The sequence below is a fragment of the Budorcas taxicolor genome, chromosome 6 (genome assembly GCF_023091745.1).
Source record: "Budorcas taxicolor isolate Tak-1 chromosome 6, Takin1.1, whole genome shotgun sequence".
NCBI classification, from domain to species: Eukaryota; Metazoa; Chordata; class Mammalia; order Artiodactyla; family Bovidae; genus Budorcas; species Budorcas taxicolor.
Window position 1 is genome coordinate 105,173,563 of NC_068915.1, and position 71,114 is coordinate 105,244,676.

The 71,114-nt window shown below is 53.1% G+C and overlaps 1 protein-coding gene across 2 annotated transcripts; it reads right to left on the reverse strand.

The window, feature by feature from the left end:
* Positions 1 to 9,719: 9,719 nt before the first annotated feature.
* Positions 9,720 to 50,926, reverse strand: WDR1 (WD repeat domain 1). Of its 2 annotated transcripts, none has more exons than XM_052641865.1 (15): positions 50,739 to 50,926; positions 50,124 to 50,245; positions 38,689 to 38,779; positions 32,828 to 32,975; positions 31,443 to 31,623; positions 24,296 to 24,373; positions 23,832 to 23,912; positions 23,262 to 23,495; positions 20,044 to 20,131; positions 18,395 to 18,551; positions 16,914 to 17,001; positions 14,971 to 15,081; positions 13,778 to 13,951; positions 11,937 to 12,081; positions 9,720 to 10,831 (listed from the first exon to the last, which is right to left on the reverse strand). In XM_052641865.1, the coding sequence occupies exons 1-15, from the start codon at positions 50,752 to 50,754 to the stop codon at positions 10,725 to 10,727; spliced, it is 1,821 nt and encodes a 606-aa protein (XP_052497825.1). In that variant the 5' UTR covers positions 50,755 to 50,926; the 3' UTR covers positions 9,720 to 10,724. The 2 variants fall into 2 exon arrangements, with proteins under 2 accessions (XP_052497825.1, XP_052497824.1); XM_052641864.1 differs by having other exon boundaries at positions 18,395 to 18,546; positions 20,039 to 20,131.
* Positions 50,927 to 71,114: the final 20,188 nt, after the last annotated feature.

Sequence of the window (71,114 nt, forward strand, 5' to 3'; positions counted from 1 at the left end):
GTGAAAAGAAATAGAGACAGCCTAAAGAGACCTCTGGGACAACATTACATGCACCAGCATTCATATTAAAGGGGTTCCAGAAGGAGAAGAGAGAGAGGAAGGATCAGAGAAAATATTTGAAGAGATGATAGCTGAAAAATTCCCTAATATGGGAAAGGAAATAGTCAACCAAGTTTAGGAAGTACAGAGAGTCCCAGAAGGATGAATTCAAGGAGGAACACATCGAGACACATAGTAATCAAATTGACAAAAATTAAAGACAATGATAAAAGATTAAAAGCAACAAGGGCAAAAGGACAAATAATACAAAGGAACTCACAAAAGGCTATCAGCTGATTTCCCAACAGAAACTTTGCAAGCCAGGAGGGAGTGGCATGATGTATTTAAAGTAATGTAGAGCTATAACCAAGAATACTTTTCCTAGCAAGGCTCTCACTCAGATTTGACAGAAAAATCAAAAGCTTTACAGACAAGCAAATGTTAAGAGAATTCAGCACCACCAAACCAGCTTTACAACAAAAGCTTAAGGAGCTTCTCTAGGCAGGAAACACAGGAAAAGGAAAAGAACTACAACAACAAATACAAAACAATTAAGAAAATGGTAACAGAATCATATATATTGAAAATTAACTTAAATGTAAATGGATTCAGTGCACCAGCCAAAAGACATAGATTGGCTTGTGGTTGTTGTTTAGCTGTTAAGTAGACTGTGTCCAACTCTTTTGCAACCCCATGGACCATAGCCTGTCAGCTTTCTTGGTCCATGGGATTTCCCAGGCAAGAATACTGGAGCGGGTTGCCACTTCCTTCTCCAGAGGATCTTCCCTGTCTCCTGCATTGGCAGGGGGATTCTTTACCACTGAGATACCAGGGAAACACAGACTGGCTGGGTGAATACAAAAACAACACCCCTATATATACGGTCTAAAAAAGATACCTCAGACCTACGGACACATATAGACTGAAAGTTAGGGGATGGGAGAATGTATTCCATGCAAATGAAAATTAAAAGAAAAATGGAGTAGCAATACTCATATCAGACAAAATAGACTTTAAAACAAAGACTGTTATAAGAGGCAAAGATGGACACTACATAATGATCAAGAGATCAATCCAAGAAGAAGATATAACAATTGGAAATCTATATACACCCAACATAGGAAGGAGTACCTCAACATGTAAGTCAAATACTAACAACCATAAAGGGAAAAATTAACTATAACAGAAATATAGTGGGGGACTTTGACATTTTCATCAATGGATAGATCATCCAGACAGAAAATAAGAAAGGACAGGCCTTAACTGACACAACAAACCATATGGACTTAATTATTATGTATAGAGCATTCCACCCAAAAGCAACACATTACACATTCTTCTCAAGTGCACATGGAACATTCTCTAGGACTGACCACATCCTGGGCCACAAGGTGAGCCTTGGTAAATTTAAGAAAATTTAAATCATATCAAGCATCTTTTCTGATCACAATGCTAAGAGATTAGAACTGCACTACAAGAAAAAAAAAAAAACAATAAAAATCACAACACGTAGTACCTAAACAATATGCTACTAAACAACCAGTGGACCACTGAAGAAACTGAAGAGGAGATTTAAAAAAAATACCTAGAGATAAGTGAAAATGAAAGCACAATGGTCCAAAACCCATGGGATGCAGTTGTATATTTTATTTATTTGGCGGGGCTGAGTCTTAGCTGTGGCACCTGGGATCTTCAATCTTCTTTGTGGCATGTTAGATTTTTATTTATTTTTTTAGTTGTGGCCTGTGGGATTTAGTTCTTTGACCAGGGATTGAACTTGGGCTCCCTGCACTGGGAGTTTGGAGTCTTAGGCACTGAATCACCAGGGAAGTCCCTCGGTCTGCTTTTAACTGGAACAAGTTAACTTTTTCAACTTTTTTAACTTCTCTGAATTGGCCATGTATGGAGATATTTTCAGTTGTCACAACTGGGGCAGGGGTGCTCCTGGTGGTACTACACACTACTGTGGGGTGTAGAGGCCAGAGACACTTCTAGGCCAACTGTGATGCCCAGAAGAGTTCATGGCAATACAGACTTTGCCTGTCCCCTGAGGGCTGGTGATGACATTGCTTGCTACAAATTTGTTTCAGTTAAAAGCAGACTGAGGGGCTTGCCTGGTGATCCAGGGTGCCACGACTAAGATATGGTGCAGCCAAATAAAGAAATATATGATTTTTAAAAGGGAGATTGAAAAGCTGAAATGGACAGGGACCACTTAGAGAAGATTTTACAAGTTATGTCCAAGAAGCCAAAGAATTGATAAAGCTGTTCATCAGAAAGTGAAGAAATGGGTGGTACTTTTCTATGCTGTGTCCACCAAAGTCAGAAATGTGTTTGTGGCTGAGATGGGGATAAAGGTAGCTTTCTACCAGGCCAGACAGTGGTTGTGGCCATTTAATTTGACCAAGCCTGAGAACTGGAATCATTTTGATGAAGTACTTTGCATCTTTCTAACATTATCGATATTGTTTCCATACCCAATGAACTAGATGCTATAACAGAAAGGACAAAAGGGAGCGGGGGAAGGAGGAATTAAAGAAGGCATAATTGTCAAAAAGCTGAGTTATCTGGGAGCACGTTTCTTGACCTGACTTCATGAACCACAAATCACATTGGGCCAAGCATCTCAGCTCATATCCACTTGCTTCAAGCTTAATTTGTCCAACTGTGGTCTCCACTGCTCCCCCAAGTTCCATATGAACTGCAAGGAGGCTGGAAACATAGGGCCCAACCCGTATTTGGTGATGCACAAACTGGCTCTGCCAATTTTGTTCAGGGTGGCCAAGGGTCCCACTAAGATACAGGTTTCCCAGTGCTTCTTACATGAGCAGTGGCCCAATTCCGGATAATGAAATCCAATTGGAAGCCAGTAGTAATTCCAGGAAGAAGTCTTCATATAAGCATCACTTCTTCCTCCTTCATCTTCCTTCTTTGGTCTTTTCTGGAATGCAGATATGACTTTGGAGGGAGAGTCACCAAAAAGAAGATGAGGCAACAACCTAAGAATGAAAGATACCATTTAAAGATGGTGGAGCCAATGGGCAGGAGCCGGGACAGTGACGATTTCATGGAGGCGTACACAGGACTGGCTCCCAGTTAGCCCCCGGTTGCTCTGACCTGTCTGAAAGCAATTGCCAAGGGGGACAGTCAGAGATCTGGGAAGGGGAGCAACCAGGCTCTCTGGCTCCTGTTGAGGTTGGCCTGTGAGAGGAACCAAGTCCTATTCTTGACCACCACTCTCCTTGGGTGGTGAAGGCAGGAGAAGGGGACGATGGGGGATGAGATGGTAGGATGGCATCACTGACTTGATGGACATGAGTTTGAGCAAGCCCTGGGAGTAGGTGATGGACAGGGAAGCCTGGCATGCTGTGGTCCACGGGGTTGCAGAGTCAGACATGACTGAGCAACTGAACTGAACTATACTCCTTGGGTACTGGCACTAGTGCCTCCTTGCATGCCCTCAGGCCCAGAGTCCTGCTGAGTGAATTCCCGGGTGCTTCCCCATCACTGTCTCCTTAACCTCACTCACATCTCTCCAAGTAGCCCTTCATTCAAGCATCTTCAATTAACTCTTCAAGCTGCCATCAATCTCAGGCATACAAACATGGACGGGCAGCTCACTGCTTCGAAGGTGGCGCAACCCACTCTAGAACCACAAATTTGTCTCTCTGTGTCTTCTACTCTGGTCTTTTGTTTTTGGCTGTATTGAGTCTTTGCTGCAGCTCAAGGGCTTCTCATTGTGGAGTATGAGGCTCAGAAGTTGCTACTTGTGAGCTTGGTAGTCCCTCAGCATGTGGGATCTTAGTTTCTCAACCAGGGATTGAACCTCCATCCCCTACATTGGAAGGCAGATTCTTAATCACTAGACCACCAGGGAAGTCCCTACTGTTTGGTCTCAGTTCTGCACTCTGACATAATGAACTTCCAGTATAATCTGATTTCAAGTCTATATTCTCCTCTCTGAAGGAGTTCAAACATTGGCCCCAAATTACCCAGCTGATAATTCTCAGTTGCAACATCTATTATGTGGGGATAACACCCATACCCATGTAGGACTATTGTGAGAATTATGCAAACAATATATGTAGGATTGTCAGGTTTAGCAAAAAAAAAAAAAAAAAGAAAAATAATACAGGATGTCCAGGTACATTTAAATTTCAGATTGACAATGAATACTATTTTGTGTATGTCTGCACAATATTTGGGATATTTGTTGCTCAGTTGCTGTCCTATATGAAAGCCCATGGATTGCAGCATGCCAGGCTTCCCTATCCTTTACTCTCTCCCAGAGTTTGCTCAAATTTATGTTCAGGTGGCACTAGTGGTAAAGAACCTGTCTGCCACTTGGGTTCAATACCTGGGTCAGGAAGATCCCTTGGAGAAGGGAATGGCAACCCACTCTAGTATTTCTGCCTGGAGAATCCCATGGACAGAGGAGCCTGGTGGGCTACAGTCTATAGAGTCACGAACAGTTGGACACAACTGAAATGACTTAGCACACAGGTCCATTGAGTCAATGATGTCATCCAACTGTCCCATCCTATGTCGACCCCTTCTCCTCCTGCCCTCAGTCTTTCCCAGCATCCGGGTCTGTTCCAATGAGTCAGCTCTTCTCATCAGGTGGACAAAGTATTGGAGTTTCTGGTTTTGGATATACTTGTATTAAAAAATGATGTGTTTGATCTGAGGTTCAAATGTAACTGGGGCTTCTGTTTTATCTGGTGAAGAGCACATTGCCTGGCCTTTATGTGGTCCCCAGTGAATAGTAGTAGCTGATATTCTTCTTTTTCTTAATCTTTTTTTCTCCCAGCACCTAACGCAGTACTAGACACAAAGCTCAGGAAAACAACTGTCTTTGAATAAAGAAATGAACGAACACATGGAGAAACTGAGAATCAGGGAGGCAATCTGACTGAAGTGAAAGTTACCCAGCTGCTAAGTGACAGAAAAGAGCCTGGAACTTGGGCATCCTTACTTCTGGCCCAGCTTTCCTCTCTTCACATCAGATAGTGAGACAAAGTGGAGGAAGCTGCCCAACAGGACGTGATCCAGGGATGGCATTGAGTGGATCTCCAGTTTCCTGGAGACAGTCTTTATTTTTCACCTCACACAGGAATTATATTCTCACTTTAAAATGAAGGAATAATTAATATTAACTCTACTAAACTGCTTCTTCAGTGCTGTGGATTACAGTAAAAAAAAAATTCCTTTTCTTCCTGGCAATTTTTTTCTCCTTTGAAAAAAGAAATCATTAGAAATTAAAAATTAGAAGCATTTTTTTGTGTACCTAAATAATCAGGGGGAAATTTGAAGCTTGTTTTTATTCTATAATAAAATGTGAAATTATTGCTTTTAAAGATTATCTGATTCAGTGGTTGTCAAACTGTTTTCAGTAAAATTACTTCTATAAATAAAATCTTATATAGAATCTCAACATATGTGTTAAGTGAGGTATTTAGAAGTTAAAAATAGTATGCTCTAAGCTCATGTATATAATCAGTGTGACTTCAGAATACAATTTAGAAATGACAGCTAAACTTCAGATGGGTACTGAAGCTTTATATCATATCTTTATCACATGTGGTTGGAACTTCATATCATCTTTATATCATGTGTGGTTGGAGTTTTATATCAGTTTCAATAATTTCAGTAATCAAATATTACTTCATTTTGTTTTAGTCATAGAGCTTGAGGAAAACTTTGGCTCATGCAGAATAGGGGCAACTAAAGACAGATTTTTAAAATTCACCTTGCAATCCAAGGACACTGTTAACAGAGATGTTAGGAAACACTGCAGTCCCAGGTCTGCCTGAAAGCAAACCAGAGTCAGCAAGGCAAGCAAATGCCTGACATTAGAATTTGGCTGGGCGTGGGGTGCCTAGCCTGGACTACGTTCTCCACCTACTACTCCAGCCACCCAGGTCTCTGCAGGTAGGTATGGTCAGAGGACTAATGTTTCCCCAAAGTGGGAGTAGAAATGATGGGTGTTTGGGCCCTAAAGACCACTTGTGCGCCTCCTTCCTCTGAAGGTGAGTCCACAATACAGAAGCAACTCTACCTTAACCAGGACAACAAGACAGGTTATGGAAGGGCCCCAAGGACACCCAAGGACCTAGAATAATCATCTGGAGTTCTTAAGTTCCATAAGCCCAAGAGCCTCCTTCTCAATAGTTAATGATGTTTCTGATGAGGCTGGGGAGGTGAGGAGTGGAACAAATGTGATTTTTTTTGGTATTGTATAAAATGTTAACACTGGAAAGATCTGCATAAATTAATGAACCAGTATTTTTCAAATAGTCAAAGAATGATATAAAACTATGCATAGATCAAAGAAGCATTGAGTGAATTTTAATATAGCAGAGTACATAAAGTTTACAATGGTTTTGATTCCACCTTTCAGTTAACCTTGAAGAAATTTCTACTTCTTGAGTTTTGGTATAGTGTCGAAGATGAATATCTGCAATTCTCTAAAAACAAGTAATTGTCCCTTTTCCAAGTGTGTATCAGTGCATGGCCACATTTTCTTTATAAATTTCAACTAAAAGATGTATTTTGTAGATTGGAGAACCCAGACATTAAAGAAATTTTCCAAAGTACTGATACAAAGCAATGTCATTCTTCTACTATTTTTATTTGTAGGTTTTGGAAAATATAATTATTTTTCTTAAAGATGTATTAACATGGAATGGGTTTAAAATTGTTAATACTAGATTCATACATCAATAACCATTTTCCCCTTGGTTTTCCATTTCTAATCCAGTGTCGATAGATAAAATTTGATAGATAGTTTTGTTGATAGATAAAGCTCATACAAGCAAAAGCTCTTTGGGGGTCTCTAGTAATTTTCAAGAGTGTCAAGAGACCACAAGTCACTGCTCTGGTTTATATTCCAAGGGGGCAGCTGGGGCTCAGAAGTCCAGGCAGGCGATGTGAAGCTTTAACAGGCTCAGGGTTGCACCCATACTGGGCACATTCATATAGGATGGGACCCAAGACCCAACACTTCTCCCAGTAATTCTTGATTCCAGTACAGGAACTACTGAGAGAAGTATGTTCATACCACTGTGGGCTGGTTTGGTGATCAATACAATGATGTAATTGCAGTGATCAGTGGTCAGCAGTAAACATGGAAAAACAATCTTTTGTAGCAAGGAACTCCATTCCAGCACATTCTCATATGTGCAGCACATTCTTATATGCACACAGATGCACTTTTCAATTATCTACATAGTCGTTTAAGAGGAGAAATGCTCCCAAAGAGCCTCATAGGAGCCAACATTCTTCTAATTGAACTTCATCCTACCAACTGAGAGGAAGGCTTGGAGAAGATGCTAACTTGCCCCAAGGTCATACTGTTAAGCCCCTCAGAACTGGGACAGAATCCCGTCGCTTGGTTCAGCTTTCTCCCCACGTCACCTCTCTAGGGCCAGTGCAAGTCTGTGCTCAGCCCTGAGATGGCAGCTGAGCAATCAGGTGCGTGCTGCTCCCTCCAGCTGTGGGTCCTTGCCAGCCATTGCTGATTGATTTTGGATCAAGTCAAAGTTCCAGATTTTATTCTCTTGGTCTCCAAATACACTGCAGATGGTGAGTGAAGCTGTGAAATAAAAAAGAAAAAAAAAACTTGCTCCTTGGAAGAAAAGCTGTGACAACCTAGACAGCGTATTAAAAAGCAGAGACATCACTATACCAACAAAGGTCCGTACAGTCAAAGTTACGGTTTTTCCAGTAGTCATGTACAGATGTGAGAGTTGGACCACAAAGGCTGAGCACTGAAGAATTGATGCTTTTGAATTGTGGTGCTGATGAAAACTCTTGAGGGTCCCTTGGAATACAAGATCAAACCAGTCAATCCTAAAGGAAAGCAACCCTGAATTGGAACCCTGAACTAGGATTGATGCTGAAGCTGAAACTCCAATACTTTGGCCACCTGATGTGAAGAGCTGACTAATTGGAAAAGACTTTGATGCTGGGAAAGATTGAGGGCAGAAGGGGCCAACAGAGAATGAGATGGTTGGATGGCATCACCAACGCAATGGACGTGAGTTTGAGCAAACTCCGGGAGACAATGAAGGGCAGAGGAGACTGGTGTGTTGCAGGGTCAGAGAGTTGGGCATGACTTAGTGACTGAACAACTACACAGTTCCAGGCAGCTCAGCACGGCCCTGGGATCCTTATAACCCTCCCAGATGACCAGAGCTGGTCTGCAAGGAGAAATGACACTGGTGCACAAAGTTATCACCCCTGCCCTGCGTGGAGCCCTGAGGGCAGACCCCACACAAGGAATGAGATCTGGAGCTGAGGCTGTGAGCACACATCCTATGCTAAGCTCACAAGGCGTAAGCTCACTGTAAGCTCACAAAGGCTACCTACACCCACCTTCTCTCTCCAAAGATTAACAGAAGTGGCTTCTTATTTCCACATTCAATTGCCTTGTGAAGGTCTCTGAATACAAACACCTCCTGCCTTGAAATGAGTTGGATATTGGGTGTACTCAAGCTCTGCTGTAAAATGTTCTAGTTCTGAGTGAAGGGACTGAGTGAGGGAGGTAGCCCCAAGGCTGGCTGGTAAGCACCCTCCTCACTCCCTCCCTCTTCTTGGCCCTCTACGCCTGAAAGCCTCGTTTTAAATTCTGAGCCTGGTGTCTTAATGTCTGCAGTCTATATGCATTATTCTGTTTTTGGTCAAGTTTGGAAAACCTTCCCACGTGTGGACATAAACATTTCCATTTATAAAATTACACCAAGTGTCAAACATACTTAGACATGCTTTTGCCTAGCATGTGCTGAAAATACGGATGCCATTCACCATAATTTAACATTTTACGGTGTGCCCCCCACCTTCAATGCAGTACCAGTCTTCTCTCCTTGACCATTATTTTTGTCACTCTAAGGAACACTCAGGCTTGTGTGTACTGTATGAGATTGCATGTTTTCTTCCAGCACTCTTAAAACTGCTGCTTAAAATCCAAAACTTGGATCTACTTTTAGACCCTGAGTCTGGATCTGATGACATGGCAAGAAATTCTTTTTTCAGACTGTTAGCCAGTTTTATCCAGCTTACTTAATAGTCACTTCCCCACTGATGAGGGTACCTGGCCTCAGTCCAAACTCATACCGGAACAAAGCAGTCCTGTACTTGTGTCCTCTGGTGACCCTCATTTCAGTTATTATAGACTAACATTTCTCTTCCACTTTTAGCTCCTTTTTATACATGAACTGTAGAAGCAGTAAGAACAGAAAGGGAAATTTTTTATTGGGTCTGCAAATTTATAAACATCTTTATGATGCTGTCTTTCTAGCCAAGAATAAGATAGTCTTTCCATTACTAATTTAAATGCTTGGGAATTTAGTTTTTTTCCACATCGGAATGCATACTATTTTTTACTTCTCAAGGCAGTACCAGAAACGTCACGAACTGCCACAGAACTTGAGCATCAGGCAGGACTGCACTCAACCTGTAGGATACTTTCAGTACACAGAGAAATTCAGGTACAGAGAAGTGAGGTGGTCCAGGACACACAGTATTGGGGAATTGGGGCAAGAGGGGATCCTGAGGTTCCATGCCTTCCCGAACTCCCCCGAGGCTGCATGCCACTGAAGACACCCAGGCCATGGGGTCCCATGTAGCTTTCCATTCCCCCCCTCCACGTGTCCCCATCACACAAAGTCAGCGATCCACAGTGAAGAGAAAAGATATTTAATAATTTCTGTCTAATCTCTTAAAGCGCTCCAAGTATTTTCACAAGTGCAAGGGGAAGGCCTGCTCTCAGCCAGCATTTTACCAGTGATTCCGACAAACGCAAAGAGACTCCAAATCACCGTGCTTTATATACTTATTTTAATATCCGCACTGGAAAAGAAAAGGAAGGTGTAGATGAGGACGAGTTAGTTTACAGTGACTCCATCTTTGCCTTTTAAATTAATCTGTTCTCTCGAGGGCAGGGAATAGAAAGACAAGAAAAAACATCAAAGCACAAGAGTGAACTGGTGAGCAGGATGCCTCCCATCCCGTTAACAAAGGATCCGAAGGCCTGGAGGCAGCGCAGTAAACACTGACAGGCATGGATTAAGATACACCGGGGGAAAAAAAAAAAAAAACCAACCCACGATTCCATTCTCAAAATCAAGCACAGAAACTGACAGTGAAACGCGGAGTTCCATGTGCGCCCGTCAGCCTGACACCTGCGCCACTTGCTCCACAGCATTGGCCCTGCTGGCCCCTCTTCTTGCAGGTACAGAAACCGGGAAGGACCCCGCAGGGGGGGTAGCACGAGGGGCTGCAAACACCCCGGGAGCCACGGGAGGGTCTGTGTGCTTTGGAGGCTCTGCCTCTGGAATGTTCTGCGCTGCAAGCGGTGGGTCTGAGTCAGGCGCCACACGTGGTTGAAGGTGCCCGCTTGATTTCCCATGTGCAAATGGTCAGGGTCTAAAGCTTTCAGAACTTGGGACAGACAGGATGGCCCAGCGAGCTGGCAGGTGGGCGGCGGGGCCCCCTCCCTCCAGGGGGCGGGGCCGAGGGTGGGCACGAGGTGAGGCCCCTCCCCCGGGGAGGCAGGATGGGGCGGGACCGAGGTGAGGCCCCTCCCCTGGGAGGCGGGGCCGGGGCGGGGCAGAGAGGAGTGACAGAGGCGGAGCTGCGTTCACCCCGCGTCCCTGATTCGGTCTCCGGTCGGTGAGGAGGGCTCCTCAGTAGGCGATTGTCCACTCTTTGACAGAGGCGTCGTGCGAGGTCGTGACCAGCGTGTGCTCGTCCAGCCAGGCCAGGCTGCTCACATGGTGGAGCCGGTGCGCATCTAGGGAGGAGGAGGAGGTGGCTTTTGAGCTCTGCGGCCACGGGGACACCCTGGGCCAAGATTACCTGCAAGGGTCACGGGAGAAACCCAACACGATCCTCCTGCTCAACCAGACCCCTTGCCCTCTTAGCGGGGGAGAGTCTAGGTGATGGGAGGGGCAGTGGCTGGGCTCCTCAGCACCTACACCCGTGCTGGGACCCCTGACACCTGGCGATTAGCAGCCAGCCACCCCTGGCTGCAGCTTCCTGGTACCAGCAGAGTCCTGACAACCACGAACCTCCCATCGGGGGGTGGAACTGCCCCTCCCCCCAGGGGTGCAAGTCTGTCTTTCTGTGCCTAAGGCAACAATATACAGACAACACACAGACAGTACACAGTGTTAATTCTGGTAGGACCAAGGCCACAATGAATAAAAAGGCTGAGAACACAGGCTAGGGAACCTTTGCACACAACAGCCTGACCTCAGGCCAGTGCACATTCAGTGACCTGTGACCCACCCCCTGCCACAGCCCAGACCCAAGGACTGGACTTCCCACCCTCTACTCTGAGAGCTCCTTGCTGCATCTTGAACTTGAGTCTTCCTATAAAACCAGCACTCCTTCCTGCAACCTGGTTTTGTTCTGCTAAGTCTGCTCTGCTCCCCACCCCCATCCTGAACCAAGGAGTACGCCTGCCCGCACACCTGAGGACAGCCCACTGGTGCCCCCCCCCCGCTCCCCGCCCCCGGAGAAAGAGCTCTTGATGGGGGGTGGGGATGGGGTCTGACACAGAACTTTTTTGAATAGTAGAAGATCCCATTTACATTCAACATAAAAGGCTCCCTGTTGGGTAGAGACTGAATGGAAAGGGACGAGGCCACATGAGGTGGTGGGAGGTGGGGACATGGGGATAGGAGAACTGAGATCCACCCTGGATGGACATGGTTGCTGGATGGATGCTGGGAACACAGGTGTCCTCTGCATGTCCACCTGGACCAGCAGAGATGTTTGCTGGACGGCCAGGCCTCCCGAGGGGGCCACCTCCCCAAAAGCACAGAAGGGACCCTTAGGCCCTGGGGATGCCTCTCTGGAGCTGCTCGGGGAGCCGAGGTGGGTGGGAGCATCACCTTGGATCTTGACCCTGGTCTCAGGGTCACTCAGGGTCCACACGTACACCATCATGTCCATGCCACCCGAGGCAAAGTGCTCGTTGTCTGGAGACCAGGCCAGGCAGACGATTTTCGCGTGGTGTCCATAGAAAACGTTGTTCTCCTGGATGTGGATTGAAAAGAGGTGGCAGGTCAGGGTCTGGGCCAGAGTGAGTGGGCTTCATCTCATCTAAGTTCAGGCTTCTCACCAACTCACCAACCCCTTGTAACACCCCCAGGCTGCCCACTGCTCAAAGGCACAGACAGGAGCAGTCCAAGATCAAGCAGCAGCCACCGCACCCCTCCCAGGATCCTGGGACCCTGGGGCTGTCCTCCTAACATGTATCCATGGGCCACACGTGCCCACTTGCCTGCAGAGCTCTCTGCCCTAGGGAGGGGACAGTCAGAAAAGAAGGAATAGAAAGCACGAGAAGGTCCTACTTGGCATGGACCGGGCCCTACATGTGTATGGACAGAGGAAGTGGCTGCCCCCCAGACACACACCACTGCCCTGGAGCCCGAGTCAGATAGTGTGGTCTGCAGGCAGACATCTGTCCAGAGGAGCACGTGTCTACAGTGTGTTCCAGCCTCAAGCCGCTATCTTAACAAACAGGTCAATGTGAACAGAAAGTTAATGCTCTCTAACTAAAGGAACGCTTTTACTTCGAGTATTCCACCTTGTTCTTAATTCCTAGATTGACCATGATTTTCAAGTTTGCCTCTTTCATTTTTTGTTGAGTCTACTCTGCAGATTACTCAGCATGCTTTAAACCTGTTATATGCAAATGAAACCACTTAAGATGTGATAAACGCAGGATTTGATAAATGTGCTACTCAGGTGGAAGGAACCTCCTAGGAGGTGGAATGTTCTTTATGTTGACGGAGGTGTGGGTCGCAGTCAGAAGCAAAGCACGAGTATATACTTATGATCTCATTCATTCTTCATTATATGTAAATCTTACAGCTAAAACTAAGAAACCACCAAACTCTAGTCAATATGTGGGCTGATATACTTAATGGCAAAATGTACACTAGCAAATTAGATTACTAGATGGGTAATGTGACACAGTAAAACGGTAACGGTAGAATCTAGGTGGCAAATTCTTTGGACTCTGCTCTAAGTTTCAAAGCTGTCCTAAGGGTTGGAAGTTGGGGGTGGGGGGAGGTTGGCTTGGTGGGGGGACTGGAGGGACCCCTCCCCCAATCTAGCCTGTGGTCCAATCACGCCAGCTCCCTCACACCCAGAGGGTGACCGGAGCCCTCTGGAGTGCAGTCTCTTGTGAAACGGGTCTAAGGCTTCCTCACGCCTCCCAGACCAGTGCCATCGGCTGTCTTACTCAGGGCCGGATGAGCTTCTGGGGTCCTGGCAATGGGGTCCTCTTTCACTCATCCACTACCCAGGGACCACCCCCTACCCCGAGTGCAAGGCCACGTCTGGACGACCAGCACTCACACTTGGCAGGACTTTAAGTGGCAATGATATCCAAGAAAAAAAAAAAACCACCTAGCCTAAGCCCTTTGACAGAGAAGTTCCCAGAAGTCACTGGGCAATACCGCCGAGGTGAACCTACCAGCCCAATTTCACAGCAGCCTCGCTCCCACTCGGGCCCCTAACTTTTTGGCAACTTTGCTAGGAGCCCACAAACTGCTGGACAGCAGAGGAAGTCTCCTTGGCCCACGTCATTCATGCTCCGGGAGCAACAAAACCGCATGTCCTGTGCACCTGCCCCATCAGTGATGACCAGGGAGAGAGGCTGTGGACCCCTCCTGCCATCTGTGCTGCCTGGTGTGGGGCTGGCGCAGGCGGCCCGCCCACTCACCGAGTAGCCGTCGGCAACGCTGAAGACCGTGACCACTTTGCTGGCGTCGCACACGGCGAGGAAGGCGCCGTCGTGAGAAAACGCCAGGTCGGTCACAGGGCCCTTGGCCTCCAGAAGCTTGCCCTCGTCCTTCAGTGTGGTGCCCAGGATGGAGTAGAGGCGGACGTTCCCATCCTGCGGGAGGACAGAGGGGCTGCAGGTCACTCCCCTGACATGGGCGCCTGTGCCCACAGACAACACGTGTGCCCTTCCCACCCAACCCCACCCCACCCCCGACTCTCCCGAAGCCCATCCTCCTGGAGGGAGGGGCCCAAGTATCCATAAGAAGCAGTGCTTTTCCTCCCCACCAACTGCTGCCCGGCTTGGCCACATGCCAGCTCAGGTGCCAGGAGAACCACCCCTTTGTCCCCAGGTACCAGAGGACACATCCTACAATCCAGCAGCAGCTCTGGTGGCTGGCTTAGCATAGTGGGCAGAATTACATGAAAAGAGGTTTAATTATCTTAAAATCACATCAAACTGTGGATCCCAGCCTCCCCAACCCCAATTGTGACATGGGTGCTCATGAGACTGCCCTTTTTACAAAACTTCCAGTATGTTCCAATCAAGTGTCCACAGGCTGAGCTCTGAGAAGCATCTATACAGGTGTTAGGTCTCCAGCGAGGGCCCCTCGTCCAACCTGACCGTGCACTCAGCCTCACCATCTGTCCCGTGCCCTGTACCCCATGCCCCTCCCCGGCCCAGCAGATCCCCTCGGGCGCCAGGCTTCTCTCCCTGTTCTGTCCAGCCTGTCCTAGCAAACGCCCCATCCTTGTGGGGTCCTGGCACTTCTCTTCAGGGGCCAGGAGGTGAGGGGAAAGAGTGGATGTCAGGAAGTCAGACTCGGGGAACCTGAAGCCCTCTGGTGGGCACTGCACTGCACAGGTGTGAAGGCTCCCCTGTCCCCTCCCTGTGCCCACAAGGCTCCCCCAACTGCCCCCAGGACCGACGCCCAGGCTGAGGGCTTCCCTGCCCTGTGCCCCCAGCACAGCCCGCTCACTGCTGGGACCCTGGTCTCCTGGGGAGGAAGGGGGCAGCCCAGAGAGATTCTCACTTGGGTGGCAGGAGGTAGCCTGGAACCCACACAGCCCTGACCGCCCTCCCCTAAATCACTCAAAGACCCCAGGGCAGAGGGTGTGCGGACAGGGCCTTACCGCACCCCCGACGGCCACTGTCTCACCACCCGGGTGCACAGCCACTACTTCGGGCTCGTAGCCAGGGTTGTCGATGCTGAAGCACTTCCTCTGGTCCTTCAGCAGAACGATCTGGGAAACACAGAAAGCGGTTGGAGCAGAGGACCGGGACAGACGGCCCAGGCCCCATCTGGGGGTTGGGGTTGGGGGGCGGCGGCAGGACAGCACGGGGGGCCAGGACAGGGCTTCAGCAGCACTAAGTGGGACCGCCCGGGGGCCCCGCGGTGTTACTCCCTCATCAGCATCAATGGTGATGTCCCCAACACCTGCCCGGACGTCTGTGTAAGCCATCTGCTGCTTCTGAACTTGAATTCCTCCAACTACACACCATCGGGTGTAATGACAGAGCTCTGCTGAGCAGACTGTCGGCGGTTTGTTGTGGGCTCTGCTGTGGGGTGGGGGAGGTGAAGAAGCCCAGGTGATGGGCGGCAGCACCCACCCTAAAATCTGCTACTGAAAACGCACCTGGACAAACATTCACCTGAGTCATCAGCCCGACTCAGGAAGCACCCTTACTGCCCAGCGCCCCCGACAGGGAGAGATGGAGGGCCTCTGTCCAGACTCTGGTTCAAGTCTCAGGGGTGAGACCTGAATGTGGCTGCTCCCTGACAGAGAATTGTGGGCCCCTCCAGCACAGTCTGCAGACCCTATGACTGGCCGTGGGGAGTTCCGGTCAGGATACCCGAGAGAAGCAGGGGAACAACAGAAAGCAACAGGGCAGTCATCACATCCGATCGCATGGGCCACGGACTCCTGGGAACCTGAGGACGCAGAACTAGACCCTCTACCCACCAGCCCCTTCTAAGCAGAGCCTCGGGTGGCTCTTCCCTGAACCCGTGAGCTCTTCCCAGTGTGACCTTCTAGAAGGGCCACGTCCAGTCTTTCCCACAGTCGCTACGGCGCTCCCAGCCCTCAATTCCTCATGCACCCTCACTGGCCACCCCGCTGTCTACTGTAATTGCTTGGCAGGAGGGCTGTGTTATCTAGGACACACAGGAATCCACGCTCCCCGAAGCAATTAAGCTCCCAGGACGGAGGAGGGGTGGTGGATCCGAAAGACAGCTCTCCGGAGTGGGTCTGTTGCTCGTGCCAACAGGGGCTCCGTTGCACCTGCCTCCTCCACCCTGCATGCTGGGACGCCCAGCCCCACCGACAGACGGCGTCTGCTGCAGAGCAGTGTCCTGGATAAAGTGGGTCAGGCCTGGGTCTCAGTCAAGGGCGGTGTGTTTCCGGAAATTTCAAGAAATGGCATGTAGAGACAGACCTTCACTGCCCTGAATGAGAACCCAGGCTGCCGGGGCTGGATGAGCAGAGGCCTCGGAGGCCCGGGTGCCACCTTCCACCATCAAAGGACCTCGGGGAGGGAGGCAAAGCCACTCTCAGCCTCCTCACTTGCAGAGGCGGTACCAACAGCCTGCTGTGTACTTCCTCGTAACCCTCCCTGTGAACTGTAAGGGACGAGAAAACTAAAGCTCAGAGAGGGTGAGGAAAACGCCCAAAGCTACACAGCCAAGTGCTACAGGGCTGGGATTTGCAATGAGTGGGCTGAGCCACACTGGCTGTGCCTCTTGTGGGCAGCAGGGGTGAGGGACCACCCCATGCAGGGCATCTGACCCTGAAGTGTGGGCTCTGACCAGGCTGCCCGGGTTCAAATCCCAGCTTTGCCCTTTGCCAGACGCTGCCCTGGGGCAGCTTAGCTTTTGTGCCTCAGTTTCCCCACCTGTGAGGTGGGGATGATGCCACTGATAGCACTGCTGAGGATTCAGTGAACACGTGGGAGGCCCTCAGCACATGCAGCAGAGCTCTCAGTAAAGAGGGGGAGAATGGCTGTGCAGGGACGTGGGGACCAGACACTGTGCAGTGTCAGTCCGGACCTTCTGGTCAGACCCGGGTGGGAGCCGTACCTGGCCAATGCACACGACCACGGTGTAACCCCCGGGGCCGACGGCCAAGCACTTCGGCTGGACGTCCAGTTTCACGACGCCCTGTCCGCTGTGGAGAGAAGGACGCATTAGTCTCCAGGGGTGCAGGGCAGGCGTAGACACACACTCAGTGAGGACCATAGCCGCTCGGTGACGGGTGGGAATTCCACCCGATTGCGGCTGAAGGAGCCTCTGCCGAACAAGACACGAGAGGGAGGAAGGAAAGACTCCCCGACTCTTAGGAGAGAGAGAGAGTCGAGATGGGGGGCTGGGACGAGGGGTGGCGGCGGCGAGAGATGAAAGCAGCACGTCCCGTGTCTGTGCCAAGGGCCGCCCCCCTGCTGCCCTGTCCTGGGTCAGGCCCCACGTGCACCGGCCACAGACCCTGCCTGGCACTCCCTGGGTTCAGACAGAATTCAGTTCTGGTCCTAACCTCCCAAAGAATCTGGCTCGGGTGGTGAAGGATCCGCCTGCAATGCGGGAGACCCAGGTTCAATCCTGGAGAAGGCAATGGCACCCCACTCCAGCCCTCTTGCCTGGAAAATCCCATGGACGGAGGAGCCTGGTGGGCTGCAGTCCATGGGGTCGCTATGAGTCAGACACGACTGAGCGACTTCACGTTCACTTCTCACTTTCATGCATTGGAGAAGGAAATGGCAACCCACTCCAGTTCTCTTGCCTGGAGAATCCCAGGGACATGGGAGCCTGGTGGGCTACCGTCTATGGGGTCGCACAGAGTCGGACACAACTGAAGCGACTTAGCAGCAGCAGCAGGTTCAATCCCTGGGTCGGGAAGATTCTCCTGGAGGAGGGCATGGCAACCCACTCCAGTATTCTTGCCTGCAGAATCCCCATGGACGGAGGAGCCTGGCAGGCTACAGTCTATAGGGTCGCACAGAGTCAGACACGACTAAGTGACTAGCACTTTCCCTTTCCCACCCTTCCATGGTCTTAACCATTCTCCTCCACAATGTAATTAAACAAACAAACAAACAAATATATATATAACTGGTACTTTTAACGGGATGGGTGAAAATTGTCGCCTTTACTTTTGGTTAATGGAGAAGGACATGGTAACCCACTCCAGTATTCTTGCCTGGAGAATCCCATGGACACAGGAGCCTGGCGGGCTACAGTCCATGGGGTTGCAAAGAGTCAGACACAACTGAGGGACTTAGCATTTTTGGTTAAAACTACAGAGACACATCCCAGAAAAATCTGCACGCACAAACCACTTCTTAACAAATGGTAAACTGAGGAAAACGCCACAGAACTGAGCCAAGCGTGGTGCCTCCCAGGCTGGGTCAAAGGGTCCCTGCAGTAGGGTGACCAGGCCGTGGCTCTGCCCTGGGTGCGCTGGTCGGCCCAGGCTCGGTAGCAGCAGCATGGGTCCCCTGAGGGAGACTCTGCCACCAACGGGCTGAAGGGGCAGGGGGGCACATCCGGCCCCGGGCAGCTCTCACCTGTAGTCCCGCAGCGTGAGGTTGGTGTACCGCACCGTATCGTCCATGCTGCAGCTTACCAGCTGCCCATGCTCATCCACAGTCATCCTGGACACCTGGTTCGTGTGGCCCTTCCCAGCAAAGGAGTCGTTCTCCCCCGTCTCAGAATCCCAGTAATGTGGGGCAGGGGGTTAAGGAAGAGCCTGGCTTCAGGATGTGGTGTGTGCCCCACCCTGGGGAGGCCACGGCCCGTCCCCCATCCTGGGCAGCACATTAGGGAAGGGACAGTGGGCACCAGGCCGAGTGGACCTCTTTGTGCACATTCAGCTCCACATTTCAGGAAGCAGACATTGTGATCAACCAGCAAGAGGGCACGCGGTGGGAGAGTCCACCCGTCTCTAGAACGAGAATTGGGCAGGTCGCAGGACGGCACTGTCCTGCCACAATGGAGTGGCGCCTCTGTCCGAGGGGGCTCAGAAGGAAGACCTGCGGGGACCCCGCGTAGTCAGGCTGATGCCCCCCGACCCCCTCGCTCTCTCTTGCCTGCTGTCCAGCCCAGCACCTTCAGAGGGAGGCGGCCTGCGCCCCAAGGACTGGCTGATGGCCACCCAGGTGCCATATGGCAACCAGTCCCAGGCTGACCGTCTGCTCGGGGTGCCCGGGTCTGAGCTGTTTTTAAGTTATGAGCCTCTCTTTTTATATCAACAAAGAAGCGTCTTTGTTTGCACTGAGGCCAGTTCCCAGGAAGCTGCAGGCATCTTCTGCAGCTCATAGGTCTCAGGATGGGAGGCCCCCAACCCTGCCATGGATCCCCCAGGAGGTCAACATCGTGGTGAGTGGACACCAGGGCTGGCTGGGGACAAGCAGGGAGGATGGGGTGGTGCCCGGAGTTGGGGGACACAGGGCAGGACCCCAGTTGTACCCTCTTTTCCTTCTGTTTTGAGGGGGCAGAGGGGGACATCTGCCCTCCTCCCTTGGGGCTGCGGGGGACTGTTCCCAGGAGGGAACCCTACAGACCAGGCAGCACCATGGAGATGGGGGGAAGGGCAGGGCCTGGGAAGCCCCTCCAAGGGCAGGGCAGCCACGGGCCAGGGGCTGGGCTGCACAAGGGCAGGCCTCTCACGCAGCCACGATGCCTCGCCGAGCCAGGCCCTGTGGACCACCCTTCCAACACTGGCCATCCTGGAGCAGGGGGGTTGGAAGGGCTGCCGGGAACATCTCGGGGGGACCCCAAAGGCCCGCACCGGGGAACAGGGCGTGGGCTCTGCCCAGCTCTGCTGTCGCCGAGTGGAAGCCACTTGAGGTGTCTGAGCTTTGCTTTTCCCATTTTTAAGACAAGGGGACTCCCCCCAACAGGCTCTAAGTCCTTCCGGATCCTAACGCACATGGATTCTGCTGCTCATGAGGGGTAAGGCCAGGACCAGGTCATGAACAGGGAAGTTCAGCAACCAAGCCCTCAAGGCTGCACAACAAGTGACCCATCAAGTGAAGGCCGTGACCCGGAGATGGAGGGCCCAAGTGTGGACCGGGCCACCTCTTGGCGACCCGGACCAGGCAGAGGAGCCCCGTGGCCGCCACCTGGCCAGTCTGGCTTCTGGCCCCATGGCAACAGGAAGCTCCCACATCTCCTGCCAGGGCCCGTGGAGCCAGCGCTGTGAGTCAAAGGATATTAATGTGTCCGTCGTGGCTCCCAGAGTAGATGTAAGACTTGCCGCCGTTTTTATGCACCGTCAGGCACTGGATGGATTTGCTGTGACCCTGTGGAGGAGACAGATGGGCGGGGTGAGCTGAGGACACGCCTGTGTCGAGCCAGTGACTGTCAAACACTCGCCGCCGGCTAAGCCCCAGGGAGAGGCCACGGTCCTCCTGGGCCTGAAACACCACCCGCCGGCCTGGGTCAGCCGCCTCCTGCTGACCCACCCCCTTGATATCTGGGTCCCTCCCCACCCAGGCACTTAACCCTGACCTGCGTGGAGGATGGGGGTCTAGCAGGGGCCCCAGCAGAGTGCCCGGGTCTGTGCAGGCTGATCCAGGCAGCCGCCCCTTATCCCCAGCCACAGAGGACAAGCCCCCACCTGGGGCTGGGTCTCCACGAAGGTGAAGGAGCAGTACTAAGGGCCCGACCCTCGCAGAAGCACAACCCCAGGGCCACTGGACGGCCCAGACAGTCTCCAACCAGAGACCCAGCTCACGGCTCCAGCTCCGTCCCTGGCTCGTGAGGATTCTTCTCTCCTGAGTCCCCTACCCTCACCAGGGCTGTGATCCCACAACCAGGGTGGTCCCAGGGTTGTGATCCCTCCCTGATCGGCAACAAAGAGGCCCAAAACACTCGTCTACAACCAGACGCCTGCTTCAAAGGGGGGCATTTAACCTCCTTTCAAACTGCTTCTGAGATGGAAAGAACCTAAGAGGTGGGGTTTAATCACAGCTCTTTCCCCTCCTCAGAGGTAGCTGGGGCCCTCTGAGCATCGCTGACTGTTGCCACGACATGATGTGTGTACTATAAAGCAGAGACATTACTTTGCCAACAAAGGTCAGTCTAGTCAAAGCTTTGGTTTTTCTAGTAGTCATGTATGGATGTGAGAGTTGGACTATAAAGAAAACTGAGCGCCCAAGAATTGATGCTTTTGAACAGTGGTGTTGGAGAAGACTCCTGAGGGTCCCATGGACTGCAAGGAGATCCAACCAGTCAATCTTAAAGGAAATAAGTCCTGAATATTCATTGGAAGGACTGATGCTGAAACTAAAACTCCAATATTTGGTGACCTGATGTGAAGAACTGACTCATTTGAAAAGACCCTGATGCTGGGAAAGATTGAAGGCGGGAGGAGAAGGGGACGACAGAGGATGAGATGGTTGGATGGCATCACCGACTCGATGGACACGAGTTTGAGTAAACTCCAGGACTTGGTGATGGACAGGGAAGCCTGACGTGCTGCGGTCCATGGGGTCGCAGAGTTGGACACGACCAAGCGATTGAACTGAACTGAACTAACTGCTCCTGGGATGGAAATCTAAGAGATGGGCTCCTTCCCCCTCCTCAGATGCAGCCGGAGCCTCCTGAGCACCACTGGCTGTTGCCACAACGAGACATGTATCATCAGAGAAAGGTACACACAGTCCTCAGGAACCCTGAGTTCTTTCTACAGGGCAGTGACCCACCAAGCCTTACCGGGAGTCTCGCCCCATGCAGCCTAGGGACCCAGACAGAACCTGTGAGCAACGGGATGCTCGAGGACTTGGCCCACCCAGTCTCGGGCAGCAAGGAGCCTTGCCAGGAGCCTGTGAGCACTGGGGCTCTCCCGCGCCCCACAGATGAATGCTGTGAGCACTGTGCGCTGCCCAGCAGCCGTGTTCTAACAAGCGGGCCCGCTCAGGTGATTCGATTCTGATGTAGCTTCCAGCTTGAGCCACAGGATCACTTGGGTGCACCTTAAAAGTACTGGCCCCTCAGAGCTTCCTATGGTCTCTGACTGCATCCCAACGGGGCTGGCCAGGCATCAAGCCCTTTATGGAAACTTCCAGATGACCTGAACGTGCACTAGCGTTGAGAAGAGCTCATTTAACTCCAGCCCAGTTCCTGGGCTCTCACCTGTAGCCCGATGTCGGCACCAAACACCCCTTGGGATTCACAAGCTAGCCACACAAGGCCTAAGGAGGCAGATGGCCTGGCCTGACCCCTGCCTCACGGGCACGGTCACCAGGAACCCAAGCCCACGAAAGCCACCAGCTCACAGACTGTGGGGCGCACACACGCTGCAGGGTCAGGCAGCTGGCAACCCACGGACTACGGAGGACTGGGCCCCCGGGGAAGAATCCCAGCCTAGTCTACACCCAGGCCGCGGGGCCCAGGCGCCTCCCAGAGCCGGTCTGCATGGCCCGAAAGCAGCTGAGCGAGCAGGGCATGAGGAGGTGCTGACGTTCGGCCCCAGGGCTCAGCCGCAGGACAGGAAGCCGCTTGAAGCCTTGCTGTGGAGGCCCCTCCCTTGAAAGCATGGCTCACCCAGGGCTGCCAGGGCAGGTGAGGCCGACCCTGAGCACCCCACCCCAGCCCGTGGGTGGCAAGGGGGTCAGAGGGGGGCCCCGGGACACAGAAGTTCCCAGTCTGGCTGCGATTTCCTGAGATGCCACCATTTCCAGGGCTGAGGGAGGGAGAAGGCACAGCCCCACCTGGACGGGAGACTCAGGGCAGATGCTGACGGCCAGCTGGCCTGGGTGAGCCGTCCCGATGAGATGAGGATAGGAGGCGGGGAAGGGGGTCCTCTCCGTTGCCCCTAGTATCGCTACCTGCTGCTCACACCGTGGGCCTCTGCCCCTCAGGGCTCCACGGGCTTCTCCAAGTCCACATCTGCTTCCAAGTGCCCACCCCTACCACCCCCACCACCCCCTGGTACCCACCCCCACCACCCCCACCACCCCCTGGTGCCCACCCTGCCCCAACCACACGGGACAAGTGCCTCCCCACGCATTCTCACGTTCACACCCTGCACATCATCCTGGCCCAGCTCCAAGGTCAGCTGGGCCCCTCACAACTGCGGCCACACCCCGCCACATGCCTCGTCTCGGGGCTCAGCATCTTCCTTGTCCTGCCTCATGTGGGGGACACAGCCGGTGGGCTCCTAACTGAGGAAGGCTGAGCCCCTCGGGACAAACGAGCCCCGTGAGCAGGGGTGAGGGCCGCTGCCCTGAACGTCCAGCTTTCACAGCAGCTGAAGGGGATCTCGGCGTCTGGCCTCTCATTTCTGCTAAATTCACATCCCCAAAGCAACCCACGTCCTGCTGTTCCACTGGGCCTCCCCCTCGCCTCTGCTGCCCCTTCTCCGGCCAAATGCCCGCCCTCCCCCCGGCCAGCCCTTGAAGGCCGAGCTGCTCCGTGGCCTGGCCTTACCTTGATGACCCGCAGGGGTTTGCTGGGGTTGTTTTTGTCCAGGTAGTTGATGTAGCCAGACAGGGAGATGCTGAGGAGGTGGTCCTTTTGCCACAAGCAGCCCAGCTGCTGGTCCAGGACGTTGGAGCCCATGGTAAACGTGTTGACGACCGAGTTCACGTTGATGTCCCAGATTTTCGAGGTTTTGTCTCCGGAAGCAGAGAGCAAGTGGGTACTATCAGGACTCCAGCTGATCTACTCAAACAAATGGTGGTCACGGGTCAGAGCATTCCACCGAGGGGGAAAGAGACTCAGATACCGGGGCTGTGTCCACAGCCCCGGTGCCTGAGCAGGGAGGACAGCCCGGGAGGTGGTGGAACACGCAGGGCAAGGACAGGATGAGCATCCCGGCCATAGGCCTCTGTGGGCCACGGCACCCTGTCCCACGTGACCTTGAAGGTCTCTGCCAGCGCCCCCGCTCCTGACCCCTCATCTCAAGCTTCCAACTTCAACCCGCATATGGACGATGACAAACGCAGACAGGCCCCACCATAAGCGCAGAGCAAGCTGTTAACACGGGTCTATACTCACAGCGTAAATGCCACCATCGTGAGCCTTGCTTCCTCCCAGCGCACACACTTTCTCTCCCGTCTTCCCATCATAGATGAAGATCTTTCAGGAAATACAAACATGTGAATCACGTACGTGTGTATGAACACACGTATCATGCGTGGGTATGTATGCCCAGACGTCAGTACACTGACTGAGCTCCTCCCACTCATCCCCGCTCCACCATCAAGAGGGTTGACAACTGTGACTTTACAAGAATTCATCAAAACTGGATGAATTTCGAGCTCCTTTAAAAGGAGACCGACAGAGAGATGGAGCTATCACGCTCTGCGGACACAGCCTCAAACTGAGTCGCATCCTAGGAGGAGAAGGGAGGGAGCTGCCCATTGAGACCAGCTTCACTGAGTCTGTCTATTCTGAACAACCAGAGGCCCAAGAGATGAACGAACGCCCCTCGCTCCCCACCTCCCGGCCCCGGACCTTACCTGGCCATCGGCACTGGCCGTGGCAAATCTGTTCCCGTCGGGAGAGAATCGCACGCAGTTGACAAAGCGGCCGTGGTCCTGCAGGAAACGGGATGGTTAACCAGGGACAGGCAGCTCGGGAAAGCCCTCCACGAGTTCTGAGGCCCAGGACCACCATGCATGTGAATGCCCGTCTGCGGGAGCCCTCCGAGCTCGGCAGGAGCCCCAAGTGGACACGCCAGAAGTCCGGCTCAGCCCCTGGCCTCAGCAGGGCCCATCTCTGCCTGCCAGGCCTCCCCGTTGTGACGTACACGCTCCCCAACCTCTGCCGACAGAAACGCAGCCCTCCTTTCAGCTCTGAAGCCCACTCAAGCTCAGAACCCCTACGCTTAGTGAGGCGGCTACTGTGAGGCCTCGGTCCTGAGTCCCTGGAGCCTGGCCCGGGGCCCAGCACACAGCAGGCGCTCATCTGGGCATCTGCTGAACAAACGAGGTTTTAAAGAAATTAAACAGTGGTGATGACCTTCCTGGCAATAAGAGTCTGAGGAGATGTGACCTCCAGAGGTGATTCCATTACCTAAAGGAGTAAATGAAGTCATTCTTTCCTGGGTCAAAAAGGGTCTGCATCAGAGAGTGATTCTCTGAAAACCCCACAAGCCATCAATCCGAAGCGCCCCCCCCCCGCCAGCACGCATGAAGCAACAGGTGTTGTCCGTTCTCCTAAAGGTGCACAGGTCACCTGCCCCTGGGCCACAGCTGCCCCACCTGCAGGAAAAGCAATTCGACTTAACGCAAATCCCGCTGAGGTAAACCACTGATAGTTTTAAAGCCTGAGCTGCTGGGTTAAAAGGAGTTGCACGTGTTTGTGTATAAAGTTTATGGGTTGACTTGTCCTGAAGAGATGGCTTGAAATCCCAGGACCTGTGAACGTGACCTCACTGGAAACAGGGTGAGATGATGGCCCCTGAGGGTGGGTGGGCCCCTACCCAACACCACGGGGGTCCTCCTGGAGGGAGGGAAATCTGTACTCAGCGCAGACACTGGGGGACCACGTTGAAAGCTGTTGCTGAACCACAGAAGACGCCGGGATTCTTGGCCTCCGGAGAAGAATTCAATCTGGGCCAGAGATGAGGCTTGATTGCTCAGAGCTTTTGTGTAATAGAGTTTTATTAAAGTATAGAAGAGACAGACAATGCTTCTGACATCGACATCAGAAGGGAGGCAGAAAAAGTACCCCCTCGCTAGTGTTAGCAACGGAGTTATATACTTTTAATTACTTATTACAGTGAATCAAAAGAATGTCTGGAAGTTATAAAGACCTCACTAAACCCACTCTCATAATTTACATTTTAAGATAACAGGATTAGCCAGGTTTTTTTCCAGAAACTGTCCTTAAGCAGGATACATTATTGTTATATAATGCTAAGGAATGTAGAGGGGAAAAAATTTGTCCTTTTCTCCTCCTCAAGAATTCCAGACCCCTCTCTCCTTGGGGTCCCCTGGACTTATCAACCTGCCTAGGAACTGACTCTCAACATGAAGATGGGGGCAGAGACTGGGTTGCGCACCCCCCCACCCCAGGATGGCCTGTGTTGCCTTTTTTGTTTATCACGTCCACTTATCTTGCTTCTCAGGCCAACCTTTCCGGCTCTCAGGCTCGCGTTCTGAGTTAGTTGGAGAATGGCCGTCTCCCAGCAGGCTCGCGATCCATCAAAATGAACGAACTTTCCAAACTGGGCCCTCTGACTGCCCTTCCCCGCGACCGGGGCTCACAGTCAGCCCACCACTTTGAGACGCCCTGGGGAACCTCGGGTACCCTTCTCTCCCCAGGGGACAACCAGGCTCCGAGCGGCCCGGGTTCTGGGAACCCAGGTCTCCGGTTTCCCGTGCAGAGCTCTGGCTCTCGGCCCTGGACAGAAGGCAGGCAGGCCGGCTGGCCAGCTGGGCAGGGAGCCCGGGGGTCAGATCCTTAACTCCCCAGGCTCACGGCCAGTGGCCTGCCATCCCCAGGGCTGCTTAGGACGAATGTTGGGAGGGCGTCTCTCAGTCCTCCCAGAACCACCCTGTGGGGATGGAAGGATGGACAGGCAGAAGCGGCTCCTCCTGCACGAGGTCAAAGGAAAAGCAACCCAACCACTGCTCTGCATGCCTGCCCACACGTCTGGTCCTCTCATCCACACTTCTACTGGCTGATCCCGCCCTGCTGTTCTGGGTTCCTGGGTGGTGAGGTGGACGAGGGAGAGGGGTAGGCCAGCCCCCCTGGGTCCCTGTGACTGACCCAGCATGCCAAGAGTGCCCCGCGGTGAAGCAGATCACGGGGCCAAAGTGGGGGCTACGCTGGGGGGGCGTGAGGAACATGCTATGAACCAGTGGGACCCTGGGTCACCCTGCAATGCCATCTCGTCCAACTCCGGGTACCGTGGTTCCTTGAGACAACAGGACTAACCCCTCACACACCCAGCTCAGAGGTCAGCACAGTCACCAGGCCTCCCCGCCGCCTGCCTGCCACCCTCAACACCCCCGGCCCTACAGGGACATCACACGTGTGGATCTGTCTGTCATCTGTCGTCCCACCCCTGAACCAGGCAGGCTGCCGGGCAGGGGTCAGACTGGACAGGGCAGACATCCCCCCGCCCGGGGACCAGGCGCTGTGGCTTTAGAAAGTCTCCCTGTCAGCTTTTCCTGCCACTGGAGCCAAGAGCCAAGATGAGTGGGAGACTGATGTCTGCTCCTGAAAATAGCCAATTTAAAGGGAGGAACAGTGAGCAGACCATTAACCAAAAAAAAAGGGGGGCTAAAAATAGCCCGTTTCACGGGGAGGGCAGGGGAGGCCAGAGGACAAAGGAGGATCGGGCTGGGGGAAACATCATGGAGGGTTCAGAAGACGGAGCTGGGCTTGGGGGCCCCAGACGCCCTAAGGTCCTGGAGGGGCGGCACCATCCTGCAGGCTCCTGGGGTGCGGGCCACCCAGCCTCAGGCGCGGCCACGCCAGAGCTCTGGTTGGGGCAGTGTCAGTGGACCCTCCCAAGAACCTCCCCACCATAATTACCCCCACCCACCCTGCTATTACTTGTGCCCCATCATTACCTCCCCCACTGTCATTATACCCATCATCATCTCCCCCATCACTGCTGCTCCCCCATCACCCCCGCCCACGACCGAGAAACCCGAGACGGGAGCCACCAGCAGTCATTAGGTAATGCGCCGAGTCCAGCCACTGACAGGGACACAGAGGCCCTGGGTTCCACGGAGCTGACCAGCCCACCAGCTTGGGTGTCCCCAGAGCCCGCCCGGGCTTCACCGGCCTCAGCGGGGTCTGCAGCAGGACTCCTACCTGCACGCTGAAACCCTGGGCCACCTGCCCCTGATCCACGTCACAGGCTTGCAAAGGAGCCAAACAGCTCGGATGCCCAGGCCCACTGCCCCCACACTCCCTGAGGGTAGCAGGTGTCTCCGTGGTCAGCACCCCAGGAGTGGGTGTCCATCCTGACCTGGAAGGCTGCCTTGCCCCCTTCAGCCCACTGCCCCCTCCCAAACCTGGTTCCCTCTCCCTCTGCGAGGTCAGGACCCTCTGCTAAGTGCCCGGAGGGGCAGCACCACGTTCCTCACCCGCCTCTCCAATCGCCCTGCACAGACCTGCCCAGAGTGACCACTGGACCTGATGGGAGAACGAAAAGGCTCCTTCGAACCCTTAGGCCCCTGATCGTCCATGGAGCTTGGCTTGGTCACCCCCTGCCCCACTGACCTTCCGGCATGACCCCCATGGACACGCACACAGCTTTCTGAAAAGCTGGCATGAGCGTGTGGTGGTTAAGGACAGCTCAGCCAGTGCAGAGCAGGCACCTGAGACATGCTTGAATGCAAAGCTGTTTCCTGCCCTGTCATAAGGACACAGGAAATCACAATAGCCCGGAAACCTCACACATTCAAGCTCAAAGTTTCCGTGTCTAGGAAGGTGATACTCGCAATCACAGGAGACCGAGGCTCTAGAAGGAAGTGCAGCTCCTCCCACTGGGTGATGTGTGAGACACTCAGGTGCCAGACTGTGCAGCCCACCTGGGCGAAGGGGAGGCCAGGCGTCCCCTCCTCAGCCAGGGTGTGCTTTGCTCTCTGAGGCCTGGGGAGATGCAGTGGGCAGTTTCCAGTCCCAGATCACACAGCCACAGTCTGACAAGCGGGCCTGGGGCAAGGAAGGCCCCCAGTGCTTCCTGCTCTGAGCCATCATTTCATCAGGCACACATACTATGGAATGGACCGTGGACACAGTCACAGAGGTGTCTGCTCCAGGAGTGCCCACCTGCCCACCCGATGGAGGCAGAAGTAGAGGCTGGAGAAGCGTGGAAACTCACCAAGGCCACAGGTGGCCAGGTGCAGACACACGGGAGCTAGAGATGCTTAGCGGGCCTGTGACCACACATCCAGATGCACCTAGCTCAGGGATGCCCTCAGCAGGCAGAAGGCCCTGTGGGAGAGGCAGGGATGGGCAAGGGCCACCTGCCCTCTTTTCAGGCCACCCGGAGGGCCTCGAAGGGGAATCTAAAGCCCTGGGCACAGGACACTGCTGCCCACGGCCTCTGTCGCACAGCTGGTCCCCTGGACTCTGGAGCCACTTCCCCAGGTGGGCTGGGGTCAATTTCGGGGGGAATTGGAATTGCAGCACCTCCACCCCGTGCGCCTGCAGCCTCTCAGCCCATTTCAGGTTCAGACAAACAAGGACGGCGGGCCGGGTGGGTACCTGGACCGTCTGCCTACAGTTGGGCATGACTCAGCTTTGTCTCCACTCTCGCTCTGCCAACAGGAGAAGGTGGTTTAAACAAACCCTAAACAAGAAGGAAAAACAACAGGACCCCTGCACTGCAGGTGGACGGGCGGCCACCCCACGTGTTCTGTAACACTGCTTTCCATCCACCCGGGTCCAAGCCTCCTGGGAGTTGATCCGGAACACTAGTTACTCCTTTTTGAGGCAGCAACTTGAACTTGACCCCTCTGGGCTCCTCACGCCCACAGCCCCTAAACGTGGTCAGGAGGAAGATGGCAGGAGCTGGAACGTGGACCAATGGGCGGCCCTCATGTTACAGATTCACGCTGGGGCCGTGAGGGTCGAGGCCAGGTATACACGGAACAGTCACAGGCTGACCTGCTGTCAGCCCCTTAGGAGACATTTTAGGAGGGTGTGGGGGACCCCAAGCGTCTTCCTATCCTTTGTTTGAGGCCCAGTGAGCCTGTTAGAATCTTCTCCAGCAGAAGCCCAACAGCTCCTCGTGGACACTCACACGTCCACCAGCGCCTCTCCTTTCGCCCCAGCCCTGGGGCTGTGGACGAGGGCTGGCCTCACCCTGTTACCAGGGGGCGCTCAGAAGCAGGGCCAGCCTGCTAGCTGCAGAGCTGGCCAGCTGCGGTGCTAGGCTGCCACCCAGGAACCCATTCTTGGTCCGCAGCCCCTTCTGATCTCTGACAGGGGTGAGGAGCACAGGCTCGGGTCAAGTCTGGAAAGAATCCTGGGTCCACTTACCCCTCCACCACCACTGAGCTGCTGGGTCTAACGTACATCTGCAAAGAGCAACTAAATCCTTGGGTGGGTTGGGGCGGGGGTTGTGGGGGGTGGACGGAAAGGAGCCCTGTCCACCCATAGCTCAGCCAGGTAAAAACAAACACAATGTGTGTGCGGGGCGTGGGGAGCTGGGCGGGCTAGCTCCACGGGGTGAGCTGGGAAAGCCTCTGGTTGCCACGGAAACCTCCCTCCTTCCTCCGCTGGGCACTGTGCAGGAAGCCCAGCTACTTGACTCAGCATGACTCATCCGTGTTCCAGAGCACCTTATCCCGCTCCGGAAGCATGACCTTGAGCACCACTCCACCACGACCAGCAGCCCCGGGGGCCAGCCTCTGGGAGGTGATGGGAGGTGATGGGGGGTGTGAAGAGGGACTCCAGGTTGCCCACCCTGAAGGGCAGAGGAGCCGTGCCCACTGTGCCTCCTAGGCAGCCAGCCAGAGACCCTACCCGGGGGCCCTGGGATAAAACTGACCTGCTTTACCACGAACAGGGAACCTGGAGAAGCCCCTCTGCAGCTGGGCCGAGACCCACATACAGAAATGCTGCCCACGGCCCGGGTCCTGTCCCCAGGACACCCCAGGGGCCCGCCAAGAACCCCCACCACCGTTGGGCCACGCCCTGCCCGCTCTTCATGACTCACTGCGTCATCATCAGAGTTTACAGGACTGCTCAGCGAGCCACTAACATTCTGGACATGTCCCTGGACCTTGGCCAAGCCCAGCTCAGCCGCCTCCAGGGGACACAGCCGGCAGTAAAGGGCCGAGTGTCCTCCACTCTGCAGCTCAGCGAGGTCACGTCCACGTCTACCACCAGGGCTGACGGCCTTGCAGTGTTTTCACAAGAGACCCTGGGAAGGCAGGTCTGGACCGCCCATGGGTGGTCCGTGAGACTCACAGGTGGGCCGTCCGCAGCCAGGTGCCCTTCCTTCTATACTCCAGCCTCAGACTCCCAGGGCGGGGAACGAACCTCGTGGGCCACTCTGAACCGGGGAGGGCGCTGTGCACAGCCCAACTCCATGGCTAAAATGCTCTCATGCCCATGTCCCATGCCCATCTTGCAGATGGATAAAGTGAGGCTGAGAGAGGGTCAGGCCCATGTGCAAAGCTGTGGGGACCAAGGCCCTGCAGTCATTCCTACAGAAGTCTGTGTGATTCCACTCAGTGTTTAGAGCACGCCCCCACAGGCAGAGCACCCAACTCTGCTCACCACGTGCCACCTTTCTGGTGTGACCCTGCCCTCATCCATCTCCCAGGAGGTGCCGGAGGGAACAGACCCGGACATCCCTGGAGCTCACCTCCTCTGCCACACTGGTGGGCCTCACACTGGCACAACCAGAGGGCAGGCTGCCTCGGGCCTGGCCTCCCCTAACAGAGCCCCTCTGGGCCAGGACACTCGCCTGGTCAGAGGTGTGCCCCCTGCCCAGTATACACATGGTCCCAGGGTGAACCTGCTCCCCGCCCACCCCCGAGTGCTGGAACCATCACCCAGTGAACCTGGCATGAATGCTGTGCACGCGTGACCTTCTGCCACCAGCATCTAACAGGTCTAGATTCTGCTGGCTTCATGCACAAACCACAAAGCTCCCCCTAAAACCACCCTCCAGAGACGCTCACTTACGCCGATCGTGAACTTGAACTTGAACGGTGGCCCCTCAAAGAACGCGGCGCAGTTGTCGTCGCTGCCGGTCACCAGGCGGTACGGCCGGCTCTGCTTGATGTCCACGCTGTTGATGACTTTGTTGTGGCCCGTGATCTCACCCACGGAGGAGCCGCTGTCCCACAGGAAGACGGCTCCGAACCTTCACCCAACGAGAGGAGCCACAGGAGAGAAAGGTCAGGCCTTGCCAGGTCACTGGGACGGGCAGCTGTGTCACTAGCGACCAGGGGCAGGGATGCCGGCGGGGTAGCCCTGCTCACGACTGTGCATCACACGTGCTCCCAGAAAGAACCAACACACCAGCAACCCGGCTTCATCTGAAATGCGGGAGAGCTACTGGGAGCGGCCCCGAGGGGCCCCGGGTGACTGTGTCTTACAGCCCAGACTCAAGGAGCCCCCCATGTGAAGATGCCTCAGAAGCACTGGCCAGCCGAATGGCTCAGGGTTCACCAGTTTCACGGCTGATTTAATGAGGGGATTGGGGGAGTGATGGGGGGGTGGAGGTTGGAGGTGGGGACCAGGAAACACACCAAGTACCAGCGCCTGCTCGAAATGAGACGCCGCCCTGCAGTCAGCGAGCAGTCGGCAGTCAATGAAAATGTGCTGTTTGCACTGCGAGCTATGACTCAGTGAAGAAGGAATTAAGACCAACAGGGATGACATAAGAGAGGATGGAAGGACGAATACCTATCAGGATACCCGTTAAGAGAAAGCCTGAGGAAGAGAAATGGAGACAAGTTCAAAGTGCTGGATGGCAGCAGCGGGGCTGAGGACGGAACCCCGCCTGCACCTGGAGCCAGACGCCTGGAGCAAGGTTCAGACCCTGCTGGTCAGCGGCGCTGCGAGGGCAAGCAGCCGCCCAGGGCCACCTGCCCGGCATCCTCCTCCCAAGTAAGGCCATGTGGGGTGCGCCCACCTGGCGATCACATCCAGCCTTCCCCCCTTGGCAGGTGTGGCGGTGAGGAAGCTTAGGGGAGGAACCCCAGTAAACACTCTAAGGAGCCCCCAAAGTTTGACCTGCTCCGTCTCCCTGTATCTAGAACGTGTGTGGCACAGCACGGGTTCCAGGAGGCGAAGGGCCGAGGATGTCGGAAAAAAGGAGGTGCCTGGGCCCGGAGACAAACCCGGGGGGGCTCCCCGTGGTGACACGCGGTCTTCGGATGTGCACTGCTAAAGCCAGCCCTGTATCGAAGGCCCAGCACCCACAGGACTCATCACGCACCCTGCCACCCCCAGTCCGAGCCGCACTGACGTCACCACAGCCCTCCCACCGGGGTGCCCAGGAGAGAAAGCCAAGCAAGGGACATGGACGGGGAGAGGGGGCCGGGGGTGGAGGCCAGACTCACTTCTCCCTTCCTTCCCCGACCACGGCGATCCTTTTACTGTCTTCTGTCCAAGCAATGTCCTTGATCTTCCCAGCAAAGGGCTGGTACTCATACTTCAGCAGGTGCTCTTTCTGCGTGGTGTCCCAGATCCTCAGCTTCCCAGACACGTCTGCGGGCACAATGGGGCGGGTGAGGGCCACGCTCACCTCGGGGCCAGGGCTGCGTGGGCTCCGGGCACACCATGTGGCGCTGCCCGCGGTCCCCAGGCTGGTGGGCTGGCCGGAGGCGCAGTCATCCATCAGGTAAGCAGCACTCAGACGCCATCACTGAGCCCGCTGCCTCTGTGAGGACCAGCACAGGGTCCCAGCGTTTCCCCAGGGATCATGGGCCCTGCACAGGCCATCAGGAAGCCCAGGGACTCACGGTGGCACCCCCTGAACCCTGGAAGCAGTCTGATTTATGACTGTATTCCTTTCCTTGAAGAGGGTCGAACTGGCACACGGACTCAGAGCAATTTCCTTTAACACTTAGGAGCTAAAGATCCTCATTTGCAAAACAGGACAATCATAGTGAGGCTGTCTCTCCTGTGTGGGCGCTGTACTGACCAGTGGAAATGAGGGGTGCTCCTGTGCCCTGCAGGCCCTGCTCATAGAGACAGGCACCCTGCCAGCACCAGTGGCTGAGAGCCTCCCGGGAGACACACAGGTCGGGGCTGGCAAGGATGACACTCCAGGCGGAACCTGATGCCAAGCTGGTTTCTCACTGCAGTACTTGCGGCTGATCAGTGATAAAGCATCACCGCCTCCCTGCCCGCCTCCACCCTGACACCCAGTTCCCAGCACCAACCCTGACACGCCCCTTCCCAAAGGAGCAGCAAAAGTGGAGTGTTTTACAGGAACTCTCACGGCTAGGAGCTCAGCCCCACGTGGGTCGGGGGTGGGGGTGGGGTGCCGAGAGAAGTCCCATCCCCCCAGCAGTTCTGTTCACCCTGCTTCCAGGATCCCTTCACTGAACATGAGGTCCAGGGGAACAGCTACTGTCTCCTGTTTGGGTCCACTTGAGGGTGGGCATCCCCTGCAGACATGACCCCTGCCCCTTGCGGCTCTGCAGGTCTAAAACACCCCCTACGACTGCACCCGAGGTGGGATAACCAGCCACCAGAGAGCTGTTGTGCCGACAAAGTGAGTCAACACGTGCGAAGTCTCAGACCAGCCCCCAGTCCGCTGCAGTCTAGATGAGTTAGTCTTTAACTGGTCAGTGGGTTGCCTAAGGCTCTGCAGAGGTCACTGGGGACCCTGCCTCTGCGGGCGCACACCCGGGGCTCCCGTCCGGCCGTGGGACAGCTGGAAGGGAACATGGGCTTCCCTGTGAACAGCATGGATGAGGGGGCCCTGGTCTTTGGACTGGTCCAGCCGGACAGCCTGGCATGCTGCCCAAGGTGAGCGCAAAAGCTGACCCGAGCGAGTTAAGCCCCTTAGCTGAACCAACGGGCCGGCAGGGAAAGGCAAGAAAGGGGCAGAGGCCGAAGAAGGGAAAGGTGTACTGCGTGTGCAGGAAGGACACGTACACCAACGCCCGTGCTCACATGTACGTGTGTGCTCACATTCACCCATGTACTAGGCCGTGCAGTCCCCACGCTCAGGCCAGCCCAGGGTGCTACACGGAGTTACGGAGAACACAGCAGTGTCTGCAGCACACATCAGAAACAGTCTCACCCCTGGTCCCCAAGACAGCAGAGCTGCTTTCCCCCTCCCCAGGCTGAGGGGGGCACCGTCTGCCCTGCCCTCAGCTCACTCTCCCCTTAACAGGCCTGGCATCACAGTTCTTCTCTACCACCTGCCCCCTGACCCTGACCTGGACCATCAGCCTCCTCTGATGGGCCCTGCTGGTACATTTAATTCTTTTCAGGAGCAGTTGGGCTGGAAACAGACAGAGGGGTTAGAGAACAGGCGTGGCCCCATTGGCTTAGGGCAGCCCTAAGCGGGTACCCCTGGGGACCAGGCCCCTGCACTAGGCCATGGGGGTACAGCACAGACCAGGCCCCTGCTTGCAAACACAAGCACGCATCCAGGTGCTGCGCTCACAGGGCCCCAGAGCAGAGACCCACAGTGCACGGGGGCAGACAGGGCGGGGGGAAGGGCTCCCTCCCTCCACAAGGCCTCCTTCCACCATCCAGAGAGGGTCTCTCCCCAGACAATAAGCTGCATCCAGAAAAGAAACAGGATCTGCTCATGGTGAGCCTGTGCCCCACAATGTGTGGGGCTCACACCAGCATCACTGTGGTGTCAGGGGTGGAAACCCCTATGCAGCAGCCTGGGAAGATCCTCTAGAAAGGTAAATCAGGCCCTGGAATGGCTCTACCCTGAGGACCACCAGCCAGGCGCAAGGGTCCCCAAAGGCATACGCTGCTGTCTGGTTTAGGGGCTGGGGGACTGGGCCCCTCACCCAGGCCTTCCGGAAGGTTCGATCCTTTACCTGAATGTGGACCAGCCAAACTTACGGGGATCTAAAGACTCACAGATCTGAGGCTGGATCCCCGACTGGGAGTGACCACAGGACTCCTGAGGTCCCGGGACCCCCAACCCCACCCTGGACATAGCAGGTGCTGGGTAACCCACTTTAGCCAGAGAGCATGGCACCTCTCCAGCTCCATACTCTACACACAACACTATCTTTAGCCCAGAGCACTAATCTCCGTGCAGTGCATGTTTCCTGGTCTTTGCTTCATTCAAAGGACCAGCTTGCTAGAAACGTAAAGCACACCGCCCACGGCCTGCCAGCTAACAGCCCCACTCCACTCACTTCCCCACCAAACCCAGGAGCTTGCACGAGAGGGAAAACGTGAGATGGAGCCTTTACTTCTGCGGACTGTCCTTTGCAAAGGCCTCTGTACCAGCAGGCGAGGACTGTGCTTCCTGCTGGTTCAATGACCTGCCCCGGGACTGGAGGGCAGGCCTGCGCTCGCGAGTGATTCAGCAGCCGGGCTGCGGCTCCCAGCACCAGGCTGCTGAGCTGCGCCAACCATATTCCTCTCCCGAGAAGACACATTTTAAAAGGCACCAGGGCCAAATCTCGGGCTTTAAATGAAGAGGCATTGTGCTGGCAAGCAAAGCAGGGCCAGCGGGGGCGGGGAATCACAGGGCTACAGTAAATCATAGGATATAAATTAGAGCAAGTTTTACAGATGGAATTAAGAGTAGGTCTAAACATAAAAATCATTAAGGGCCCACTTCGTGCCAGCTCCTGGCCGAGCCCCACACACACAACCCTGGGTGGCTGGCATCAGCCGTCAGCGAGCACGCCTCTCACCCCGGAGTGTCCCAGAGTTTCAGGGACAGACACCCAAGCACACACATTGCTGCCTGGGGTCCTCCCCAAACCAACCTAGTAGGAACTAAAGCTCCGGTTTACAGACAAGGCAGTTAAATCAAAGCCCAAGAAGGTGAGTTATTTTAAGGAAGGTTTGCACAGGCAGGAGGACTTCCCTGGAGGCTCAGCGGTAAAGGAGACTTGGGTTTGATTCCTGGGTTGGGAAGATCCCCTGGAGAAGGAAATGCCAACCCACTCCAGTACTCTTGCCTGGGAAATCCAAATCCCATAGACAGAGAAGCCTGGCGGGCTACAGTCCATGGGGTTGCAGAGATAGACAGGACAGAGTGACAAACCAACAACACAGCTAGGAAGGGGCAACCCCTACAGGGACAACTCGACGCCGCCTGCCAGGCACGGAGAGGGCAGTGTAGACGAGCGGCCACCGGTATGTACGATCCCTGCCCTTCTCCACTGGCCACTAGTCCGTTCAGCAATTTGCTCACTTCCACCCCTCTCCGGGGGGGAACTGACAAGGCTCACATCAGCTCATCCACTCGGCCCTTCCTGGGGCCTGAGACCCGGCTGGACGCAGGCAAGGCTGCCCGTCAACACCTGCTGAGTGTACGAGCCGATGAACGGGAGACGCGGGGGGAGCCAGTCTGCCTTGTGTGCCCCGCCTTCTCAGCTGCAGACACGACCACATCGGGGTGAACCCGCCTCCTTCACCACGGTCACCTCATGTCCCTCCTCTTGCCCAGCCTGCCACCGAGTCACACGAAAGTCCGGCTGGAGGGAGCCAGGACCCCGACCGCCCAACAGAATGAGTGCTTGCCTGAGGCCAGAGCTGTGCTCGGTACAGGGCAAGGGGCAGCAGAGAAAGGCTACACGAGGCAAAGCTACAAGTCAGAAACACACACACACACTCTCATACATAGAAACACACACACACTCACACACAGACACACACACTCACAAAGAAACACACACACAAAGAAACACACACTCACACACACACAAAGAAACACACACACACTCACACAGAAACACACACACGAGGCAAAGCTACAAGTCAGAAGCACACACACACATTCACAGAAACACACACACACTCTCACACACACAGAAACACACTCACACAGAAACACACACAGACACACACACTCACAAAGAAACACTCGCACACAGAAACACACACAGAAACACATGTGCACACTCAAACACACACAAACACACACACACGAGGCAAAGCTACAAGTCAGAAACACACACACACTCACACTCACACACACAGAAACACACTCACAGACACTCACAAAGAAACACACTTGCACACTCACACAGAAACATACACACTCACAAAGAAACACACACTCACACACACACAAGGCAAAGCCACAAGTCAGACACACACACATTCACACAGAGAAACACACACACAGAAACACATATAGACACACACACTCACAAAGAAACACACACAGAAACACACACACACACAAACACACAGAAACACACATACACACGAGGCAAAGCTACAAGTCAGAAACACACACACTCTCACACACACAGAAACACACAGAAACACACACACACACACACAGAAACACACATTCACAGAAACACACACACACACAAACACACACAAACACACACAGAAACACACACACAGAAACACACACTCACAAAGAAACACACTTGCACACATACAGAAACACAGTCACACAGAAACACACACACTCACACACAGACACACACTCACAAAGAAACACACACTCACACACACAGAAACACATACACAGAAACACACACACACTCACACAGAAACACACACACACTCAAACACACACAGAAACACACTCGCACAGAAACACACACACTCACACACAGAAACACACACAAACAAACACAGAGACACACTCACAAAGAAACACTTGCACACTCACACAGAAACATACACACTCACACAAAGAAACACACACACACTCACAGAAACACACACACAGAGACACACTCACAGACACTCGCACACAGAAACACACTCACACACAGAAACACACTCACACAGAAACACACTTGCACACTCACACAAACACACACACAGAAACACACGAGGCAAAGCTACAAGTCAGAAATACACACACACACATTCACACAGAGAAACACACACAGACACACACACAGACACACACACACTCACACAGAAACACACACGAGGCAAAGCTACAAGTCAGAAACACACAGAAACATACACACGCTGACTCACTCACACACACACATTCAATGGGCTTTGACACATCACAACACAGCTGCCCTAACGGCTCGTGAGCATCCCGCTGACCTCTGAGTTGGAACCAGCTGGAACACTGCCAGCTACAGCTCTGGAAAGGGGCTTCTCGGTGGCTTACACTTCCCACTCTGCCCCACCCACCATCCCCACCCTCCTGGACCTTCCTCCCTGCCTCCTTCACCCAACCCCCCAACCTTCCCAAGCCAGGCTCCCAGGACTCGGGGCGGAGGGTGGGGTGCACATCACATGCAGCTGGAAGCCACGCACGCGGACAGACAGGTACCTCCGGAGGCGATGTAGAAGCCGCTGGGCGCGTACTTGGCCACCACCACCTGGTGGGCGTGCTCCGTGTAGATGTCCGCAATGGCCGGATTCTGCAGGGAGGAGACCAGAATGAACACAGGCAACCCAGAAGCGGGCAAACTTGCTTTCCACTATCTGGATTAACGGAGTTGGGTAGGAAAATGACCCACGGACACACACAAATACAGACGCCAAAACCTCCATAAGGAAAACCCCAGAAGCACGCTTACCTGCCTGGGTGACAAGAATTCTAGGCAATGTAACTCCTTTATAAGATGCAAGGTGATTTGCTTTCTTTTGGTACTTGCCAAACAAATACGTACTTTCGAAATACACATGGGACATAAAAGTTTCCTTAGGAAAAAAAAAATCTACGACTCTTTTCTCCCACTTGTAGGGGGCTGCCGCCTTCTCTGAGTCCAGCTCCCCAGAGTGAGTCTCCCCCGTTCCGAACCAGCTCTCCCCAGGCTGCCAGGTGGGGTCTGACCCAAACTGGAGCCTCTGGCCTGGAGAAGCAGGAACACAGAGGCGGGTAGGCAGCTGGGGGGCCCTTCCTCGTTCAAATCCCTCGATTTGGGAAACTCCCTTTCGTGGCTCAAATCCAAGGCTGGCTGGACTCTGCAGTGAGAACTGGGCCAGCGTCGGAGATCAGGAGCAGCTCTCTGGACTCAGTCATCAAGCTTAAACGTACAATTTATCAAAGTCGATCATGGCACTCCCCGGCACACACAGCAAACCTGTGGCCCTGTGCTCAGATGCTCTGTTATTAGAGCCCAGTGTCCTCCCAGGAGGGCAGAGAGAGCCAGGCATCTAATCCCGGACACCCGCCGATATGCGCTGCGGAGCCAAGTGCCTTGTGAAAGGAGCAGCTACGGGCTGTGAATGCATCGGGTCCCAGGGAGGCTGCTGCGGGCGCATCTGACCCGCCTCCCCAACTGCCCCCACCTCTTCTGACCACCTCGCAGTCTCCCCATTCCCGTCTCTTAATGCCCCTCAACAAGGCCGGAGGCCCGGACTCTTCTCAGCTTCTTAGCCACAGGATCGCCCGCCCCCTCACCCAAAGAGTCCGGAGAAGCATCCTGCAAAGTGCCGTCTCCGGCAACCACCCTCCTACCGTTCCTGCAAGCCCCCCGGTCTCCGTAAATGCTGTGCCCTCGCCAGCAACACCTCTCCCTGCCTGCTAACACCCACTTATCAGGCCTGAAGAGCCATCTGTGTGAAGCCTGCCGTGACAGCCCCTCTCTCTCCTGTGCCTGCAAAGCATCTAACAGGACACACACCACGGTCTGTGGCCCCCGTATCCCTCTCCTCAAGCTCCTCTTTGACCTGCTCCATGTGCATCTATCTCCTTTAGCCATCACAGCAGTTAGCAAACGACAGATGCTCAATTATTATTTTTTTTTGGGGGGGGTAAAAGTTTACACAGTCCTTTTACCCCTAGGACTTAGTGTCACATGATAGAGTAGGTACTTAACATATGTGGTTCATACATTAATCCAATGCAGAATAAACATAAGCAAAAAGTGAAATCACAGAGACATCAACCATCTAAAGATACTCTGAATGGCAAATAAACCCGTGCAAAGGCGCTCAGTGTCATTAGCCTTTTGGGAAATGCAAATCAGAACTACAGTGAGAAACTACCCTATACCCAGGAGAGTCAAGAGAATTAAGACTGACGTCACCAAATGTTCGCAAGGATGGGTGGGGTACAGTCTGGAATGTTTATCTACTGCTGGGGGGAATGTAAAATAATACAGCTGGAAGAGCTGGGCTGGTTATTTATAAAGTTAAACATAACATTTATGCAAAAACCCCACTCCTAGGTATTTACCCAAGAGAAAGAGAAGTGCATGCCCACAAAAAGATACACATGAAAGTTCATGACAGTCCCTAAGTGGAGAACAACCAACCCAAAGGTTCACCCCCAGGTGTCTGGAGAAGCAAACTGTGCTGTCCACCCAGGGGAACATTACTTGGCAACAAAAGGCTACAAACTGCTGAGGCCCCTCAACCACAGGAGGAGCCTCGAAAGCCTCACACTGAATGACAAAGCTGGATGCAAAGGAGAACGCGCAGCAGGAGTCCGTTCTGATCAAAGTCCAGGAAAGGCCAGCCCACAGGCCACAAAAAGCCGGTCGTCGTTGGGGCTGCCAGGGCCTGGGGGGTGGGGGGCAGGGTGGAGAGGCCCATGGGAGTGACTGGAAAGCTTTTGTCAAAACTCTAGTTGTGCGTTTGAAACGGACGGATTTTATTGTCCCTAGATTACCCTGCAATAAAACGATGATGTGTAGGATCCAGTAAATGTCCGTCCTAACCCAACCTGCTCCTTCCTAGGTTAGCCTTCTGGACTGGAACGTTCTAACAAGGACAACCTCCCTCATAGAGAAGCTGGCGAAAGCGGTCTGTGGCCCGGTGGCTCCAAGGCCCGTGTTCTGAGGCTGACGGAGGGCTCTCATGTAGGCACGACAGGTAGGAGACCACCCCCCAGGGGAACTCATGCCCACGGTGATGCCCAGCCCGGCCCTGCCCTTAAAGGGGAGCGGGGAGGGGGGTCACGTGGAGAAGTGGAAGGTGAGTTAAACAGTGGCCCTGGGAGGCAGTCCTGCCCCTACAGATCCTTCCCCTAAAGCGGCTGGGGCGAGTGAAACCTCGGGTCAGTCCGAGCGGGCTCTCCCGGCGCCCCCGTCCACATTCCCAACACAACTGGGGGCGAGCTCTCCAGGCTGAACACAACAAACAAAGTCAGCAGCAAAACCCTGCCCCCAGCTCCCCAGCCAAAGGGGACGCCTCCCTGTCCCCAAAGCGTCTGTGACCGCCCCAGGCTCATGGCAAACCCAGCCGTGCAGGGCTGGGGCGCCCCTCCCCTGGGACTTCCTTCCTGCCCTCCTCCCCCCACCCCCCATCAGGGGACAGGGGCTTCAAGCAGAAACCAGAAGGAAGCCTTGGCATTTGAGGCCCGTGGATGCCTAGCGGATGTGGGCAGAGCCTGCGAAAACCTCCTGTCGTCTCGCTGGGTCCCCAGGCGCATCCCAGCCCTGCCCCCCACCCTCCACCGTTGGCGTGTCCCTCTGCAAACCCCACTTCTGACCCCAGGCCTGTCCCGGCCCTGGCCCTGACCCGCTCGCTGTTCAACCCTGCCCTGCCCTGCCCTGCGATCCTAGGCTTGTCCCAAGTCCATCCACCTCATCTTCCCACCCTGGCCAGATTCCAGTTTTTCCTGCCCCTCCTGGGACCAGGACAATACCGTGACAACATCTGAACTGACCCCTCTGCCTTCCACTAACGCACCAGGCTCTATGTCCAGACTCTGATCACATATTCAGAGGACCCTGGACCATTCCCACCTCCCACCTGTGTGTGGAGGCCCATCCCCAGCCCAGCAAATGAAGCATTCTCCCCCCATACCTTTCCACACGTGGAAGGGAGAATTCCTAAAGCACCCCCCGCCCCCAAAGGAGCTTTCACATTCCTGTGTCCTCTGAGGCCAGAGGTCACCACGGCACTTTACAGGTAAGGTTAAGGGGTGGCCCCAGCCACAGGGCATGGCAGCTTTGCCTCGGCACGCCTGGAATCCTGTGGACATGTCGCCACATCAGTGAAGCCACTGGACACAGCCCTGCTCCTCTGGAGCTGCTGATGGCCCGTGGCGGCCTCCTCCAAACTCCAGGCAAAGTGACCTTTGGGAGGATTAAGTTTCCAGAGCACTGGCTTTCTAGACACACCCAGTTCCTAAAAGCAGGCCCTAGAAACCGACCTGCACGGCGAATGTGACCTGCGGGGCCCTCTGCTCACGGGGGACCAAACTCAGTGACTGCCAAGCAGCTCCACAAACCTCTCTGCTTCCAGACCTGCAGAACTGAACCCAGAGGCTCAGTCCAGGGTTCAGCCAGCCCATCCCGCTCGACCTTGGAGGCTCCCTCTCTCATCCAGAGGAAGCAGCCCTAAGCCACAGTCCAGAGTCCATTTTCCATTCTGCCCCTGCCCTCCTCCAATAGGTCACTCGCTCTGACATTCTTCCCTTCTTTCGCTGCAGGCTGGAATACCTTCCCTACTTCCCAGATGACCTTCTTCGAACTACCTTCTAACGCTTGGGCAAAGGCTCCCCGCCTCCTCCAGGAAGCCTTCCCTGATGCTCCAAGGTAGAAATGATCTCTCCCAGCCCAGAAAACCCACACGACCTTCCCTACCCTCCCACCCTTATTATTTGCTACCTTGGACATATGTCATTCTTACACCTGCAAAGCTTCTCACCAAGTGGACCCCCACAGAGGGCAGAGCCCAGGTCTGATTCACCACTGCAACTCTGACCACTGCACCCCACCCTCTGAAAAGACTGGGGCATGCCAGTCCCCAGCAGCCATTTTTGAAAACACAACCATCATACGCTGATGACTACTCTCAGACAGCCGGGGTGACCCTTCAGTTGATTCTCTTTGAAACCTCACAGTACCTATGGGTAACCTTAGGACCCCATTTTACAGGCAAAGAGGTGGGGCAGAGAGTCTTGGAGGGATGTGCCCAAGTAAGTGGGGGGGACTGGGACCTGAACTCAGCTGAGCAGCCTTGCTCCTCTTGGTTCTTCTCCATTATCTACGTCTGGAGTCACTGTCAGCCTGACTCCTAACTCAGGGAACAGAGGTTTGCAGTGATGGAGACAGCTACCCAGCCACCTGCCTTGAAGTGTATAGCCTGAATGGAGGTGGGTGGGAGTGGCCACACCCAGAACCTTCCTTCTGGCTCCCTGCCCAGCCCCCACCCTGAAGCAAACCAAGCCCTAGAACAGGGGGGTCCCCCCATGTGAGAGTGGGCACACCACTCCCTGCTGGGCCCAGCATGATGCCACCTCCCTTCCTGTCCCTCTTTCCCTCTGCCTGCCCAGGGCCTTCAGAGGAGTCAGGAGGGGAGACTGTGGGGGCTAGGGTCAGCCCCCACCGTGTAACCAGGGACAGGGCCGCCGCTCTGCTGCAACCGTTTCTTTGCCTCCCCTCCAAGGGCAAGAAATGGTGGCTCAGATGGTAAATAACCCGCCTGCCAATGCAGGAGATGCGAGTTTGGTCCCAGGGTCGGGAAGATCCCCTGGAGAAGGGCATGGCAACCCACTGCAGTATTCTTGCCTGGAGAATCCCATGGAGAGAGGAGCCTGGTGGGCTACAGTCCATGGGGTTGCAAAGAGTCAGACACGACTGAGCAAGCACACAACAACAAAGGATAAGACAGACACCCAAAGCCCACAGTGAGTCCGCAACAGTGCTGAGAGGACACAAGCTCAACTTCTGCCCACCTCCGTGCCCCTGTATTCCCTGCCAGACTCCCCCCATCTCTGCTGTCTCAACCCCCCTTCCTGGAAAACTCTTACTCACCCTCCAAAACCCAACTCAAAAGTGCCCTTGCTCCAGAAACCTTCCTTGAGGCTCTGTGACACAGCTGGCCCTTTCCTCTTGTTCCCAAAATGCTGAGGACACGCTTCTTTTACAGCGCTAACCTGGTGAGTTAGGATGTTACCTACTGGGGTTCTTCGCTCACCCCTGCTGACATTTCTGGGGAACTCTTTGTTGCAAGACAGTCCTGTGCATTGTGGGATGTTTGGCAACGCCCCTGGCCTCTGCCCACTAGATACCAGTAGCACAAAAATGTCCTCAGATATTGCCAAATACCCCTCAACAGGGTGGGGGTGGGGCAAAACTGCCTCTCACTGAGAACCACTGATTTAACCTTGGGCACCAAGGCTACTGGCTGGGCTTGGCAGGACGAGGAATGTGTGTGGGAAACGTTAGGACCGAGGGCTGGATGCAGCAGCTGACGATGCCTTCATCTTCAAGCAGCCAAACTGGCCTCCCTCCTGCCTCACGTGAATTCCCCAGGTGGTGAAGTGGTGAAGAATCTGCCTGTCAATGCAGGAGACGTGGGTTCAATCCTTGGGTGGGGAAGATCCCACCGGGGAAGCAGAATGGCAACCTGCTCCAGTATTCTTGCCTGGAAAATTCCATGCACAGGGCAGCCTAGGGTGCTACAGTTGGTGGGGTCACAAAGAGTGGGACACACCGAGCATGCATGCACCGGCCTCATACCTTAGCTACAGAACAGTCTCTCCACTGACTTGACTACACGGCTCATCTGTTGAACCTTTTCGTGGTTCTGGTGGCCTCGGGCCAGGGCTGGGCTGTGGTGGGGTGGCCTGACCCCCCAGCACCAGAGTCCAGCACCCTCTCCTGCCTGCCTATAAGTCCCCCCACCCCAGGGCTCCGGCCACAAGGGTCAATAACCTGTGCGGGACTCCCCTGCCAACCCTGCTCCACCTGACTGGTCCCTTCCTGGGCCCCCAGCTGCTCAAGGTCCCCTGGGATGACACCTCCTGGCACATTTCTGCCTCTCGGCATCAGTCCTGACTGTTGGTTTCCCCTGGAGACGGTGAGCTCCGTGAGGATAGGCCTTTGCTGGGGAAGTGTGCAGAGCCAGGCCTGGGCTCCACTACGAAGCAGGTGCTTATATACAGCTATAACAGGATCAAGTCGGGCTCAAGCACAGGAAGTGGAGGGGGCAAGGAGGGTGGGAGAGAAGTGGAAGTGACCCCCTGAGCCAGCTGACACTCAGGGTGGGGGGGGCTCCCAAGATACTGGCGATGGGTGGACACTGACATCACAGCACAAGCACCTGAAGATCATTAGCCCAGAAGCCAGGGGAGCACGTCCCCACCCTTCGGGACCCCTCAAGAGCTCTGGAGCCTTCTCTGAGCCCAGCATCCTTGCTTGTTAAAAGGTCAGACCACAGGACCCCAGAGCTCTCCTGGCCCGACCCCTTGTCTGTGCTGCCCGCTGGCCTTCTGTCCAGGTGGCGATCAAACACGCCACCTCCTTTTGTCATCAGGCGGCCCGTTTCAGTCCCACCCAAGGCAGCGAGCTCCACAGGCAGGGGCACTGTCTCCGTGCTGCCCATAGAGCATGCAGTCATCCTGGGCAGGGGGCAGGGACTCGAGGCACGTGTCATGGGACAGAAGGGACGAGGTCGGTCCTCCGCTGGCCATCTGTCCCTTCGTGTACACACCCCACCCCCACCTGAAGGGGACGCCCAAGGTGGTCCTTCTGCACGCTGACTGGCAGTAGGTAACCCCATGGGAAAATCAGCGCTCAAGTTCAACATCCCCTAAGCTGGCCTCCAGGGCTTCCCAGGTGGCCCAAGTGGTAAAGAACCCACCTGTCGATGCAGGAGGCATGGAGACGCGGGTTCGATCCCTGGGTCGGGAAGATCCCCCGGAAGAGGGCATGGAACCCACTCCATGGGTCACAACGGAGCTGGACATAACTAAGCACGCGGCACGCACGCCAGCTGGCCTCTGCCCTGCTGATGATGAGCCCACAGAGCCCGTGCTTGAAGCACAGAAACACCAGACTGCTACAAACACTACACCCCTGGAATTCAACGTCACATCAATCATTTTCCCCACATATGTGCGTGTGCGTGTGTATATAGTGGGAAGACCCCCCAGAGAAGGAAATGGCAACCTGCTCCAGTATTCTTGCCTGGAGAATCTTCGTGGACAGAGGAGCCTGGCGGGCTACAGCCCATGGGGTCAGAGTCTGACGCGACGGAGTGACGACTGCACACACACATAGTACATTCTTGCTCTGGAATGTAGGGACTGCAGAGCTTTAAAAGCAGGCCCCAAACCTGCCTGTGTAGCAGATCTGCTGGCTGCTACTGGCAGCGGGCACTCACTTGCCAGAGCCAGTTTACAGGGAAGTGATCCCAGGCGGTTTAGAACGTGATGAGGCTCCTTCACAGCCACTGGGAGCGGGGAGGAACCTTCCAACTACACTGCGGGCGCGGGGCAACAGGGCCTCAAAAGTACAAGTGTATCAGGCTCCCTCCTTCTGGAATGTTCCTTCCGGGATGGCCATCTCACTGCCTGCTTTTAACCCGGCAGAGAATTTCCTCTCCTCTCCTAGGTGTGGCAATCAAATGTGTTGAGAGAAAAACAGGTGAGATACGCTCTTTGCCGCCAGCTTGAGAAGTGCCGTGAGGCTGGGTTCACAAAGCAACTTTGAAGGCAGCAAAGTGAAGGACAGCTGTGGCTCTAAGTGGAAGGTTAGCAAGGGCCTGACGCCTGCTTGGCGGGAATAAAGGTGCTATCTGGCACTCAGTCGTGTCCAACTCTCTGTAGCTCTCAGGGCTCCTTTGTCCATGGAATTCTCTTGGCAAGAATACCGAAGTGGGTTGCCATTTCCTTCTCCAGGGGATCTTCCCGACCCAGGGATCGGGCCTGCATCTCTTGTGTGGCAGGCAGATTCTTTACTATCTGAGCCACCAGGGGAGCCTTTCTTACTTCCATACAGTAAACCTTCTGTGGCTGCCTATCATCTCCGCCACACAGCCTGCCTTTCTATCAAGAAGGGACTTACTGAGGACCGGACTACTTGCTGGGCGCTGTGCTAGGCCGGGACATGGCAGGTGAGAGTGGCTACTCGCCGTCTGGCTCCCGGAAGGCCAGGATGGGAGGGCCACTTAGGAGGTGAAGCTGCCACAGCAAATGGGCAGCAAGCCATGCTGCTATTTGAGGAAAAAACGTGCAGACAAGGGACACAGCAAGGCTCAAGTCTGGAGACCCACACGCAGCAAGCTCCAGAGGGGGTGTGGAATCCAGGGGCCTGGAGCCCCAGGGAGGGAAGCTGGCAGTGAGGAGAGGTCGGGGATGCAAGGCTGGACAACAGGGCACCATCGGTCTCGGATGGGAGAGCCAAGGAACAGCTCAACCCCATATTTTAATAACCGGTCCAGCAGCAGTGATGAGGGCAGGCTGGAGGAGGGCCAGGGAGAAAGGCCAGTTTGGCCTTTGGTTTTTGCAGTCCAGGTGAGATAGCATGATGAGGGTGGAAGCAGTGAAAAATCCGTCAGATTCAGAAGTCTTTGAATGCAGAGGCAATAGGACTCGATGGAGAACTAAATATGGTGTGGAAACGGGAAGTCCAAGGCTGGGGCCAGAAGAGCTGGCAGAGTGGCGGTCGCCATTCTGAGGATGAGCACGTGGGAAACCCAACTGTGGGGAGGGCGTGTTCAGTATAAGCCGCCCATCAGACGTTCTGTCGGACATTCCCCAATCTGGTCCCCTCCTCCCTTTCGTGTCTCTTCTGGACTCAGCCTGTATTCCAACCAGACTGAATTCCTATTTCAATATTCATGAAAGTAGGGTTTTTTTTTCCCCCAGGAATACTCTGCCCTAACAAAAATTATTCCCACCTTGACTTGAGCAGCAATGGTCCGCTCCCATCAAACAAAAGCCTAAATGCCTGATGGGACTTCTTGAACAGGGTGGGAAGAACACACCTGCACCCCGGTGCTGTCTTGGCCCTGAAGACACTTAAACAGATGGGAAAGGTAAGCAGACGCGCCCTCCAAAGAGAATGGTAAACTCGAGGGGGTACTGCTAAGGATGAAAATCTCAGAAGAGGGACTTCCCTGGTGGTCTAGTGGTTGGGAATCCATCTTGCAATATGGGGGACGTGGGTTCGATCCCTGGTTGGAGAGCTGGGATTCCCTCCAGCCTCGGGGCAACTAAGCCCTCATGTTGCAACTACTAAGCCAGGTGCCTCAACTAGAGAGAAGCCCGGGTGCTGCAACAAAGACCTGTCGCAGCCAAAAATAAATAAATATTATTTAAAAAAAAAAAGCTCAGAAGAACAAGCAAGCGGAAAACAGAATAGGTTCCGTAAGTTAGGGAATGCCTCCTGCAAAGAGGGTGCTTGTCCGTGACCGTAGACAGCGTCTCCATTGGAAGTGGCTCCGTTTACTGGCTGCCTTACTACTACCTCGCTGAGCTGGACCCCTGTTCTGAGCAGTGGGTCCCCTGGACGGGTGGAGCGGGGAGGTGGGGAAGATGCAGTTTAAAGGAGAAGCTGCAGGTTAAGAACCTTTCATGGCACCAGACACACAGTAGGTCTTCATAGGCAGGCTCCTATGAAGTGAGTATAGCCTGCCGTGACGTGTGCGTGCCTTGTCAGGGGCAAACCTAAGCATTCATTCCGCTGCCCCGTATCCCTGAGAATGCCTTCACTCGTTTTATTTGATAAACTACAGTATCTATCTACTCAGGGCCATCTCAACTTTTCTTTTCTCAGTATCTCAGAAGCTCTCTGGAGACCTCTGGATCTTTACGATCTAAGTCCTTGCCCATGTTTTCCCCAGTTCTGATCAGCTTTCGAGGAATCTGTGTCTAGCAGAGGAGCTGTTAGCACCTTCAAAGCACATTCACACACACCCACCCCTTCAAGTGAGGGGCCAAGCCATCCTGGGCAGGGCAGAAACTGCCAAATGGAGCTTTGTCTCCCAGCAGACTGCTTGAGGGTGGGGCGGAGAGGGGTGCGGCGGCAGAGCCAGCAGCATCTCAGACCTCACAGACAAGGACACCAAGACCACAGAGCCCCTGCACTGCTTCAGCCAGCTCTGAGGTTCAGAAAGCAAGGCTATCTCCCGATGGACAGTTCCAGTGCCCCAGGGGTAACCACCCACATACCCTGAATTTAAGCTGACATCCCTTGAGGGGGCATCACCAATCAAAGCCATTCACTTACAGACTGTGTATAAGCCCCACCCAGGAAGCTCAGGAGAACCCTCCTCACCCCCAGACACTAGGGAATGGTCATGTAGGTACCTCCGGCTTCCACCCCCCCACCCCCCACTCAGTCCAGGCACAGCAAAGATTTCAGTGTGTAATCTCAGCAGTGGGGAGACTGACAAGCACACCGCGTCATATCGATCATTACAGAGAAGTAACGGAATATTTTCGAGGATTTCCCAAGGAATGGGCTCTAGAATCCTTCTCAGCCTGGGTACAGGAGGCCTGTGCAGATGATTCATGGGGATAAACTGGTTCCTTATTTTGCAGTGGGGCTCAGACCCCGCGAAAGGGAAGACCAGGCCGGAAGGGTAGAGACCTCGGTGTGAGCCCCGCTTCTGCCACACTGGGGGACCGTGGGTGTATCATGAGTATGGGTGTCCGCCCGGCATGCAGGGTCTCCCTCAGGGGGGCCCAGGCCAGCAGGGCAAGACGGGGAGCCCCAAGTCATCTCCATTTTACAGATGAGTAAACCGGGGCTCAGAGAGGCCGAGTCACCAAGCACCTCAAGGGTCAAGGTCCGATCTCTCAAACCCAGAGCCCTTCACTTGAAGGGAACTAAATCTGAGCCTTGGCTTCCCCCACGGAGAAAGAGACTTGGGTCTGGATAAATTTGCAACTGTCTCCCTGGACTTCCGAGGTGTGGTCCCCGAAGCTGAGGGGGGCGTGGCGTCCTCGCCCCAGGCCGCCGGGCCGGAGGGGAGAGGGTGCAAGGGGAAGGATTCACCCCAGAGCTGGGCGGGTGGTCAGGGAAAGAAGCGGCATCCGGGCGGCGGCCGGTGGAACGGGGGAGGCGCGGTACTCACGTCTATGTTCCTTAGGATGACGCACTTGCCATTGGTATAAAGAAAATTGTTGCCCTTGGGGTCGCCGCCGACGATTTTGGAGACACCCCTCTCCACCTGGGGGAGGCTGGCGAACACCTTCTCTGCAGAGACACAAACGCAGCCAGGCACCTGAGGGCCAGCCCCACGCCGGGCTGAAGGCGGAGGGGAGGGAAAAGGGGAGAGAAAAAAGGAGAAGGGGGGACGGCCCTGGACCGGTCTCTGCCGGTCACCTGTTGCCTCCAACCTGGAGGGGCAGCCGCCACTTTGAAGGAGCGCAGGGGACGGGTGCGACTTCCTGGTCCGCGCGCTCCCTTAACCAGGCCCTGCAGGGAGATACGGGGGCTTCCGCGGGGCCCCGACCGCATCGCCAACTTTGGGGCGCCCTCCTCGCCCTCCCCCGCCGGCCAGGGATTGCCGCCCGGCGCCCCCGGGAGGGCGGCGGAGCGCTCACCAGCCGGCTCCCGCACCCCTCCCCCGCGCCCCGCGGACCTCGCCGGACCGCCCGCACCCGGCCGATGGCCGAGGGGGCCAGGCAGGCAGGCAGGGCGGGCGCCCACCCCCGGGGCGGGGGGCGCACCGGGCCGCGGCACTTACTGATCTCGTACGGCATCCTTGCCCACTTGTTACCGCGCCGCGCTCGTCAGAGAGCCTCCAGGGGCCGCGCGCGCCGCGAATCAGACCTGGCCGAGGCCGAGCCCGGGGACAGGGGCCGAAAGGCGGCGCCGGGCGTGCAGGGCGCGGAGAGGGGCGGGGGGGCGGTCCGAGGCCGGGTCTCCGAGGCCGGCTCGCGCCCTGCCCTGCGCGCTGCCGCTGCGGACGCGCCGAACCCGGAAGCGCGGCCCCGCGCGCGCGGCTCGCCCCCCAGCTTTGACCATATATAGTCAAGCGCTCGGCTCGGCGGCTGTGGCTCCGGCGAGCCTGCGCGGACCTGTCCGCCGCCGCGCCCCTCCCCCCCCGGCTCGGGCCCCTCCCCCTCCCCGCTCGGGCCCCGCCCAATGAGTCCCGCCTCCGGAAGTGACGTAAACCGCGACCGCATGAAAAGGCGGCATGGTCAGTGCGGCGTATTAGAATGCGCCTGGGAGCCGGTGGGGCAAGGTTGGGTAGTGGTGGGGAAGGGTGGGCTGAGGAAGTTGGGGTTTTTTTTGGTGAAGTTTTGCGGGCGCTGGAATCACCAGAGGCACAGGATAAGGCTTATGTTTGCGTAGCGGGCGTTTACTGAGCTGCCAGCCTTTCAACCCAGTGGGCGTCCTGCTCGGGTTTTGCACAGAAGTAAATCCTTTTTCTTGCTTTCTCCTTTAAAGCATGTTTAACTGGTAGTCGCCCTTCCTCACAAAAAGCAGCTGCAGGAGGAGTTTTAGGGATGTGCTTTGCAGGGCCCGAACTCTCTTAAAAACTTGAGAAAACTAGAAACCCAAGAGCAGAGGGGGGAGGGATGTAGGTTCTAAAAAAAAAAAATAGTGCTTATTTCCTAATGAAAGCAGAAGAAAGGGGGAACTTCCACTTGTAAGGCTGAAGCAGCGGCTCGTTGCCGGGGAAAAGCTAGTTGGGTACTGTTTCGGGGTTTGCGGGGACGGGTAGAGGAGGGGTAAACATAAACTCAAAAACCTCAGGGTGACCCTTGACTTTTCTGGAACCTACTGGAAAAATTTTTTATGCTTAACCTTTACTCACTTGAAACTCTAAAATTTTTCAACACATAAAAATAGAGAAAAAACAAGATCTTGGCGTCAGACACAGGAATCGATGTACTAATCATAAGGAAGTGCTCGCGGTGGAAGCTTCCAGAGCAAGGTGGTCAGTGTGTTTTCCTCTGCCAGGCCTGTGCGACCTCCCGGGGTCCATGCTATCCTTGCCTCTGGCTCTCGGGAAATCTTTCGGAGTTGCAGGGGACATTGTACCTGGGTTGGCTCTCTTTTTGAATTGCATCCAGGTTCATTCCTTGTGTCTTTACTGAATAGTCCTGCAGAGCCCTGAAGGGGCACCTGCGTGAACACAGGTGTGTCCTATCTGGTCTCTAGGCATTTGCTCCTACCCTGCCCCACCTTCATCTCTGCTCTTCAGGCTGCAGCCTGTTTTAAAACTGAAAATGAAACCTGTTCCTTACTCTCAGACCTGTAGGTGCTCAGTCTCAAATGTTCAAGGTTTAAGTCATGAAAATGGCCTACTGAGCCCTCTGCTAGGTCTCAGGTTTCCATGAGACTATCTTAGACTCCACTTTCAGCTCTGTTCCCTCTTGTTTATTTTCTGCAGCACCTCAACTTCCTGGGTGTTCCGCGAATGTCCCGGCCTTGCTCCTGCCTCCAGGGCTTCTGTAACCTCTGTTGACTACCTGGAATTACTCAAAAGTACTTACATGCGTGTGTTCTTTATTCAGGGAAAATCCCCTACCCTAACCACCTGACTGAATCGAAACCTTCCAACCCTTACAAATACCTTCTTGATATCCCTGTTATCTGGAGTGTGTCCCTGGCACAGGGTTGATACTCAAATGGCTGACTCCAGACCCCATGTGCAGTCCTCAACTGAAAAAGTAGCTGTGGAGGTAGTCTTGTGAACTGAACCACCCTAGAGATGTTGCCGGACCAAAGGGAAAAAGAGTGGTCTACAGGTGGGGGCTGTAATCTGAGAATTGGGACTGGGATTAAGATCAGGTGTGCTAACTTTTCACCCCTCAGACATCTGTGTAACGGAAGGACTAACTCTAAAGCATTGACCTTAAGCCCTTGAAAGCAGATAACCCTTATGCATGGGGGTAAAACCTTAGATTTGATAAATGAGACTATACAGTAAACTTAGTTACCCTGACAGGAAGCTAGACTCTAGCTTAAGAGGAAGTTAGTTTGGTCCAGGGACTTGAGTTTGGATGGGGGTTAGGGATGCTGGCCTTTGCTATAAAAATCAGGTCACAGCAAAACATGAGTTGGCAGGGAGTTGCAGGGGTTGGAAGAGGGACATGGGGTGCTGTTTCCCTGGGGTGTGTTATGCCCAGAGTCCGAGTCCCCAAAACTGAGAGAATAAGACGTCCACAGCAATGCAAAAGCATGAAGGGGTTTTATTTCTAGCTCGAGCTAGGGCTCCCGCCACATCCAACGCAGTGGAGTGTGGAGCAAGGAGCCCCGAGTCAGATTTACAGGTTTTAGAACAGAATTGGCAAGGGCTGATTGGCTGCAGGGGTTTCCTGGTATTTACTAATTGGCTATTGGCTGCAGGGGGATGTCTTTTATGTCCTGATAAACTCAAACCAGGTTACGGGGAGTATGCTGATTAGACAAGTCCTGGCATCCGCGGGGATGACCTCACTGGGCAATGACTCAGCCTTTCCCGTGAGTCCTACCTTAGTCCCTGAAGCCTATCATGGCGTTTGTTAGGTCCCAACAGGGTGATCCCAGCTTGGTTCATCTCAGCTGTAAGGGCTCAGCCATTCTTGAGTTGGTATCAGCTATGACTAGCTGTTACTAATGCCCCTTGGGCTCTCCCACTCCTCACCCACACCTTTTAATACAAGTGTCAATGTACTCTTGGTCTCTGGTGGGGACCCTGAAACAACTGTACCCCAGTCTGTGTTGTGTCACCAGCCACTTCTGAGCCCCTCATTTCTGAAACTGCCTCCCTGGCACTTCAGAAGTGTCCCAGAGACACCTACTAGGACTATTACCTAATGCCAGCTGAGACCAGGCAACCTTGCCTTCTCCCATTGCATGAGACGGCTCCTCCGGGCTGTCCCTTCCTGCAGTGATCAGCAGCCCCATCTCTGGCTACACTGGCCAGAAAATGCATCTACCCACCCACAGCTGCCACATTCTTCACCTGGACTCTTGGATGCCTGAATCTCTGGTTAATATCCTGCCACCTCCCACTCCGGTCTTTTTTCTCTCCGTAGACGGCAACAGCCTCTCCAGGCCCTAGGGTGCCCAGCCTGGCTCTCAAACTGCTCTCACCCTGGTGGTTCTAGCTCAGAGTCTGCCTTAGGGTTTCTGCACCTGTTTCCAGGCCTTTCCTGATACCACACAATTTTAAGGCCAGAGTTCATTCAACTAAAATTTTCTTAACCACTCGGGAGCAAAGCCCTACGATACGGGAATAGTGGTCGGAAGTACTTTCTTAGGAACACCCACATATCTGCCTGGGGAGACTTCCAACTGCAGATAAGGGTAAGACAACCCCTTCCTTAACAAGTGGCAGTCAGCTCCGAAGAGCCTTGCTCAGACTCGGTAACCCGCCAGACCACGGCCCCTCACTCTTGCCCGCCTGGCTCATCTGTCCATGGGATTCTCCAGGCAAGAGTATTAGAGTGGGTTGCCGTTTCCCCCTCCAGGGGGATCTTCCCGACTCAGGTATCGAACCTCCGTCTCCTGCATTAGCAGGGCTGACTCTTAACCACTGAACGACCTGGGAAGCCTAAACTGTACGTAAACAGCGTTTAACATGTGCCTGCTGGGTTAATCCAATTTGCCTGCCCTGCCGACATTGTAAACATCACAACAAGGACCATGTTTTTGCAATACTTAAAGGGTCCACCAGATAAGCTTAAGGGAAGCTGCCGATATGCACTCTGGAGAGAATGAGTCATGAGAGCATCACCTGAATCCACATCGACATCACGGGATGTCTCCATGGTTAAATCTCACAGGGGCAGCCTGACCTCAACTAGTCTCCATTTGCCATCTTTGGGAGGGAAGTTTCCAGGAGACCTGGTTTTTGTTAGTAACACTTTCCTCATTGCTGGGCAGAGTTCAGGCCCAGTTCACATCCTGTCCTTGAGAGAGAACAGGCTTCAAGATGGAGTCGCTCCTGCTTTTCTCATAGTGGCCCCAACAGCCCTACAAGGTTCCACTTCACCCTGGGCATGCTTGACCTCAGCCTTTGTTGCACGCGAGCATGGAAGTCGGGTCTAGAAGAGCCCTGATTAAAAAAGCAACCTGAAAGGCTGTGGCCACTTCCTCTCGCTAGCCCAACTCCAGTGTCTGTCTGACAAGGCAGAGATAGGGTATCACGTGCACTCAGTTGAACTCTCAAATTCTACGTGCGTGTGTGCTGAGTCGTGTCAGTCTTTGTGACCCCATGGACCATAGCCCCCATGCCACTCTGTCCGTGAGGTTTCCCAGGCGAGAATACTGGAGTGGGTTACCACTTCCTTTTCTAGGTGGTCTTCCCGACCCAGGGATCGAACCCACATCTCTTGCATCATCAGGCAGATTCCTTACCACTGAGCCACCTGGGAAGCCCACAGCCCTTGTTTCTTCCCTAAATTGGATCTGTACAGGAGGTGGGAGGCTGTGTTTTTAGCTTTGGGGAGAGACAGCAGAAATTGGATGGGTGTTCCAAACTCCTGCTTGCCCATTTTCAACCCTAGTGTTCTCATGTCCAGGCTCCCAAGGAAGGGATCTGCTTCCTGTTTTGCCCTGGGCCCTGCAAGAGGGCTCTGCCAGGTGCAGGAATGAAGAACGGGGTGGGGGCAGGGTGGGCACTTACCCGCTCCAGGAGCTCAGGGTTGGATTAGCCCACCTCTTGGAAGAGGTAGGAATGTCCCATGTAGTAGAGTAACTGCCCCTGGCCCCATGACGAGCCCTGCCCTCTTTAGAAGTCTTACTTTCCTGGGTCCTTTGCAGCCTGTAAGCAAGCTCAGGTAAGCCACACTCAAGAAGCACCTGTTGCCTACCTTAAGCCAGCTTGACTGCCATCACCTGTTAATCAGCTCCACAAGCAGGCCCTCGCTTCCAAATCGCCAGAAAATCGAGTTCAGGCTGGGTCAAGTCTGCCCCTGTTGTGCAATGAGTTTCCTTCTCCTGATGAATGCAGCAAGCCAGATGCTGAGCTTCGCAGAAGAGACCAGGCTTATTCAGGAGGCCCCCAAGTGAGAGGTGAACAAACTTCAAATCTGGCTCCCTCCCCGACGGTTGAGGGGCTTGGGATGCTTGCAGGTGAAGAGCAGATGATGGTAGAAGGTGCAGGAGAAAGGTAATTGGAGTAGAAAGGAAAAATCTGTATCTGAGTTGACATGGTTCATGGGACACATGTTCAGAAAATAGCAACATTCACGTGATCTGAGAGTGTTCTTGTGATGCCACAAGGTCACACACTCAGGCAGGTCCCATTGAAGAGTCAGTGGTCTCAAGTGATCTGGGCAAGTTCCTGAAAAAAACAACTTGGGCAACTCTTCACTGACCCATGTCAGGTGTTATCTTACGGGGGGGTGGTCAAAGGACTCTTGTGATAAATCTAGGCTCCAGTGACCCCTGGAGGGGATTCAGTTTGCAAGAACAATTACAGAAAGCTTAATAAAGGCAAGTTACAACTTGGACAAGCAAGTTGGCATTTAATGGATCTTGTTCTCAGTTTCCCATCCATCTATAGTCCAATTACATTGATGGGGGATTTTTGTAGAAACCAATGCCTGTGACCAGCAATTTATGTCAGTGACTGTTGAAACACCAGTGTTTGCATAAGTATCAGCAACTTTTTTTTTGTATTTTAAACTTTGCACATCTTCCTAAAACATTGTAATACTTCATTAGCGTGGTAGGCAGGATCACAGGCACCTCTGTGCAGAGGAACAGACCATCTATTATGAATACACCATAGGGGTCACTGCTTTCCCTTGAAAGAGAAGACTTTCTGGCGGTATTTTTAGTCCTGTGGATTATTCCTCTAGCTACGGGTTCTTTTTACTGGATTTCCCATGAGGTGGATTTTTGCGGCGATGGGGTTAACCCTACATTCACTAGAATGGTCAGTTACCCATTCTCTAGCTACTGATAACAGGAGTTGCTTGAAGTCACTATATTCTGTGCATTAAGGCTAAAATAAAATTTAACTATGAATGGGAGTGGGGGGATGGTAAAGTCCTGTGAGGCAAACTTAGCTTTGTGTCAGTTATCCCCTCCTGTCTGGAAACCTGGGGCTGTACCCTTGGGCTGCTCTTCTAGTAGGGAGAACTGTTGAGGGCGGGGCCGTGACAGCAAGATCTCTGCCTTTTGTCCCCCAGGCCTTTGTCAAAGAGGCTTAATAATTCAAAACCCTGACCTACCTATATAAACCTTGTATGAATATTCATCTCTGGAATATATAAGTTCTTCCAAGGCAAGAGCAAGACGTGAGTCCTCAAGTGAGTGTTTGTTACTGGGTCCCTCCCCGAGCTGCGCAGATTAAAACAAATGTTTCACAGGCTTTGTCAGAACGCTGGGCTTTGCAGCCAGGTGAATAATAACTGTGCTGTGTGTGTGCTCAGTTGGCTTCAGTTGTTTCCAACTCTTTGCAACTGTATGGACTTGTAGCCTGCCAGGCTCCTCTGTCCATGGAATTCTCCAGCAAAGAATACTGGAGAGGGTTCCCATACACTCCTCCAGGGGATCTTCCCAAACCAGGGATCGAACTTCAAGTCTCCTGAAAAGTTTCCTGCACTGCAGGCGGGTTCTTTACTGCTGTGTCAAGAGGAAAGCTCAACTATTACTGTGTAGGGGTTTGCAGTTCCCTGCAAACTGTGGAACTTTGCATACGGAAGACTTCCCCTTTGAGGTTATGCCCGATGGATGTACCTCTAAGAACTTGATCACTACATGGGTTACTAGATCTAATAAACATAGCTCAGGGAAGATATATCCTCTTCACTCGTTTTTTTCTGTCATCACTTCATAGACAACAGCCTGCATTATCTGATCCTTCTAAGGTCCAGGTGAGGAGCCAGCCTAATTTCAGAGACTTGGGCCTTGCAAGATGTCTCAAGATAAATGTCTGAGATCAAGGCATTGACAGGGTTGGTTCCTCCTGAAGGGCGTGAGGAAGACTCTTGTGTGCCTGTCTCCCTGCTGGGGCCTGCTGGCAATTGCTGCCTTGCTCACATGGCAATATCCCTGAGTGTCCGTACCTCCTTCCCCCTCCTAAGGATAGATCAAGGCCCACCCGATTCCAGTATGAAGTTGTCTTGACCCCTGCAATGGTGCTATTTTCAAATAAGGTCTTATCCTGAGGTACTGGGATTAGGACCTGGATGTATGATTGGGGCATGAGGAACACAATTCAACCCTGCATAATGCAGAAGACTGGACCTGCCCATCTCACCTGTCATCAGCATCCTTTCCCAAGCCCAGAGTCCCAACCCCCTAGCCTCTGAGCCCCTTGGAGGGGAAGGAGGCAAGATGTTTGACATTCACTGACAATAGCCTTTACACCATAGTGTTTACCACCTGTTCTGGAGTACTTGCCTTTGGGGGAAACCCCCAACCAGGCAGGTGTCCTACCAAAGTATCAATGATTACAAATGTTGCTCTCCAGCCCATCCCCAAGTCTGATTCCCATTCAAAAATGCTCAACTGCAGCTTAAAATGGCAGCTCTTAAAATAGCCACCAGGATATTTGTCATATTAGGGGGTTACTCAGTGTCTTGTGCTGCCCAGAGATTTGTGGCCCAATTCCTTGGCCTGGCTGTTGTGGCCATACGAAGTACTTCTGTGTCCAAGGGCAGATGGAGAGTGGTGGTGGCCTGTCAGGGAACGTTCACCTTGAAGGGATCCAATATGTTATGCGCTCTTGTGAGCCGTTTCTCAAGGACTCGCTCTTCATCAGTTCCTGGAAAACAGCGAGCCAGAGCTGTGTGCAGTTCTCAAGACTGAGACCATACGAATGGGCACCTGCTTGGATTCCCTTCAGTGACCCCCTTCAGTGACCTTTCACTTAAAGGTAGTCTACTCAGTTACGCCCCTCTTACTCAGGATATGGAATGCTTTCTGGCCCTTTAAAGATTGTTATTTGCTTGGCTTTGTTTTTGTTCATTTTTTTTTACTGCCTGAAGCTGCCTTGTATAAAGATATATAAATGTGCATTTCTACAAATAAAGCACCCTTGTTTCACTCGAGACTTGGGTCCCCTGCGTCCCTCTTCTCGTTGACTCCAGTCCCCAGGTCCCGGTCTACAAAGACCATGACAGTGGCCACAGGTGGCTCTCTGGATGCCCCTGGCTTGAGTGTGCACCTGGAGGAGCCCTGGGCTCCTTACTCCTGGTCAGGTGAGCTCCAGTCCCTGATGATGGCTTTGGGACTAGATAATAAGGGCCTCTGTACGCAGACAACATGAAGCCCGCAGAGTTTAAGTCAATAGATCCAAAGGGAGATTGTGGAGGGTGAGGCTGGTATTCAGAGTCTGAGCTTATCTCTCTCCAGAGTTAATGGCATCAGGCAGCACCAGTAACGTACATCTGGGAGGTGCTGGCATCTAGATATAACTTCAAGGCTTTTGGTCTCTTCTGTGCCTGTGCATCCCACTGAAGCCCTGTGTATCTTCAGGCTGAAGTTTCTCAGGAGCTTGGTGCATCTATGTCCCTTTGAGTTTCCTAAGACTGGGGGATGCTGTGTTGGCCACCATGGAGACTATGACATGCAGGGGAGAGAACGTGGGCCCTTGAGAGTCTTTCTCCTGTAGGATGGAGACCGACTAGGTCAGGCAGCATGATTTCTGCACATTGACCACTCACCTTGTGTCTGCCTGGTATGCTGTGGGTGTGTGAAGTGATTCTCAGTTACAGAACCACTAGAAACTTCTAAGAGTGCTAGGATTGAGAGAAATGTTTACATGGTGTCCATGGGAATGTCGAGAACTTGGAATTTGTGAGTGCTTACTCCGAGGCAGAGTGAATGTGGAGTCAGCCATCGGGTGGTTGTCAGTTTGTGTCACGATAGTTCAGGACTGGTTCACAAAACTTATCTCCCCTCCCTTGGGTTGCCCACCCCCAACCATTCCACTATCCAGGGCCAAAATACTGGTACTTGAGTATAACCCTTGACTGGGGGGAGAGGGAGTGGAATCGAGCAAACCTATCTGAATATTTCAAAACAAAATCTTGGCCTGTGGCAACCCATGGGCTCATGCTTGTTGAAAGATCCATTGCATTAATGACGGGCACTGAAAAGTTAGATACAAATGGGAAAGTACTCTGGGGGCTGGTGCACCCCAGGTTTTCTATCCCTTTGTAAGACTTTGAGTTCATCATGGGAAAGCAGCATAGTCTTGCTCACATAGTTGTTAGAAGTGCATAACTTGGAGGAAAGGCATGTTGGGTGCCAGGGAGCTGGAGGTGCTACAGAGACATGGGGCATATGAGGTTCCTTATTTTCCTAACGCATGAGAATGTCTTCTGGGAGAAAAGGCCTTAACATGTTATTGACCAGGAGAGTTTTGTAGAAACTGATGCCTGTGGTGGCCAATTTGTTACACAAGTGAATGTTGAAACACCTACATTTTTGGATTAATATCAACTACTACTTTTGTACTTGGTTTGAAATTCTTGTCCGTGTCTTACTAAAGCTTCTAAAACTTCCATTAAAGAGTGATGGGCAGTAGAGCAGGCACCTCTGCAGGTCAATGTACATCTGTTACAAATACACCGTGTTTCACTTCCCCTGGAGGAGCAGACGCCACACGCTCTGGCGGCATTTTTGAGTTCTCTAGATAATACTTCCTCTGTAATACATTTTTTTTTTTACCTGGGAGTTGACAGGGTGGGTCCTTGGGAAGGGCTGTTTTAGAAATGCCAAAAAAGTCCACCAGATGGGGGACTATCACCACATTGGTCCTTTGTCCATTCTGTGGCTACTGCTAACAAATGGCTAACTCATTGTCCTCTGCCTTAAGGCTACAGTAAATTTTGAATTTAGCTTAGTGTGTGAGAACAGGGAGTAGATGAACTTGATGTTCAGGCAGTGGGAGTTAAGGGTGAAGAAAGGAGCCCAGTGATGCTTGGTTTTTAGCTTGGACCACTGGGGTGTGGTGGGTGATCTGGTCACTTAAGCTAGGCCATCACGTGGATGACCTGACTACATGCTTTGTAGTGGTCAACTTGGGCTCCCAGGGGAGGAGCAGAACAGTTTGGGGGTGGTTTTTCAGTCGTGTCTAACACTTTGTGACCCCATGGACTGCAGTATGTCATCCCCTTCTCCTCCTGCCCTCTATCGTTCCCAGCATCAGGCTCTTTTCCAGTGAGTTGGCTCTTCACATCAGGTGGCCAAAGTATTGGAGTTTCAGCTTCAGCATCAGTCCTTCCAATAAATATTCAGGGTAGATTTCCTTTAGGATTGACTGGTATGATCTCCTTGTACTCCAAGGGCCTCTCAAATGTCTTCAGCTCCACTATGTGGAAACATCAATTTTTCGGCACTCAGTGACCTTTATGGTCCAGCTCTCACATCCATACATGACTGCTGGAGAAACTATAGCTTTTGTAGATGGACGTTTGTCAGCAGAGCGTCTTTGCTCAATACTCTGTGCTAGGTTTGTTATAGCTTTCCTTCCAAGGAGCAAGCGTCTTTTAATGTCATAGCTGCATTTGGAGCCCAAGAAAATATCTGTCGCCATTTTCACTTCTCCCCCTATTTGCGTGAAGCGAAGAGACGGGATGCCATCATCTTAGTTTTTTGAATGTTGAGTGTTAAGCCAGCTTTTCTCGGCTATAAACGGCAATTCTGCTAGGCTATGTAGCACTGCTAGGACCTGGTGTTGGAGACAGACTCTGCCCTGGCAAGGGTTTTTAATCAAACTGCAAATAAATGGATTACCAGTGGAGGAACTGAGAGGAAGTCTGTAACCACTGGAAGAGTCTGAATTTCGATGAGGGAAGTGCTTCTCTACCTCTTACATCTATCTGTAAAGACTTGGAAGTGGCTTGGGAGTGTCACTTTAGGGTTTACGGAATGCAAATCAAGGCCAAATTTTTGAGTTTGTTTTTGCCTGGGAATCCTCAGACTCCTGCTTGAGGACCTGGCTGCTGGCTCCAGCTCTTGTGTCGGATTCATGACTGCGCTGAGTCCCTGCAATACGCTTCTCCTGTAAGCTCACCCAGCCCGGGATTCTCCTATGTGCCCCAACCTGACATTGATTCACTTGCCCTTGAGGTTTCTAGAAGGTAGTGCCCTGAAGGAACTAATAGCCTATAGATAAGCCCCTTTTGCAGTGGTTAGAGCTTGGAGGGGAGAATCTGGCTCAGACTCTGCACTGGCATGCAATTAACTTCTCGCCAAGTGCATCATTTAATAATCCCACCTGGAAAAGAGGGTTTCCTGGTGTGTCTGGAGAAAGACAGACTTGCTGCTCTGTATGCTCCTGGGTGTAGACACAGGCTGTGTGTGTAGAAGGAATGGCTCTGTGCCCTTATTGGCTGAAGTGTAGTCTCTTCATGGTGACAACTGGCCTAAACCTGTATGGCCGTGTGGACTTGGAACTGCTGGAGTATCAAACGTAGCCTTGACTGGCGTCCTGAGGTGTCGGGAGGCTTTAGCTGGGTTTAAAACAGGAAAGGGCTTTATCTAACTCAAGGCACATGTCTGCAACCTCAGTCTTAAGTAGAGGTCAGGACTTGAGCAGACTTTCCTTTTTCAAGGAAAAAGAGGGGTCTAAAGAGGCTTGAAAGCAGGCAGTGGCAGAGGAACAAGGCATCAGATCTTGTGGCCCAGGAGGAGCCGAACTAGCTGCTGTGTACCTGATGGGTTTCCCTGATGCCTAGGGCCCCTCTTGTTGGGGCTATGCTCAGTGGAAAAACTCAAGCCCGAGTTTTTCTGGGATGGAAGGAGTGGCATAGTGGGCTCTAACAGCCCTCCAGGGGTTGAGCTACCATTCCTCCAGAGAAAACTGCTTGGGGACGTGTTGCAGACTTTCACAGATTGCTCTCTGCTAGAGCAGGTGAGCAGATCTAGCAGCTGCAAGGCCTCACCCTTAAATCTTGGCCTCCTTGACCCAGGACTTGACTCTTGTCCCCTGAGTAGCTGGGGAGCTGACTCGGGTGTGTCAGAGTAGCAGCCGTTTATCCCTTACAGGTTCCAAGCCTCTTCCAGAACCCTGTGTCACGCAGGGTCTTCTAGGCTTATAGTGATAAGAACCAATAGGCTAATGGTGGGGCCTGGCTGTGGAATTCAAACACAAGAGCCTTGCTGGATCTTTGAGCATGACCTTACTAGCGTGGGAGATGAGTGCAACTGTCCTGTAGTTTGAACATTCTTTAGTACTGCCCTTCTTGGGATTTGGGATGAAGATTAACCTTTTTCTGGTCTTGTGGCCACAAGAGCTCTGTTGTGAGGGTCAAACTGCAGAGATGGCTTTAGCGCTTGTGGTCCAGCCTCACGAGACCTTCCCAAAATGAGGTGGGCCCGGCAGCACCTAAATCTGACCAATAGAGGGATGGATAAGGGAGGGTCAGAGACTGAACCCTGGGAGAGGTGGGTCAGCTGGCTAGGACCAGGGAGAAGGGCGCCAGCTGCTTCCCCCAGCAAGGCCCTCTGCAAGTGGCTCCCTCCCACCGCACCCATCCAGTCCTGACTGCCTGGAATCTAAAGGTGTCAAGGTAGATCCTGTACCAAGTCCCGCACCACCCCCCCCCAACTCCGGCCTTAGGAATGCCGAATCTCTGAACTTGAACTCAAACCAAGTTATTCCCTCACAGCCTCACCCAGAAAACACGTCTGGAACTGCCAGGGAACGTAATCTGACTTTTAAAAACTTTGTCATCCAGTTTCACAGGAGGATTAGTGTTCTGACTTGAGGCAGGTGGGCCCAGGGGCCCTGGGGTGTGGTGCCGAGGGCTAGGAAAGGCCACCCACAGTGGGTGAGTGCAGAGGCTGGGGTTTGTGTGGTGGCTGGGCAAGACTCAACAAATGGGTACTGAGTTCACTTCGCTGAGACTTGGCATTGCTGTGTTTCCCCTAAAACAGAGTGAAGGGGATGTGTCATCAGTGAGTGCGGTAGGACCCCGCTGACTTCATAGTAACTAGCTGAAAATGGGGGAGAGGAGACTTGGGAACGACCTCTCCCATCCTTGATCTTCTCACGTGCATATATTTGGGAAACTTATCCCAGGACAAAACATCCACAGTTCACACACTGGGATAGAGGAAAAGCAGTGTCCTCTGCTGGGTGCTCAGCTCCCCAAGGACATACAGCTCAGCCTCTAAACACACAAAGGAGGGCATCCTAACCTGCTGCCCTCTGACAGCTGCACTCTGGGGCCTAGGACAGGCTACAGTCCGATGGGCTTCCTGGATTGCTGAGAAGAAAGATCAGGGATGAGAAAACTTGAGTTTGGGGTAATGCCTGATGTGCCCTGGTATGTGGCAGGCCCGACTTAGGGGGACTTTGGCCATTGGGGGGGTGGTGCTGGGTGACTGGGAGGTGGTTTGGGGGAGGCTGTCACTCAAGTGGATGTGGAATTCTTCCCTCACATCTTCACAGGTGCGAGGCACCTTGGAGCTTGCAGTCAGAGCAGGACAAAGAACCTTCTTGATAAGGACTTCTTTAAACCCAGGAAGTTTGCCCTGCACGTGCAGATGTTAGGGGCCTGACAAGGGACATTCCTTCTCGTGGTCGGGCTGGGTCAGTCTCCTTCCTGAGAGGTGTGGAAAGCAGCTTGCTGTGCTGGGAGACCATCTCGGGCAGTTCCAAGTGGGCCTGTCATTTCCTACCGTCCACAAAAGACCACACACCAGGAGGCCGAGGGATGCCTGCCTTGGGAGATGAGCCTGGTAACAGGATGCAAGGCCATAACCTGGGAGCCTGATTATGTCACTCTCAATGCCCCTGCCTCCTAGTTGCCATTTGCATGGTACTAAATGACCTTAGCTTTAGCTTTTCTGAATTACATATATATATATAATTTTGCCAGACTTGTATACTAAGCTAGCCTGGGAGAGAGGCTGGCAGTGTGAACTGCAGCCAGGATCCAGAGGCGGGTACTTCTGGGGGGCTGCCCTGTGGATGTTGGGGCCTTCCTTGGAGCCAGTGTCCCAATGTGTTTTTGAATATTGTGATGGTGAAACTGCAGGGCTTGCTGGTGCCTGTCAACTGATGTCAAAGCCAAACCATCTCAGCTATTGTCTCTGCCAGATGGGAAACTCCCTGAGGGCAGGGAGGATGTTTTGACTATAGGGGTGTTTCTGGGGCTCAAGCGTGCAGTTTCCTTGGAGCTTAACGTTTTAAGAATGTCCAGCTCCAGGGGTGTTGAGTGCTTGGGTGTGGCCTCTGATGTGACCCACCTTGGGGTATCTGTAGGTCCTGTTGCTTCAGGATCACACTGGGCCCTCTCTGCTGTCTCGCTTGTGAGCTCACCAAGAACCGGCAAGCAGGCTTTCTTTGGCTCCTTTAGTTCCTAGTAGGTGTTGGTGCCACCAAACCTGAGCTGCTCAGGCGGGACTGAGCCTGCACCTACTGCATGAGATGGTGAAAGATGTGCCTGGCCGGGCAGGACCCGCCTGCTGGACCCCGGGGGCTGTCCTGTGTGCCTGAAACGCTTGCTTACTGTCTGCAAGAGCTGCATTTCTTCAGGGTTCCATTTCTTTTGCTTTCCCATGTCCAGGTACTTGTAGGAAGTGTTGCCCCCTTAAGTGGAGGTGAAGGATGTCCGAGTTACTGAGAGTAAGGGAAAGCATCTATCAAATGTGGATGCTGCCCTGATGCCCGAGAGTCACCAAACTGGAATCCTTAGCCTGATGCTCTGCAAGCCAAATGCTGAGCTTTACAGCAGTGGTGGTTGTTCGGTTGCTAAGTCGTGTCCTCATAGACTGCAGAATGGCAGGCTCCTCTGTCCTTCACTGTCTCCCAGTTTGCTATCTGTCTCATCCTTTGCCACTCCCTGTTCCCTTTGTCTTTCTTTCCTTCCCAGCATGTCTTTCCTTCCCAGCGAGTTAGCTCTTTGCATCAAGAGGCCAAAGTATAGGAGCATCAGCGTCAGTCCTTCCAGTGACTATTCAGGGTTGATCTCCTTTGGTTAGGTTTGAACTCCTTGCTATCCAAGGGACTAAAGAGTCTTCTCCAGAACCACAATTAAAAAAGCATAAATTCTTTGACTTTCAGCCTTCTTTATGGACCAACTCTTACTTCCATACGTGACTACTTTTGGCAAAGTGATGTGTCTGCTTTTTTAAAAATTATTTTAATTGGAGGCTAACTTGTTAATATGCTATCTAGGTTTGTCATAGCTTTTCTTTCAAGGAGCAAACATCTTTTAATTTCATGGCTGCAGTCAGCATCTGCAGTGATTTTTGGAGCCCAAGAAAATCCGTCACTGCTTCCACTTTTTCCCCATCTATTTGCCATGAAATGATGGGAGCGGGTGCCATGATTTTAGTTTGAGTTTCAGGTCAACTTTTTCACTCTTACCATCACGAGACTTGTTACTCTTCACTTTCTGCCATTAGAGTGGTATAATCGGCATATCTGAGGTTATTTTACCTGACAGTCTTGATTCCAGCTTGTGACTCATCCAGCTGGCATTTTGCGTGATGTACTCTTATGAACAAGTTAAATAAGCTAGGTGATAATATAGTCTTGTACTCATTTTCCCAATTCTGAACCCGTCTGTTTCATGTCTGTTTCTGTTCCATTGCTGCTTGAACCACATACCGTTTTCTCAGGAGATTGGAGGTAGTCTGGTACTCATATCTCTTCAAGAATTTTCCAGTTTGTGATCCACACAGTCAATGAAGGGGAAGTAAATGTTTTTCTGGAATTCCCTTACTTTCTCCATGATCTAATGAATGTTGGCAATTTGACTTTTGGTTCCTGAGCCTCTTTGAAACTCAGCTTGTACATCTGGAAGTTCTTGGTTCCTGTACTGCTGATACCTAGCTTGAAGGATTTTGTGCACAGCCTTGCTTGTGAGCTTTACAGCAGTGGTTGTTGTAAATCCTTTCCTGGTTTCTCTGCAGTGTGCAATACTGTCTGGCATTTTACCCACAGAACTTTCAGATCTTGAGTCTGTCCTCTCAAACCCTGCTGCTGCTTTTGACTAAGTTGCTGGAACTCTCCGAATCCTCTCTTTTCAACAGTCTTCACGGCATCTTCAGGTAGATACCTTGTCTCTCCATAAGTAGCAACTTCTCATCCATTACATTGTCACAGACTGCAGCAATCTAGTCGCATCTTCAGGCTCCACCTCTCATCCTAGTCCTCTTGCTAGCTGTCATCTCTCTAGCTCCTTCTCTACTGAAGTTTTGAAGCCCTCAGTCACCAGTGAAGGTTGGAACTGATTTCTTCCTAACTTCTGTGAATGTTTATTTTGACCTCTTGCCGTGAATGACAACTGTTCTTCGTGGCATGTAGAATGATGAATCCTTTCCAGAAGGTTTTCAATTTACTTGGCCAAGATTCAGAGGAATCACTGTTTATGGCAGCTATAGCCTTATGAAGTGTACTTAAATGAGACGTGAAAGTCAGAATGACTTAATCCACAGCAGCAGAACAGATGTTGTTAGCAAGCATATGTAACAACATAATCTCATTGCATCATCATCAGAGTGCTCTTGGGTGGCCAGATCCATTGTCAGTGGCAATAATACTTGGGAAGGAATTTTTTCCTGAGCAGTAGATCTCAATAGTAAACAAATACTCAGGAAACTGTTAACAGAATGTGCTGTCATTCAGACTTTGACTCTGCCTGAGCTCTGTAAATGGCACTAAAACCCACTCTGGGGTTCTTGCCTGGAGAATCCCAGGGACAGAGGAGCCTAGTGGGCTGTCGTCTATGGGGTCGGGCAGAGTCGGGCATGACTGAAGCGACTTAGCAGCAGCAGCATAATTAAGGGCCCTATGACTCTGAAATTGCAGGTGAACATTGGCTTTCACTTAAGTCCCTAGCTGGATGAGCCCCGAACAAGTCAACTGGGCCTTTGAAACTTGGAAGCCAGGTATTGACTTCTCTTCAGCAGCATGAGGCTGCTTTTCTGCATTTAAAAATACTGGCTTGGTGTAGCCATGTTCATTAGTGATCTGAGCTAGATCTTTGGGATAACTTGCTACAGCTCCTACATCAGCCCTTGTGGCTTCTAAGTTAAGGAGACAACTTACTTCAACTGCCTGAACTGAACTCTGCCTGTTGGTTTAAATTTCTGAAACTTCCTCACCTCCCTGACATCGCATCAAAGAGTTAGGGCCTTGCTCTGGAATAGGCTTTGGCTTAAGGGAATGTTTAGCTCGTTTGTTCTAGCAAGACCAGTAAAACTTTTTTCTCCGTGTCAGCAATGAGGCTGAACTTTGTGTGTTCACTGGAGTAGCCCTTTCGTTTCCTTCAAAAACTTTCCCTTGGCGTTCACGACTTGATTGTCTGGCACAAGAGGCCTACCTTTCAGCCTGTCTTAGCTTTTGTCGTGCCTCCCTCACTAAGCTTAATCATTTCTAGCTTTGGATATAAAGTGAGACAGGAGACTCTCCTTTCCCTTGATTAGTGGCCATTGTAGGTTATTCACTGGCCTAATTTCAATATTTCATCCTCAGGACACAGGCAGAAAGTAAAGGGGGGAAATATGGTGAAATGGCCAGTTGGAGCCATTGGAACACATCTCTGGTGCAATTCATGGCATCCCCGGTCACCATACCAAATACAATAGTGAAGAGTTTGAAATATTGTGAGAATTCAAACTGTGACAGACATGCAGTGAGCGCATGTTGGAAAGCAATGCTGATGGGCAGAGTTGCAACAAATCTTCAGTGTTTTAAAAAGATTTTGAACTGAAATGAAGTGAAGCATACAGACAAGGTCTGAAGCTACCCTAGGTGGGGTCGTGTCCTGCCTTCCGCCACCTGGAGTAATGGAGTCCATGTGGTCATCTGTGGCTGCACCTGTCTTTCCTGGTGAGAAGTTTCCAGAAAGAGCTGTGTGAGCCATGGAGGCCTTTTTTTTGATAACTTGATGCAACTGTCGGGGGCCCCTGCTGGTTGAGAGGTTGGTGTCCCAAGTCCTCTCTTCTGAGGCTCAGCCTCAAGTGCAAGCTGTGTGCTCACCTACGTGGCCGTGCAGACTGGGCAGGGTGTGTACTGCTTGGTGGCTTGCCCTCTCCACCCTGGCACTGAACGTGGGGACATCCTTATAACCCCTGGACTTGTGCCCCTCAGGGTCCAGAGTCTCCAAGGAGTTATTTACAGGAAGCCCTTTGGTGGACTTATATATAACAAGGACTTGAAGTATCATCTTTTTTTGGCTATAATAGGCTGAAATTTATCACTTCTGACAAGTGGCAGTGAGTGGATTTGGCAAAATCACCACCTTACCTGGCTTGTTAGGCCATTCAGTTTCGCTCTTGTAATGTGGGTATATTTTATAGTATCAAAAAGTTACCCTGAAGCCATCCTTGGAAAGCACCTGTCAGCTTTGTCAATTTGGGCTGGGCTTTGGGCTTCCAAACTAGACTCTCCTTGTCTATGACTCAAGGGAAAGTATAAATGCCACTGTGCCCCTCTATTTCTGACCCTTTATTGTCTTACTGCTTAGGAAAGGAATGAACCATAGAAATGACTTCATTCTCTTACTGCGTTGGAAAGTTTTATGCTCTCATTAGGAACATACTTAGACATATGCAGCTGTAGTGAGCATAGTGTAATCTGTACACAGAATGCCGCCTTGACTCTGCAATTTACACTTGATCAAGTGCTTTCCAAGCCTCATCAGAGGCAGTGACGACATCCGTGTGTATTAGAGGTCATGGAATGGTGACTGTGGCAAGCAGATGGCCCACGTCACTCACTGGCCTGACAGTGAGCGTAAGACCATCTAAGCGGGGATGTTAGTGTCAAGCCCAGGTCACCACAGCCATCCCCCTGCAGACTGGATCTGGGATAGGACTTCTCCCAAGTCCTGCTTAGCTTGATGTGACCTGAGTGCCTTCATCGTAAAGAGACTGCATTCTTGACCTCCCCAGACGGAGCGTGCACGGGACTCTCCGGAGACCCACATGTCTCATCTTAGCGCATCTTACGGCCTGTGAACAGCATCTCTGGCTCATCTAGCTGCCCTAGGTTCAATGTGGTTGGGAGCTCCTTAGGGGTCTGTGACCAGAAGATCATGTGAGCCAAGCCAGGGTCAGCAGAAAGGATAAAGCGGGAGGAAAGGCGTGCCCAGGCCTACTGTGATGCTGAGTAGGTTTTAGGGCTGTCCCGAGATTTCCAGCGTCTAGATTAAGTGCTGGTTGCAGGAGCCTAGCATCTCCCCTGGTAGGCTTTAGCTCAGTCGTGTCCGACTCTCTGCAGCCCCATGGACTGCAGCACTCCAGGCTTCCCTGTCTATCACCAACTCCTGGAACTTACTCAGACTCATGCCCATTGAGTCGGTGATGCCATCCAACCATCTCATCCTCTGTCATCCCTTCTCCCCTCACCATCAATCTTTCCCAGCATCAAGGTCTTTTCAAATGAGTCAGTTCTTCGCATCAGGTGGCCAAAGTACTAGTTTCAGCTTCAGCATCTGTCAAGCTTCCTCAGGCATCTCATCTCCAAGTCTGTTGTGAGGCCCTCTGGCCACCAGGTGGCGCCAAAAGACACCCCTCCGGCAGCTGCCAGGTGGGAAACTAGGGTTTTGAGGGCATCAGCAGGGAATGTCCTCTGCCTTGACCATCTTTGCTTTTTGCCCTATTTTCCTTCAGAGGAACCATGATCCTGTGTTGAACTGCCTCACCCTACACCAAGCTCACCTACCTTTTGAAACGTAATTGATTGCATTCCTGCTGGAGAGCCCTGGACTCTGGTCTCCCAGACCCAGGGTCCTATGCTAAAGCAGGTAAATAAATTTCTTCAGAATCCTGTAGATACTGAACACCTTATGATGTCACTTCATGTGTCCTCAGGTATAAATTTTCATCTTTAATGAGACATTCTTATTTACAAATGTTAACATTAAGCCAGCAATCTCACTTAGGAAACATGATTTTAAAATTGAACTTGGCAAAGGCACCAGAAATTGTCAAAGGACGTAAGAAGCAAGTAGTTAGTCTTTTCCTACAAATTTAAAAAGCCTAGCGTGACAAGTCACGGTAATGAGAGGTAAAAGTTGGCCATGTCTTACTAGACATCTAAATCTTTGACATTTTGAGTATTCAAGGTATTAGGGGTAAAGCATAAAATTCTAACTTCATGACTCAAAAGATATGCAGCAACTATTTGTCGTAATCCTAGCAGTCTAAAGCTTTCACTGAAATATACTTTACATATATCAAACATCAGTTAACATACCCA

Excerpts from the sequence above, each read along its gene's own strand:
- WDR1 (XM_052641865.1), bottom strand. Across the intron at positions 23,496-23,831 it reads ACGATGGTGGCATTTACGCT|ATCAGCTGGAGTCCTGATAG; the intron begins GTGAGTATAGAC and ends TTGTTTGAGTAG. Across the intron at positions 18,552-20,043 it reads GAGCCACGACGGACACATTA|ATTACTGGGATTCTGAGACG; the intron begins ATATCCTTTGAC and ends CCCCTGCCCCAC.